The sequence below is a fragment of the Orcinus orca genome, chromosome 1 (genome assembly GCF_937001465.1).
Source record: "Orcinus orca chromosome 1, mOrcOrc1.1, whole genome shotgun sequence".
NCBI lineage: Eukaryota > Metazoa > Chordata > Mammalia > Artiodactyla > Delphinidae > Orcinus > Orcinus orca.
Genome location: NC_064559.1, coordinates 36,886,093 through 36,958,181, shown reverse-complemented (window position 1 = coordinate 36,958,181; position 72,089 = coordinate 36,886,093). Strand labels below are relative to the sequence as shown.

Genomic DNA, 72,089 nt, shown 5'->3' with positions numbered 1-72,089 from the left:
ACCAGTGTTTCAGGAGAAGGCAGGCTTTGTCTCTTGAGCCCTTGGAAGCTGCTTCACTCCACTGTCTGCTTCTCCTCAACTCTCCTCCACTCTCCTAAACCCACCAGGAGAAAACCTTTCCTTGCTGCCAATCACCACTTGGAACACATGGACACTGCCCCTTCAAAGTCATGCTGGAATTCAGCAGAGGGGTAAATATAGGACAGGCCACACTTTTTAAAAAAATTCTCCATCCATTCATTCTTTGCAACATTATCATGTAAAGTTATCCTGATACATCAAATTTTCTGACAAGTTGGTGGTAGGTAAAGAGATCCTACTGTGTAATGGGAAATTTAAAAGATAAGCAAACCAAAACAATAACAACCAAAACTCTTGGCTAAACATAACTGTAACCATAGTCCAAGAGAATACAAGGAAAAAGGTCAAAGTATTCACAAGAAGTGCTCTCATGGACAGACCCCATTTAATGGCTTTGGCCCCTTGTCCTATACGGCTGCAGGTCAGTCCTCTCCCTACTTTTGGGCTTTGGTATGGCCATGGGATCCAGTCCCCAGCTTCCAGGCAATACATAGGTGGAAATGACGAGTAGGAGCAACTGTCAGGTCCAGGAAGGAAGGGGCCATGTCTGTCTTGCTTTCTCTTGAAATCTAAGACCTAGCACAGAGCTTGAGAGAGAATAAGATTTCAATAAATATGAGGTAACAGAGGAGAGAAAAGAAGAAGAAGATGTAAACAAAGACCATCTTGATATTGACTTTGCCTAAGTTGTGTACTGGCTATTTTTGTGTTTTCTTCTGACAAACCCAGGCAATCTTTGACTTCATCACCTTTTCCTTCGTCTCTCATATAGTCCCTTTGGAGTTCTAGTGGACCTTCTATAATGTCCATTTATTCTTAGACTTGAAGTTCTTGGTCTACTTATGACTAGCAGAATAAGTGTGGATTATGTCATGTATCTAGCATCTTGATAGATATGTCATATTGCTCTTAACATTTATGTGGATCACACATTATGTAGCATCCCTTCTGTACCAATTTCTATTCTAGGTCCTTGATGAGGGCAGTAAGAACAAGTTCCACATATCAAGATGCTTATCATCTAATAGGTATAGTAAAGTAATGAATTTTGTAAAAGATGACACCCAAAAGCAATTTTTACCTTTAATGCAAATGTAATTTATCCATTTAAAAAAGTTAGTCATGTATATTTTCCTTTATCCACATAATAGGGAGGCACTACATACATCCCTGTTGACAGACTCATTGAAGAAAAACAGTCAGAAACAAATTATAGAGATGCTGTAATTATTTCAAATCCAGTGCCTGCTAAACCTTGCCAGGAATACTTTGGCCTCTGTGGAAGTCTCTGTAACCAGGCAAACATGATATTGCTATGGCATTGTCTCTTGGAACAAAATAAAGCCCCAAGGTCTTTGGGGAGTTGAGGCCACTTTGGACTTTAGATCAAATTGGAGTCTAAAGAAGTCAACAATAAAGTACACCAGAAGCATAGTATATGTTCATATATACCCTGAGGTACCCACAAATATAAATCCTGGGTTCCCACTGTTAGTACTGTAAACATGTGGTTGGTTCTTTTACTAGGATGTCTATTTTGTCTTTTAACAGAAGAATAGAACTTCAACTTAAATACTTATTGTTGGAAAGCAAGATTGACTTATTTTAATAGAGTAAACAACTAAAAAGAAAGGAAGTAAGACCAAGAGGTGGAAAACTTTGTTTCTTTTGGTACGGGGAGTGTGGAGGAGTTTCAAAGAGAACTGAACAAACATGATTGTATAGGAAGAAGGTGTAATTACAACAGAGTGAAAGTTCTTTGATGTCCGAAGATGGAAATTGTTATTCAGGCATGAGCACACTTAAACACACATTGCCACAGCCACTGTATTGAGATTTTAAGCCTATATGAAAGTGATGTCAGTAGAAAAGGAAAAAGGACATTTCTGCACAGCTGGAAATTTAATTTTCCTTTGAAGCAAGATTCTCCTACTTCCCAAGCACTTCTGGTTTAGGCACCAAGTCCTGGACTTAGAATCAAGAAATGTGAGTGCCAGTATCAAATCTCCTAGTAACGAGCAGTCTTACTTAAGGAAAGACAAAGAATAATAGAAACACAGCCATGGAAGAAATTTCAGAATTTTCTTAATCCATCACAAATGCAGCCGGGACTTGCCTGTGCTTCAGTTTTCCATTCTGTCAAACACATTCATCACTTCCCTGCCTCCCTAACAGAACTGTACTGAGGGTCAAATGAAATGGGAGGTTTGAGAGTGGCTCATCCCTATCATCTCTTTTTTCCTTGGGTCCCCATGTTATTTACTGTTATTCAATCACTTTTTTAAATTGCCTAGGCTGGTTTGTTGCACTGCATTTTTCTACCTTGATTTTGAAAGCAAGGACCTATATGTTAAGTATATAGCATATATTAAGTAAATAAAGAGCCTGAAATATGTTATTTTGTTGAGCAGATACTAACAACTGAAATTCACTGTGTGGTTACTATGGCACCAGGCACTGGGCTACTGCATAGTCCTTAGAAGTGGGTAGTATTGATCCTCCTTTTCCATCCAAGGAGACTGAGAATCAGAGAGGCTAAGCAACTCCCCAAGAGCACACAATTAGGAAGTAGTGGAGGAGGACCAGACTCAATTTTTCCAGCTCCAAGGCCTTTATTCTTTCCATGCAAACAGGATTGATTAAGTTAAAAGTGGTTTGGAAGTGTTAGACATAATTATGACACACACTGAATTTGCCTCAGGGACCTAGGAGATAAGTGCAGGAAAAATCAGGAGGAAGTAAAGGAGGAAAGATCCTTTTGATATTATTGAAACCAAAAGTGAGAGAAGTAGGAAACTATCGTGCATCTTATACCTCCAAGGATACTCCACAGGAAATTTCATTCAGCCTTATCTCCTACCCCTTTCGTCAGCCTAGCTACTGCTCTGCCATATGTTCTACTGTTCTTCTCTTCATATCCAAACGAGGCATAAATCTTTTTAACAATTAGATTCCTTAAATTTAATAACTGTCCAAATGTCTTCCATTTTCTACTTTTCAGATCCTCTTACCTCTTCTTTCTCTCTGGTGGGGCGGTGCAGTGGGCTCAGCTTGGGCACTGGCTTTCAAGGTTTGATTCCATAACGGGTGGAAAACTACAAGCCATGCCCTCCGGGAGCGCTTGAACCCTGCTTTCTGCAGCTTCTAAGCTTTCACGAGTCACTGGCCACCAAGGATACCTGGCAATAAAAACAATTGCAGTTTTAAATGGCAAATCCTCCAGGAAAAGACTCTTTAAACCTTTCTCAGATTTTTCTACAATTTTAACTCCTTTTTAGCTGCTGCTTTTTAAATTACAGGCAAACTTCACCTGAAGAAAACTCTAAAGAACAAATATTCTGAATAGGTGAAATATGAACCTCCTAAACTTTTAATTAATTCAATACTTGTTGATTGTCTACTATGTGCAAAGCTTTGTGCAGTGAACTTTGAATTGATGGGAATTCAGATTCCCAAATAGATTGCCAGAGCTACAACATCACATGCACAACAACACCTGGACTTTCCCAAACTTCTCTTTCTCCCACTTGCTATCTTCTTTTTCTTCTGTTCTACATCTTACACAAATACTAACCACTTCTTTTTAATCTGCTGAGCAGAAAGCAATCAAAGTTTTGTTATAAAAAGATATGAAGATGCATACAAAACATAATCTATGAGTGTTTGGCTTTCTAGAAGCTTGACAATTGTCTTGTTAGTCAGAATTACCCCAAAAAAAGAGAAAATAATTAGTGTCAAATCACATATTACATACTAATATAGATTTCATATTATTGACATTGAGTAAAATATAAATTAAAGACAAAAAAACTTCTAACTGAACGATCGGAAGTCACCACTCAGTATCTTGGTGTATTCCCTCCTGACTTTTTTCTCTCATATTATTTTTTACTTAATATTATATGGTGAACATTCTTATATGAATAAAAACTTTTAAAATATAGTCCATTTCTATGTTGTCAGTAACTTATTAATCATTCTCCTATTGTTGAATGCTTAGGTTTTTTCCAGTTTTTCACTATTGTAAATAAGGCAAAGATAAAACATCCTTTATGTACATTTTCCCAGTATTTTTATTATTTTATTGGTGGACAATTTATCTTATACCATACACAAAAATCTATTCAAAGTTGGTTAAAGACTTAAACGTAACACCTGAAACCATAAAGCTCCTAGAAGAAAATATAGGTAGAAGCTTCTTGACATTGGTCTTGGCAAAATTTTGGACATTACACCAAAAACAAAGGCAACAAAAGCAAAAATAGACATGCGGTATTGCATCAAACTAAAAAGTTTCTGCACAGCAAAGGAAACCATCAACAAAATGAAAGGGCCTCTATGAAATGGGAGAAAATATTTGCAAACCATATATCTGATAAGGGGTTAATATCCCAAATAAATAAGGAACCCCCTCAAGTCAATAGCAAAAAATCAAATAACTCAATTTAAAAATGGACAAAGGAATTGAATAGAAATTTATTTAAAGAAAACATACAAACGGCCAACAGGTGTATGAAAAGGTGTTCAATACCGCTAATTATCAAAGAAATGCAAATCAAAACCATGATGAGATATTAACCTCATACCTCCTAGAATGACTGTTATCAACAGAATGAAAAATAACGTGTTGGTGAGGAAGGTGAGAAAAGGGAGCCTTTGTACACTCTTGTTGGGAATGTAAATTTGTGCAGCCACTACGGAAAACAGTATGAAGTTTCCTCAGAAATTATAAAATAAAGTTACTGTGTGATCCAGCAATCCTGCATCTAGGTATATATCCAAAGGAAATGAAATCATTATCTTGAAGAGATAGCTGTTCTCCATGTTCATCGAAGCATATATATGATATCCAAGACATGGAAGCAATCTAGATGTCTGTACATGCAATGGAACATTATTCAGCTTTTAAAAAGAAGGAAATACTGCCATTTGCTATGGATGAACCTTGAGGACGTTATGCTAAGGGAAATAAGCGAGACACAGAAGAACAATTACTACATGATACCACTTACATGAGGGATCTAAAATAGATTCTTAAAAGCAGAGAATAGAATGGTAGTTGCCAGGGGCTTGGGGGGAGGGGAAAACAGCAAGGTAGTAGTCAAAGGGTACAAAGTTTCAGTTATACAAGATGAATAAGTTCTAGAGAAGTAGTGTATAGCATAGTGCCTATTGTAAACGATACTGTATTATATACTTAAAACTTTGCTAAAGGGGTAGATCTTATGTTAGGTGATCTTATCACACTCACAAAATAATAACGAGGATGGGAGAAAAGTGTTGGAGGTGATGGATGTGTTTATGGCATAGATTGTGTTGGTGATTTTCATGGGTGTATACCATTCTACCTCCAAACTCGTCAAGTTGTATACATTAAATATGTATGCTTTTTGTATGTCAAACACACCTCAATAAAGTGGTTTTAAAATGATTTATTTTGGGAATGAGTCTCAAATACAAAATTATTACATCAAAGTCTTCTAATAGAAATTTCATGTTGTTTTCCAAAAGAATTACCAACTTGTAATACTAAGAGAAAAAAATCTATTTACCACACTCTCAAATTTATATTCAACTATGATATCTGCTTTAATAACTGGGAGGCACTCTGAGTTCCCATGACTCTCTGACAATAAGCTTACTGGCAAAGTTAAGATTTTGCCTTATCCCATTTCATGTTCCAGAAACAATTTTTACAGAATCTGATTTATCTACACAAAACATTTCTAAATGAACTAACAAACATTTCCTGAGTGCCTACTCTGTGTGAAGAACTGTGCCTGGTGCTATGGAAAATACAGCCCTTGCCCTCAAAGCACTAATACAAAACAGAAAGTAATAAGAAACATAGAAGAGATACAAATAATTTAAGGAGAAGATAGAACAGGGAAACACATTTGGTGAGTTGGGCAGATCTAATATCAATTGCTTTGAGCTTGTCCTTTTTGAATTAAGAAGAATAAAATACTAGAGACAGAGCTTTGGGTCTAAGATCCTTTTATAGAAGGCTCCAGCAGAAATAGGCCTTTATTTAGAAATTTTGGATTTCCTTAAAGTATTTTATGTGATGGAATGAAGAAGTCCTGTGATTATGTTCATCATTATTTCCACTAGTATAAATATCTTCCATAGTGTTTCAAGTAGAATGGATATACAAATCAATGTTCTGTATTGCAAATACTCTTGATTTCTATGTATTTTGAGGTCTTTGCTTTACCTATATATAGTAGAGATGAAATTGATTCTTACAGTAGAGTCACATAAAAGGAAAGGCTGAGACCCTGGCCTACTGGGATCCAGGCTATGTGTACTGGACCAAAAAAAAAAAAAAAGGAAAGAAAGGAAGATGTTCTGGCTTTATCTTAATACTTATCACCCCTTAAATTCCCAGTGATCTAGAGATGCATTATGCAATATGGTAGTGGCTGGCCACATGCAGTTGTTTAAATTTACCTTTAAATTAATTTAAAAATTAAATAAAATTTAAAGTTTAGTTTCGCAGTCATACTAGTCACATTTAAACTCCTCAATATATAGTCCATGTGGCTAGTGGCTACTATACTGGACTGTGCACCTATAGAACATTCCATCATTACAGAAAGTTCTGTTGGACAATATTGTTCTAGAGTGTTAGGTAGTTCAATAGGCTCACTGTCTGGGAAAAAACTCGCTGTTTTCCTCTACTCATACTCATAAAACTTCTGACACCAGATACGTGGGTTTTCCACACCAAGAAATTCTGACACTGCCTGGAGTTAACGAAGAATCCACAGGTCAAGGGCTCAGTTACAAAAGACTGTCCCTACCCCTTCAGATGCCAATATCAAGTAGTGGTTACCCACAACTTCTGACTTAGCTACAAATCTGAGGTTCCCATGACCCTCTCTGTGAGTTCAGTAATTTGCTAGAGTGGCTCAAAGAACCCAGGAAAAGAGTTTACTTACTATTACTGATTTATCACAAAAGATATTTTAAAGGATACAAATGAACAGACAGAAGAAGAGATACTTAAGGCAAGGTTTGGAAGGGCCCAAGCACAGGAATTTCTGTCCCTGTGGAGTTGTGGTGGCCCACCTGCCTGATACATAGATGTGTCCACCAACCTGGAAGCTCCCTGAACTCCATACTTTAAGGATTTTTATGGAGACTTCATCAGGTAGGCATGATTGATTATTAACTCAATTTCCAGTCCCCTCCTCTCTCTGGAGAATGGTGGGTGGAGCTAAAAGTTCCAAGTTTCTAATCATGGCTTGGTCTTTTTGGCTCCATTCAGGAGCCCACCAAGAGTCACCTAATTAGAACAAAAGATGCTCCTATCACTCAGGCAATCCAAGGGTGTCAGGACCTCTGTGTCAGATGCTCTTATCACTCAGGAAATTACAAGACTTTTACAAGCTCTATGTCAGAAACTGGAGGCAAAGACCAAATGTCAGCAGGAACCAGTAGGAGAAACCAATATATGTATTGCTTATTATATATCATACTCATGAAAAGTCTTAAAAGTTTGAGTGGCCAATATTTAGAGATTTTATAATTAGAGATGAGAGATCCAATTTGCTAGGCATGAGGAAAGAGGACATTTTCTAGGTTATAGTTAACATTCTTTGAACATCAACTATTTTCAGAGCATCTTCTGAAAAATGTGACCTAGAATAGGGTAAAGAAAAGAAAAATGCTGAACACTAAGATATCTAAATCTATGAATTTTTTGGCTATAGATAGAATAATTATATGTCCCAACTTACCTGGGCAGTCCCAGTTTGCACCTGTTTTCTTGGTGCATGGTTATCGATATAATGAGTTCTCTATTTTACTCTCAAAGTGCTGCAGTTGGAATGATAAATTATATGGTCACCTTACTGATGACAAATTGAAATTATAATGGAGTAATCACACTTCAGGCATACAAAAATGGAGTCTGAAGGACCATTGGAGACCTGGTCTCAGACACATCTCTGCACCTTGAGAACTTGAACTTTCTTTGAACTGTACCAGACCCAAGGACACCACCAGCCGTATTCAGAACAACATCTGCCAGTTGCAACCTTAAGATCTCAAAGTCTTCCCTTGGAACCATGGTGGATGCCAACCAATACTTACTTAACAAGCACCCTTAATGCTTGCCAGCTCCAATTATAATTCTTGATAAGCAAACCATATAACTAACTGTAACCTTGCAGATTTTTGCCTTTTATAAGCCTCCCCCACTTTGTAGTCTGGTGGAACACAATTCAAGTGTGTCTTGAATCTGAGTCTCCCAGCCTGCAGTCCTAACACACCCCAAACCAACACCTTTTTATTTCAATCAAGTCTAAATTTCTCAAATTTTGGTTAACACTACCTTTAGTCTCATTTCCTCCTTCCCAAGTGAAATTTTGTAAATAGGCAAAACAAAAGCCTTCTAAATGCAGATTTCCTGAAGTCAGCTTCGCCCAGGTCCCATTCAGGTCTATGTGCTCAAAGACTATAAAACTGTTCCCCACATTTTTACCTACTTGCCAACTTACTTGTGGCAAAGTTCCACATGTGATCTTGGACTTAAGTAATTCTCTTAAGGATGAACAGTCAAGAGAGAACACTGTTTAACTAGAATGCAGAAATATATGAATGACTTAAGGTGATACAAACTACATCAAGTGCTTGCATATGTTTGTCTTCCGATCAACAGGTTTCCATGAGTGTGATAAGGAAAAAGAGGCTTGACATTGAAAGAAATGCAGAAATAGAAATATTTAGAGGAAAGAGAACTGATCTGGGAGTCAGATTATGTGAGTTTTTGCTAGTTTAGCCATATGTATGAACCTGGGTTCCCACTTTTTATGTCTTGTCCCTATAGATTTCAGTTATCTAGAGGGAAAAATTATGATGTAAATTTAAAGCATTCTTCATTTGAGCCAACCTGAACGTCTGAACATCCTTCGTCTCCTTAAATATATCAGTCTCTCTCTCACTTTCTGACCTTTGCACATGCAATTTCTTTATTCCTGAATTCTCAGCGTATCACTTCCTCATGGAAATCTCAAATTCCCTGAATCAGGTCAAGTGATCTCATGGTTTTTAAACCTCATCAAAGCACTGAGGTTTAATTTCCTATTAAATTGTCAAAATTCCTCCTTTGAGACCTTAAGCTCTATGAGAATAAAAGCCATGTCTATTTAATTTTCTTTATACCCCCAGGCCTAGAACAGAATACACATAATTGATGCTCAGTTATATTTGCCAAATGAGTGATTAAATGAATGAGCAAGGCTGTGTGCAAGTCTTCGTATCCAAGGATACAGAGCCAAGGAAAACATGGTTCCTACCCCGAAGGAGCACACAGTTAAAGCCAAACTGGAATGACTTTAATACAAAACAAAATAAGTTTCATAGAAGAGGTACAAGAAAGATTCTATAGGAGGTCAGAGGGAAAGGACAGCACATCAGAGTTAAGAACAGGCTTCTTGAAAGAGGGAGTATTAGTGATAGGCCTTAAAGGAAGGCTAGAAATTCAATAGGCAGATATAATTATATGAAGTTAACATGCAATTTACTGTAAACTTATTATGTACAGGAAGATAGTTTTGGGCACTAAGTTAGTAAGAAGACAAATAGGACAAAGGTCCTGCCTGAAAGAAGCCAGTGATCTAATTGGAAAACATATAGATGTACTAAAAGCTATGGCACAAGGCAAAAATGTATTCAGTGCTAAAATAAACAGTGAAAACAGAGAGCTGTGGGAGCTCAGAGGAGGGGGTGGAGCTGGCAGAGAGAGAGAAAAGGGATCGGTTCTGACTGGGTCTGTCCCTTCCACTAGGGTGGAGAAGAGTAGAGCAAAGCCCTGCAGCTGTGGATTTTAATGAACTTGGAACTTGCCTTTGTTTCTCTTGTTGCTTGGCAACGCTCCTTCTGGCTCAGGAGACAGTCACCAGTGGGAACAATTTTTTAAAGGCTAAACTTTAAATCCCCCATTTACCAACAGACCACACTTGTAAAACTTTCCTCCAGATAAGTGCCTATTTGGGCAATGACCTTGGCTGTGTTAAGAGCATTTCACCCAAATTTTACCTTCCCTTCATGTTTGCCACACCCTCATGGGGTAATCACTGGACTCTTTTTACTATTTTTACTTCAGTAACTCCCAGGTACATTTTGAACTTGTTTCTTCCAAAGGGAGCTCTGACTGGTTGGAACGTACTTCAGGTGAGATCTATTTATTTCCCCTTTCCCTCTTGGACTCTCACTTTGGGAATTACAGGCAGTGCTGCTCTGCAGAGTCCCCGTGAGGCATGTACCAAATGGTATGCCTAACCCAGCTGGCTGCCTCAGCTCTTGGGATGCTCCAAGGTTGCTCAGCAGTAGCCTGAGCTGGGGGAAGAAGTTTTTTGTCTTCAGTTAAGCTGAGGTTAATACATGGATTCTAATTCCTGCCATGGACACATGGCACCGTATCTGTGTAAGTGTCCAGGGGGATTGAAGCATCAATGTCAATACAACTGCTGACCTCACAAATTTGAGGATCCCTTGAATCATCAGCATCATGGCATTTAGCTGATGATCAGAGACCTCTACTCCAGACCACTGAAGATATAAGGCCAGTATTAACTAACAGTTTCTAAAAAGTCCTTGGATACATCATAGCCTATACACTGTTCTGTGGTTTATAGAATCCTCCCTCACCCTAGATTTCTGGAAATATGGGAAAGTTGGCAGGGAACTTATTTTTTTCTTGGAAGAGGATGTCTTCTAGGGAGAAGGAATATAGCAATTACTCTGGGACCACAGGATGGTATAATGTGACGATGAGATCATCTTGTAATGCCCAAATCTATCTAGTCCTTACCAAAGAGAGAAATGCAATTTATACGAACACCAGGTGACAGCACTAAGGCTATCATCCATACTATTGGCGCTAAATGACTTTGGAACCTCTCCCCATTCCACAAAAAACATGTCTGCCTTGCAATGAAATTTTTTGCAAAATCTGGAGGCGTTATTTGTTTAGATCAGGAAAAAAGTTATAAACGCTAAAGACACTAAAACATTCATTTTCCTGTTAATGTAAGCATAGCTGATGCAGAGTCAAAATACAACATATTTCAGAGCAGAAATAACATCCTCTTCCTGTCTCTGGCATCCCTGAATGTGACCAGCCCACCCAAAGGCAACTATTATGCTGAGCAAGTCCTCTGTCATTTGTAAACCAGATGAAAATCTGTAGGAAAAAAAATCCTTCCCATCAAAAAAAAAAAAATCTGTGAATTTTATGTTTAATTCATGGGGAGGGTTTGATTTTTAATTTATAGTTCTTTAAAATAGATACACCAGTATTCATGGTGGAAACATTTCCCTCTACCCTTCCTGGTTCTTCTGGCTGGTATAATGATTAAAATAGATCATCAGGAGAAAATCAAATTTAATCTTGACCAGAAGGGGCTCCTTAAGAATATGAGGCCCCAAAGGACAGTGAGGCAATTGAGGCTTATATGGTATTCTGAGCTAAGGAGATGTGGGTAGGGATCTGGGACGTCAAAGGGGAGGAAGACAGTTCACTGGGAGATAGGAAGAGCATGCAGTTTGGTAAACAAATGTTTGCCATGCCACTTGGAGAAGTCTTTCTTATGTACGACAAAGTTATCTTTGGTGATGGCCCTCTTCTGGTTCAGGCTCCTCACCTAAATTCTTTTAGGCAGTTAAGGGGGAGGTAAAACAGACAAACAACTTGCTGAGTCTTCTGTTTCTTAAAAATAATCAGCCTAAAATAATCATCATGCCAAAGAGACACATTTTGGGGTGGCAAATTTTGCTCCCCTATATCCAAAGGAGGATGAGTAAGGAAAAATAAGCACTCTGTAGGAGGGAATTTAAAGAAAGAGATGCACACCCATGTTGTGTGCGTATTAAATGTTTTGTGAAGTTATATTCTGGAATCAGCAGTCTTACTGCCAGAATGCTGAAAACTGCTCACTATTGACTCTGAGCCACAAAAACACTACTGACCAAGGGCCACATCCTTCCATTTCAATGATTCAGTTAATGTTTTTTCTCTCAACTGGAAACATCTTACTGTGTGTCTGGGAAATCCCTTACCACAATATTTACAATGCAAAGCTCTAGGGAGGGCAGATTCTGGCTAGAATCTGTAAACCGGGCATCTCATAGTGGCTCAGTTGATGCTAAAGCTGGTGAGTTCTGGGCACACACGTGCCTCTGGGGCATGCCAGTAACATTACGGGAAAGAAATATGAGTTGCTGGTGAAGGTGGAGAGGGAGATTCCCGCTGCTTACGGGAAAATGATTATAAAATGCACCATGCTGGGTACATACACACCCATCTGAATAACTCAAACATTTATGTGGTTTCTCTATTAAAGCTAAGAGAAAGTTAAAGGGGAAGATAAAAGACACGTACACAGATAAGAACTAAGATATACCTGACAGCCTTACCTGCCATCATTGTCCTAGGAGTAAGAGATAATTCACAGGCATTCCCCGCTGGACTAGTCATCATTCTAGTTTTTCAAATTCCTTTCATGCTCTACATCCTTATAATTTCCATTCCCTGAGCCCGCTACAGTTTGAAATTTTGTGTGGTAGAAATGTTCCTTTTCTGCATATTTCTTTCCAACCTCTGAAGAGTTTGACTTTTGTTCTTGTTAGCAGGCTTGATCCTGTCGCAGCTTCACATGAGGCAGGATCCCGAAAAGAATGGAGAGAAATGTCTGAACTCAGTTCCCAACTATGGCACTAGACACTTGTGAGTGTCTTCACATGCCTTTGGCTGAGCTCCAGGCATGGCTGGATAAAGCAGAGATGGAAAAGCTTCCGCTGTATTATATTCCCAAAGTCACAAAGACAGGTTTTTGCTTTGTTCTGAATCCCTCTCAGAAGAAAAATACGTTTTTCTCCTGAGGTTGAGCCTCAACAGAACTCAATAAACGTAAAACACTCATGTTGGTTCTGGTTAATTCTCTTCTCCCAATCCTACTGACCTGTGGGAGTACCATGTGGCTTCTGGTCCATCCTGAACTTGGCTAATATGTGTCTTGAAAACTTGCAACATTCAAAATGCTTAGGCAAGCTCAATGGACAGAGGCAATTACTAAGGGTAAATTTCATGGCTAAAATACCGCGTCCTCCGCAAAGCCTTCCAGTTAAAATGGTCTCTCTCTCTGTCTTGGCCCTGAATTCCTTTACACGTCACTGACATTTAACCAAAACAGCTCTGACCTTCCACTTAGTTATTCTGCTACTGAGGTCTTATCTCTCCTGGTGGAGTTTGGATTGTCAAAGGGAGGAGGCGTTGTTTTAACTTTCCCTTTATTTCCTAGTAACACATGCTCCAATAATCCTGTATTAAGCACTCATTAAATATTTGCTTGATGAATAAAGGATTCTTCCTCCCTTCTCCTCTTCCAGCAGCCCCGTTAGCCTAAATTGATTCCCTCAACATTTTACACTCTAGAGTCTGTTAAAAAGAAAAACTACAGGCCCAAAATGGTGTCAATGGTGCTAAAATCCATGATACCAAACTTAGAATTAATACCTGACTCAATTGCAGTTTCAACCTTCCCCAGAAATATAATCTTGATCAGCCATTCTGGAATTTTCTGGTCCACCAGTGGGGTAATCTGTTGCCTGGGCCCTCTTCATTCCCATCCCCCCACCCTCCAATCCCCCACTCCCCCATCCCCCCTACCCTGCCCAGTAAGAAGCAATCTACATGATAAAACCCCTCCCATCTCTTCACCCCAAAAACATGTCCTAGAATAAAAATAATTGTTTTCTTTTGCTAATAGCTCCCTTGCCCCACCTTTTTTCCTATAAAAATCTCCTGTTTTGTACAACCCCTCAGAGCACCCTTCCAGTTGCGGGATAGGGATGCTGCCTGATTCATGAATCACCTAATAAAGTCAATTAGATCTTCAAGTTTACTCAGTTGAATTTTGTTTTTTTAACAAGTACAGCACTAGTAAACTGTTTTTATGGTTCTGGCTATCAGTATTCATGAGACTCACTGCAGTAAAATCAAACAGTCATCATCTGGGAAGGGCTGGCCAGTAATATTCTTAACATGAAACACTCAGTTTGCTCTCGCCACTCTCATCCTTCAACCTGGCAACAACCCTCAGAGGAAGGAGGGCACAGAACATATTTTCCAGCTAGAGTGTCATTGAAAACAAAGTAAAACAGATAATACTGTGAAGTTACATAAATTATGATGAAAATTGGGATTAAAAGTTTGTTAAATGATACTCATCCTATGACATTTTGATTACAATCCTAAAGGTCATGCCCATTTACAAATTGAAAGGAAATCTGGCCAGAAAAAACAACTAGGACCAATTCTAAGCAGAAAAGACAGGTCATTTGTCCTAAGTGTGCCTCCTGTGCTCATGTTTCCATATCTCCCCCTCTCCTTGCCCTGATTGATTCCATTGCATTCTCCACCACAAATTGACCAGTTGTTTACTATTATTCCTGACTTCAAAAAACATGTTACAAACAAATGGAGCGTAATAACTTTTCTCAGTGAGAAAAAATCCTTTTAAGAAGATGCAGAAAAACAGTGATGATTAACACAAATGCATTGTTAATGACAGAAATTCCAGCATTAGCCCAGACCAGGTGAAAAATAAAATGTATTTTTAAATTTAAGGTAAGCAACTACTGACCCTAAGTATTCAGGAGACCAGCTCTAACTGTCACAAAAGTCTCCTGCAGATCTAAGAGGTCAAATATTTCTGCACAAATCACTTATGTTTGTTTCATTTTTGAAGGGAGAGATCATCTCACCCAGCTGTTTGGTGATCTCGTATCCTGTAATGAAAACAGCTAAAGGTCAGTAATAAGTCTTGCCTAAGGCTGTGATGATATTTTCACTTTAGAGTTCTGGGTTTGCCTAGAAAGGAACTGCCAAATCCATTAGTAAAAGGAAATTCAGTACTTCTAACCTTTCGTTTTATAAGAGAATTTTCAAATGAGTCCAACAGTTAGGCAAGTGCCTCTGCTCCTCCCAATCTACCTTCTGCTCTAGACTCTCAGCTTTTCGTTGCTTCTACCACCCTACACTGAGCCCTACTTGAACTCCATGCCATTTCATTTTGGCCAAAGTGTGGACACAAACTCATTTCTCTGTTTCCCCCTTAGCACAGCTAAGACAGATTAGAACTTTCACAAAAGCTTTTCTAAATGCCAATTAAAACCAAAACAGTAAAGGAACCTAAAATACATGAAAACTCTGTGGCACATAGACTACAACTTTCTAATTTTATATGTGCCGGTGTGCATCCAGGAATTATAGAACTTGTCCTATTTTACACCCTATCTGAGACAGTTGTACTTAACCCTAAATGGCTGACAAATTTATAGCCTTCTACCTGTGTTCTGACTTACAAAGTTCTCGCTCAGCTTCCTATGGAGGAAATCATTTGAACATGCTGCTAACCTTCTAGATATCTTGACTACATTGTGGTCAAGATCAAGAGAGATGGGTTTTCACTCTGTCCCCAGGGCTTCTGCCTCCCCTCTCTACCAGCACCAGCAGGGCCTCCTTCTATGTTCTGATCCTTGTAGGCAGAAAAATTTGCCACCCCAAAATGTTCTCTATGGCATGAGGATTACTTTAGTAGACTGATTATTTTTAAGAAATAGAAGATTCAGGAAGTTTTTCTTGTTACCTCTTCCCCTTTAACTGCCTAAAAGAATTTAGATAAAGGCACTGTTCTTGGAATAGAGCTATTACCAGAGATATCTGCAAAGAATATGGGCTAGGTGTGGTGGGAAAGATCAGAGTCCACTCTGTGTCTCATCGTCTCTGCAAAGCCCAGCAAACATTTGTTTATCAGATGTTTGCTTTTCCGTCTCCATATAAATTGCCTTTGTCTCCTTTGAAGTCCCAAACCACTACCTCCAACATTCTCTTTTGTCTTTAGCTGAAGATGGTATGTAAATTGAGGGCTTAGGCCCTTTTGATGAGTTACTCAGTTTTCCTGTGTCTCTTCCATGTATACATGTTATTAAACGTTTGTTTGATTTTTTCTTATTGATCTGTCTCATGTCAACTTAATTCGCAGACCAGCCAGAAAAACCTAGAAGGGTAGAGGAAAATCTTTCCACCCCTACACCAGAGAAACGCTATTTTAGTCAAGTGATTGATGGCCATGAAGGACTCCGTTCCTTAGGTGAGAGACTCCTACTCCCAAACACCAGAAGATGCCTTCATCCTGTAGAGGTCCAATAATATAAGATACCATAAATGATTAGTTAATATAGCATTCCCCTGTCCATACAATGAGAGTGGGTGAGGAGATAGAGGCAGTTCAAGAGCTGTACTTCCCCCATAAAAATCAAATAAGTTATCCCCCACCCCTGAATTAACATTGAAAACTACCAAGTTTTTTCTGTCCCAGTAGCTTGTCACTGGGTTCATGTCATTAGAGTGTTTATTGAAGCAAAGAGGCTTGATGACTTTTCCAACACTATACTGTTTATATGAAATGACAACTACTGATTTATCTGCATAAGATTTCTATCAATAAAATTTTTCCTTTACGCTGGTCTCATGTGATTAGCTTGCCCAAACCTACACAGACCCTGAATATATTTGGTAAGGTTGCATGAGTCTTTGCAAGGACAAGATATGTGGTGATAGTTGGGAGAAACTGGGCTTGCCATGGACAAGCTCAAGTTAGAGGATTAGATATTTGGTCATTAATGTTTGTCATTATAAGTTCAGTCATTCTAACCTCATGACGAATGTCAGGAAGCTAATGAATAGGAAAAGGAACCTGCTGACTTATGGCCAGAACTTCCTCTTCTTTAAAAAGAATGGGAATGAGCTGAAACAAAAGGCTCCACTTCTATCGTTTGGGCTCTGAAGCCTGAGAAAAGCAGGAAATGGACTTCTGACCTATTGATTCCACCGAGTTCATAAACATGAATTCAGACAAAAACAAAATGTTTTCTATTTATTGGAAAAGGAAACAGGTCTAGAAAACAATTTTTGCTCAGCTCTTGAATGTCTAATTAAATTCAGGATTGTTTATTTGGAATAAACTATGCCTACATGAATAAAGTTATCAATTTGGAACCTTCCTGCCACCCACCTCAACCCCCTTTACCCATAAGATGTGCTCTAGCTTGTTCCTCCCTGCCCTTGTGCCTAATTTTGTTCCCGGCCTACTACTTAAGCCTTCAATTTCCTTCATCCTTGCTATTTACTTCTACTACCCAACCTAAAACAAACAAACAAACCAAAACCATCACCCCTGCTTTCCCGTCAAAATAATCCAACCCTGCTCTCCATCGTCAGACTTTCCTACTAGGCCTGTACCCACAGCTGACCTTGTTTAGACAGGCTCACCTTGATTGCCTCTTATCTCAACAGAAACGTAGCTATCTTGATATTACTTCATGCCCAGCTTGCCTTTCCTTGTGAAATCCCCATCTTCCACTCCCACTTGTTTTTTGACGGAAGAGAAATTTCTATCCTATTGTGCCTTTCAACCCATTAATCTATTTTTATTAGAAGTCTTTCCAACCCTTGATCGTTACACTTACTAACTTCCAGAATATTAACCCACTGCCTACATGGTTTTGTTTTGTTTTGGTTTTGGTTTTTTTGGCTGCCCCACTGCACAGCATGTGGGATGCAGGATCTTAGTTTCCCAACCAGGGATTGAACCCATGCCCCCTGCAGTGGAAGCACAGAGTCCTAACCACTAGACCACCAGGGAATTCCCCCACATGGCGTTTATTGATGATATTTGCTCTCTCATTTTTATTTTCCATCCAAATTCCTGCTACTATCATTCATTTTGTGAGCTACACTTTTAAAAACATTTATGTGTCAGGTCTATTTGTATCTACTGCTTTGGCCTCTTTGACACCTTTATGTCCCAATTCCTGTTTCTCCAGCTCTGCTGATCTTCATCGGCTCTGCACTTCCCACCAGCATGTCCCCACTCTGACCCTAATCATCTCAAAACTCCTGAACTCCATTTACATATTAAACAAGTAAATGAACAAATTTGTAATTACAAAATAACAAGATTTATGAAAAGTACTAAGAGAAAATCATGGGGGGGCCCACTTTAGATTGGGAGGGTGATGAAAGTGCTCTCTGAGGAAGTGGCATTTAAGCTAATGTATGATGAATGAGGAGGAATAGCATGAATGTAGGGCCTGAGATAGGAAAGTGTTGGGTGTATCTGGGGAAAGGCCAGTGTGGCAGGAGCAAGCAAGAAAGTGGCTCCAAATGAGGTTGGAGGACTAGATAGGATTCTAATCATGCAAGATTTTGTAGACCATGTTATGGTGTTTGAAATATGTTCTAGGACTTCCCTGGTGGTGCAGTGGTTAAGAACCCACCTGCCAATGCAGGGGACACGGATTCGTGCCCTGGTCCCAGAAGATCCCACATGCCATGGAACAACTAAGCCCGTGTGCCACAACTACTGAGCCTGCGCTCTAGAGCCCTTGAGCCACAACTACTTGAGCCCACATGCCTAGAGCCTGTGCTCCGCAACAAGAGAAGCCACTGCAACGAGAAGTTCTTGCACCACAACGAAGAGTAGCCCCCGCTCGCCACAACTAGAGAAAGCCCATGTGCAGCAACAAAGCCCCAACGCAGCCAAAAATAAATAAATTTATGAAATATGTTCTAGGTGCAATGGAAAGTCATTAGCAGTTTTAAGCAGATTAATAGAATAAAGTTTGCATTTTAAAAAGGTCTCTGGGTTTCTCAGTGGAAAATAAGTTAAAGAGAGCAAGAGTAGAAGTAGGAAGAACAGTTAGGAGGCTATTGTAGTTATTATAAATCAGAGATAATGATGGTTTGGACTAGAGAAATGGTGGAAGAGATAGAAATGTACTTTGGAAGTAGACTCAACAGAATATGAGACTAGATTAAATTGAGAATCTGAAAGCAGGGAAGAAATCAAGGGTGGCTCCTAAGATGCTTACTTGGGCCCTGGGCAAGTGATAATATTATATACGAACGTAGTCATGATGGGAAGGGGAGAGATTCGCTGGTGTTGACAAAATTCAACTGAGTAAATTTGTAGATCTAATTGACTTTATTCAACAATTCATGAATAGGGCAGCATCCCATCTAGTAAATAGAAAGGCGCTCTGAGGAGCCGTACAAAATGGAAGTCTTTTATAGTCAAAAGGGGCATGAGACAAGGACATCATAAGGAAAAGAAAGGACTATTTCAGACAAGGTCACCTTCCTTTGGGAGGAGGCAGATTACCTCACTAGTACTGACCAGGAAATTCAAGACTAACTGGTTAAAAGTCACATTCCTGGCAGGGGCTGAAAATGCAGCTAGGTTAAGTATTAAGACTTGGTTTACTGACACAGAGCTTAGCACAGCTGACTCCATTTGGGTCCTGTTGTTTCTTTTTAACAATATCTACGGGTCAGGCATGGCAGACAGAGGAGGTAAAGAACTCCTCTTGGTACACATTAAATTTGAGATGCCTATGAGATTTCCAAGTGTAGGTGTCAAGTAGGCAGTCCTGCCCACCCTCTGCCATAACTGTCCTGCATTTTCCAACTCTGGAACACTTTTAGTATCATCTATATACTTTGCACTTGGGCCCAGGCTACAGTACTCCTGAGGAAAGATCCAGAACCATGAAAATCTGACTCACTGGAAGTGTGGCAGAGAAGGCTCACTGCCCACCAAAGATCTGTAATCCTCTTTCTTAGAAACCAGTTTTAGCTATGAAGCAGCTGCTCAGACAGCTTTAAAGACAAGGGAATATGAGCATAGGTGAGGTATAATTCTTCCAGGAAGAGGTGGTTAAGACGTGAGCCTACTTTCTTTATATTCTCTCTTTCCCTCCTGACAGTTTGATGCAGATAAATAGGGTGACTTTGGAAACCACCTGTTGAAAATGATGGAGACACAAGAGCAAGGGCCCAAGTCCCCAAATCACTGCCTGGAGGAAAGCTGACCAGGAATGACCTTTTTGGAATTTACAAAATGAAGAAAGAAGCTTCAACTTATTAAACCACTGAAATTTAAGAGCTTATTTGTCATAGCCATTAGCATACCTTAACATACTTAATTAACATCCATTTCCCATTGGACTTTGATTGTTGCTTAAATATCTTTTGTATCAGGAGTTATAGTGGGACCTGATTTATATATTTTTGTAGGAACTCTGGGACATCTAGACAAACCATTTAGTCCTTTTATGGTCAATGCCATAAGAATTGATGGAAACTGAGAGTAAGGTTCCTGGATGCCTAGGTTTACTATCTACATTAAAAAATGATTAACACTGCCAAGAACATTGCTCAGAGGTAGGAGGAAATTTCAAGTTCTATCACGAGGGGGTATATCACAAATATCCCTCACTCAGACTCAGTCTGTAGGAGAATTTGGTCAAAGACAGAAGGGGCTAGATGTTTTCAGAAAGCTAGGCTCCCTTTCAGGGATCAAATGAAATATGATTGCTTAGAGGTTGGATTATCTAAATTGGACTACAAGATGTGACACTTCCTGTGGAAATGTTCATCCACTTGGAGTGAAGAGAACTGCAGATCTCAGTGGTGGGGTTGTTGATGAGAAACTGTATGCAGCAGGAGCCTCTAGCAGGATGGAAACTGAGAGCTGTGACCAGAGCAGTACTGTAGTAGAATCAACATAGTGGTGACCATCCAGGAAGGAAATCGGAGCTAGCACTGGTGGGTAGTGGTCAGTGTGTAACAACAGGAAAGTAAGGCCAAGAAAAACAGCAACACAAGGAAGGTCAACCAGAACCCCCGGGTGTATTCTCCCCTGTGTCCTGACTGCCATCTTACAGTTCCTTATCAGAGATAGTTGGAGCCAATGGAAGAGGGAAAGAGAAGGGTTAGAAGGAAAACCACTTTTATGGAGCAAAACACTAAAAATATGTGGCCGTGTTTTTTCTAGAATTGTAATATAAATCCTCTGGGTTTTTTTTTTTTTTTTTCATCTTTTCCCCCCTTTTAGAGACAGAGGTTATGCATTTTCTAGAGTCATCTGCTCGGTTTCTAAGGTAGTGTTCACAGCAGCCATCTCATGACTTCTTGTTGTAGAATGTAGAGATGGCATAGCTCCACACCTGTCACTTGACCCACCCTTGGATAACCTCCCATCCCACTTGACCTAGGTGGAAGGCATTCTGTGTAACCCCAACATATTTCTCCTCAGATTATTCCTGTCTATAACCGTATTCTCATATGGCACTCTTAGCTCTTGTGGACATACTTCTCTTATTTCCCTTCTCTGTCTTCCTCTTGGACTTTGTCCCTCCATTATACCCTGTCACTAGCTACCTTTTCTTAACTTTAAAACGCTTGATGACCCGAAATCAGTTTTGCTTGACTCTGGTGCCCACTCATCTATCATCCTATTTTTCTTCCTATTTACTTGCTTATTGTGCTTATTCTCTATTTTTTCTTTCCAGAATATAAATTCCACAAGGCAGCAACCTTTGTCTGCTTTTTTCACCTCATTGTAAAAGTGCAGAATACGTGGTCTATAAATACTTGTTTCTTTAGTAGCCACAACTCTATAAGGTAAATAAATTTTAAATCCTCATTTTATGAATAAGGAAATTGAGACACAAAAATGTTAGGACACGCAGCAGGTAGATGGAGGACCTATAATTTGAATTGGCAGTGGATTCCAGATTCTGTATTCTTAACATTACATGGAATGTGACACAGCAATTTATTTGAAATTACAGTATTGTTTATTTAAAAATTATCATCAGTCATACTGACAAAGGTCAATTTTGTGGATATAGTCATCAACTATTGTTTGAAATATTTTTAGGAGTCTGTATTATTTCAGGATTATTCATACATTTTGTCTGACGCTGTTTAGTGAACACAGATGTGGAGAGCCCCGAAGAGAGCTTTTAAAATGAATTTTGATTAGATTTTGAGCAGTGGGAGCTGAAGTTATACAAATGGCAAGGTGACTCCTGGAAGCAGAATGAACTATGCCTGGAAAACCTGGAATTTTGTTTTTAAGTTAGACGTGTACCACTTTGCAAAGTGCATCTCTAAGGATACATCAAACATACATTTTGTGCTAATGCCAAATGGCCAGGTATTAAAGTATAATATTTGAACAAATGGAGACAAACACTTATTATCAGTATCATGGAATGCATTTGGATGCTGCAGGAGAAAATTAAACTTTAACCCAAATCAGTTTAATAATTATTTCAAATATATTATGAATATTTAATAGTCAAATTTTTTAAGTTTGATATTCTCATGGAGGAACAAGAATTCATCAGCACTGCCAGCTGCTCGATTGCTCCTATGCTCACTGAATCACTTCTCTGTGATACTTCGTAGGTCTTCACTTTCAATTGACCTCAGAAGAAGAGCAAGATATTTGGGGGCTACTTCATTTTTCCTTAACAATTTCTTCTCCCCTTCATATGTCTTACAATAAGTGATTATATTCAGATTGATGATAATATATCATGAATGTTACATATGATTTAGAATTTTTCTTTTTTTGTCACATTTCAAGTGGCCAGCTTTGACATTCTCCTCTCTATTTGTTTTGGTGAATTCCTTATAGAACTTGCTCTTTAAAATGTAGTGACCTAAATGAAATAAAATAATTCAATTCAGCTATCAAAGGTCATTTTGTTTAACACAATGAGTGCCACTGTATCAAGCAATTTTATAAAAATGATCGCTTTGATACAATCTAATCTATTATTCTGCCTTGTATTCTGCCCACATATTAATTACTTAATTTATGAGATGTTTGTTGGATGAAAAATTATGTTTCCCATAAAGTCATCTGTGTAATGTACTCTCAATATTTATATTGACTATCAAACTATTTCTCTACTTATTTAAATGTTAAAAAAATTTTAATATACAATCAATAGCTTTAACAGTCATCAATAATCACAGGGTGTATTTGTGATGATACCTGTATTATATATATATATATATATACATATATATATATATATATATATATTCTTCAACTGACTGATAGGATCTTAGTATAAAGCACACAAGCAGACTTTTCACCCTGAGTTACATCTAGAATACCTACCTATACTTATGAGAGAATGTTCGGTAGTGCCTATAAATCTGAATGACATTCTTTTTAGACATTACCACCACTGTTACTCTGATTATCTGTGATTAGATATGGCCTTCAGGAATGCCAGGCATTACACTGCAAGAGACATTCAGCTATCTGGCCTTCCACATGACAAAGCTGAATAGCAAATTGTCGTCAAGTACTGAGGCTACTGGGTGCATCTCTGGTAGCTACACCACTAAAATGGTATTGCAGGCTGGAGGGGTAGTTGTTCTAGTGTGAAGTCTAATGTGATGGTTTTCCTGGGACACATGGGTAAGGGTAGGCAAATGCATTCCTGGTCTGGGTGCACGTGTCACATGTTAATGTGAATTGAAGGATGTCAGTTGTAAGTACGTCACCAGAGACCCACTGAGTTCTGCTCAGCATTTTCGAAGTGCACCCTAATTGCTTGGATTATCCCTAAATGGGTTCTGGGCAAGCAGTCATCAAATATGGCTTACCATGATCCCCTTTACTTTGGGAGAAAAAAGCAATAATAGCATTAGCGAAGACGCCTTGGTTAGACATGCTCCCAAATAGTATTCAGAACCATTCTGTGATCTTTAGCAGAAGGAATGTTAGGTTCCACGTGGATAACCACTAATTTCTTCCACCTTCCCCACCAGGCTGGACACTAAAAATACCATCTCTTCTAATCATCCCAAGAACCCAGATTACTCACAAGAGATAGAAATTGCATAGCAAGCCTTACAATGACTTTAGATTACGCTCTCATACAAATTCTGAAGTTTGGAATAGGGGCAGACCTGGGAGGGTTGGGAGGACTGAAAAGCAGAACCCGTGAGAGAGGGAAAACATCTCCAGCAGAACCTCTGCTAATCGGTCCTCAAGTGTTGCTACCTCCTGGAGGGAGTAGGCTTGATCCTCTCTTGGTACCCCATTGTGAATACACTATGGCTACAAACTAGACCTAGTAAATGGCATGATAAAGGAACAGAGTTATAGCAAAATATCTGAGCCCTCGCCTTTGGACGACCTGGAGCAGTGATCAATCAGGCCAGTGATGGAATTTCAGGTCCCAGGAGATAGGAGCTAAGGCAAAGAACACTGATCTCCAGGGGACCAGTGATCTCATTATTAGAGACCACACAGGGATTGAGTGGCAATAAATAGAAGTATGTCCAGGGGACTCAGGAATACCTGAATTATGCTTTGCCAAATATGCCTCACCTTCCTTCCCTGCCATCACTCTATCTCCACCTCTGCTCCCTGGCCCTGGCTCCCAAATTAGGAGATATAAGGTCAGGAAATGACCTGAGCGAGGGCCTGGCCTCTCAGTTCCTCAAGCTCGGTATCTGCAGTGACATGCTCCTCACTCAGTGACATTCAGCACCCTCTCCAATGGCCATCCTAGACTTTGTCATTACCCAGAACTGTTTCCCCTAAAGAATAAAGAATTCAAATATGTCATTGTGTGACCACATCCTTTTGTCTTTCCAGTTTGTTCACTCTGAATAGTCTCCTGATATTGAGATCTTTTAGCAACATCATCAACCCCTCTTCAGATAGAGAGTCAGTGGTGCACATTTCAATCTTTTATCAGTATCTTAAACTGTTTGCCCCTTTGTCCTTTCATCACACGCATCTAACAAAATCCCACGCTTAAATGAATCAGGGCTCAGTTGTTCTATGCCAACAGAGTTCTGGGGAAAAACAAAAACAAAATTAAGCAGAATGGTACCACTATAAATTTATGACACCAACTTCACCCGGGCCTTCAACCCTGACCCTCTGGAAATTCCCTCTTCAATAAGGTTGCTCTTACATTTTCTACAACATTTTTAATCCTTCTCTACCCTTCTTGAAATGCAGACCTCTCTACTTCTTCCCTCTCTTTGAGGAGGTGCGCTTACTTTTTACTTCAGTGGGAAAACAGAAGCTGTAATAAAGGATGTTTCATATACAACCAAGCAGCATCCCCACCCATTCTTTCCTTTTTCCTCCCATTAAAGGGAGATGTCCATCCTCCTATCTGAGGTTACTTTCTCTGCCTGAGCTCTGAATCTCTTCCTCTATGGCTTTATCACAGAGAAACTTGGGCTACTCTCCCATCCCAGTCTCCTCTATGCCACATCTGTCTATCAGCAATTTATCCCTTAACCTGACGTCCTGCTTCAGCTACTGCCTTCTCTTTGTCTTTACTTTCTTTAGCAGTCAAATGTAATTTTTGTTGGTCTTTGGAATTATACTGTTTTCTATTACTATTACTTTATAAGTTTATATAAAAATTATGATTATTGTTATATATTACATATATAAACACGCTCACATTACCTAAATACAAAATGTTAAATAAATGCTTTCTCTTCCTAACCATCTCCCAAATACATACCCCAGAGTTAATCACTATAAGATTGTTTGTGTATATGTGTATGCAATATATATAGATGTATAAGAATTTCTTACACAAATGGAATCCTATGATACATGCTGTCCTGCAACATGCTTTTTTCATTTTATATATTTTAGATATCTTTCCACATCAGTGCATATAAGTACACCTCATTCTTTTTAATAGCTGCATTTAACTTTAATGGCTTTTTTTTTTTTTTTTTTTTTTGCGGTATGCGGGCCTCTCACTGCTGTGGCCTCTCCCGTGCGGAGCACAGGCTCCGGACGCGCAGGCTCAGCGGCCATGCCTCACGGGCCCAGCCACTCCGCGGCATGTGGGATCCTCCCGCACTGGGGCACGAACCCATGTCCCCTGCATCGGCAGGCGGACTCTCAACCACTGTGCCACCAGGGAAGCCCTTTAATGGCTTTTTAATATTCACTGCTCTATCTTCAGTGCCTAGGACAGTGTCTGGCACATAGTTGGCACTCTATGAATATTCGGTGAATAAGTGAATGAATAAAGTACACTGTTTATAAGTGCACTATAGTTGAAATGAGTCCTCTATTGATAAACATTTGAGTTATCTTCAGTTTATTGCTTTTACAGATAAACTTGGCCTAAACAGCAGTTCATACCCTTCCTGTTGAATCTTCTTGTCCGTACATCCTCCTGACTCCCCTTGACTGTGCTTCTCCATCTATTTTTGTTAAAATAGTCTCTGCTTCATGTGTGACCAGCTAAGAAATTGCCCTTGATTGGCATGCACAAGAAACCCAAAAAGAATGAGCATATGTGATTTACAGAATTTGCTGGAAATTTCTGTAGTCCTACTAAGGTAGTCATTAGTGTGGCTCACCAATGATTCTGATTCTTCTCCTTCCAGACACAGAGTAGGATAGCTCTTTGTTCCCTTTAAAGGTCCCTTAAAGTGTCTTGCTTCCACCAGTAAAATGTGCAGTCTTAACGAGCCAGCGTGATTGTCCTGTTCCTTCCCCCTACAGCAGAAGCTTCTTCTGCCTAGGTCCCAGAGTAGAGCTCCCCCTGCCAACCCTAGATGGGTATGCAGTGATAGCAAGAAATAAATCTTGTTTGTAAAGCCTCTGAAATTTGGGGATTATTTGCTATGAAAGCCAACCTAGCTCCACCCAACTTCCCTGTGGTCCAAGGAAGGGCCACATTAAGTTCTTGCAGCTGCTTCTATTTTTATAAAGGATTTTAAAAATTGAGTTATAATTAACATACAATATTATATTAGTTTCATGTGTGCAACATAGTGATTTAATGCTTTTATAAATTATGAAATGATCAATAAGACCAGTTACGATCCGTCATCATACAAAGTTATTACCCTTCTACTCTGTCATCTTGAGCTAATCTCTCTATAATTGTTATTTTGAGACAGCCTTATCTCCCTCATTGTCCTCCCCCTGAACCACTGCTCTCCCAGGGTATTGCATGTAACATCTATGAAACCCTTCTTGTTTCCTACTTCCTTGCTTGGCCTGATTTGTTAGGACCATGGAGAAGTCTGCACTCTCACTGTGGCATTTCTCTCACACCCTTACAGAGAGAAGCTCTTGGTATCAGAGGGTATGCAGCAGCATTAGGAGAACGAGCCTTCTGTCACCCTTCCCTTCCATCCCCACTCAAGTCCTGAGTTGGGGTTTACTCCCATGTGTTGGAAAGAATGCATCGGGTGAGTACTTCAGCCTCTTCCTCCAAGGTCTCTGTCATTTTTCCTTGAGTAGTCTATCACAAAGGCCAGATCAAGGGCCACCTCATCAAAACAACAAAAAGTGAATTACTTCATGTGTCAAAGGCTAGGTCAGTCATTTAAGCTGAATCTGTCCCACATATAATAAGCCCTGCAACATGTCTGGGGTTGACAAATTGACATAACTGCCAAGTTGATAACTTTAATCCTTTCTGTGGCTTAGCTTAACAAACTGCAAGCACATTAGAAGAGTATTTTGATTGGCTTTTTCTGCAAAACAATCCCAAAATGTAGTTGCCTAAAACAACTATATATAAGCAAGGATTCTTCTGGGCAGTTTTTCTGGTATGGCCAAAGCTCAGCTGATTTCAGTTAGACTAGCTCCCATGTGCCTGTGGTCAGTTGGTGAGTTGGCTGGAGACTGACTAGTTGCCATGGCCTCACATGTCTGCTATCAGCTGAGGCAAAGAAGCATATGTCTTACATCAGCCAGCAAGTTAGCCTGGACTTATTCGCCCAGTGGTGGACATAGGGTTCCAAGAACAGCAACAGGGGGATCCTAATGCACAAAGTGATTTGCAAGCCTCTGCTTATATCATATTTGCTATTTTTTGTCCCATTGGCCAAAGCAAATGACAAAGCAGCCCAGACTCAAGGGATGAAGAAAGCCTGTACCTCCAATGGGAGGAATTATTAAAGATATAGATACAAGGACAGAAAACACCGTGGCCATTTTTTGCCATCTGCCACAAGAGGCTTCCTCTAAATAGCCGTCTGATCAGAGGTGGTGTACTCACTCAATATACTCATCCCACTCCTACCAGGACCCTTCAGAAGCCTGAGTCATGTCCTGCAACATCTCTAGTTCCCCAGATCTGCACTGGTGTCTATAGCACAAAACAGCTGTTCTGTATGGCTTGGGATAAAAGTCTGTCACTTTTGTACAAAATTATAGAAATGGTTTCCGAATCAGGAACTCAATATTTAAAATCTGGGTAACACACCATTACTGTGTGAATTTTCAAGAGCTGGAGGAATTAGAGCATTGAGTTATTTTAATCTCTATTACTCCTTAACTTCAAGTATTAGCATTCCTGTAATATTCCATAACTTACTCACAGGTAAACATACTCCTGTCTTGTACCTGGCATTGTATTCTTGCAATTTTCTTCTTTATGGATTCCAGATTCTAAGGTATACTTAAAAAAGGTCAAATACAATCACTAGAATTATGAAAACACAAACATATTTTATTTTAATATTTATTAACATCCACATTGTGGAAAATCTGGAATTGCTTTGTATAATATGACAGTTATTAGCTATATATATATATATATATATATATATATATATATATATACTGCATTTTGAAGATATGGTATGAAAAAAAGAATGTTAAATATAACACTAATAACTTTTACATTGATTACATGTCAAAATGAGAATATTTCAAAAACTTGGGTTAAATAAAATATGTTATTGAAATTAATTTCAAATTTTTACTTTTTAAATGTAGCTAGTGAAAATTACACACTTTTACCTCTCAGAATTTATTCCAGAAATTTACATAAAAATAAAGTTTAAATGATTATATTAATATCAGACAAATTATATTTGAATGTATTTGAGAACAAAGAACATAATGAAAGATAAAGAAGTTTATTGCATAATAATAAAAGAATCAATTTATCAAGAATACATACAAATTCTAAACATTTATGCCCCTACTAACAGTACTTCAAAATACATGAAGCAAAAACTAAAAGCTTCAAGGAATAATAGACAAACCTACAATGAGAATTTTGATACACCTTCTTCCAATAAGTGATAGAAAAAATAGACAACAAATCAGCAAGGAAAGAGAAGACTGGAACCATATTAGCAACCAACTTTACCTAACTGATATTTATAGGAAGTGCCTCTCAGCAGCAAAACACACAATCTTTACAAGAACACATGGAACATTTAGCAAGTGTCACATTCTAAGCCATAAAATATGTATCAATAAAATTGATAAATCCAAGGCAGACTGGTCAGGAAGCAAAAAGAGAGATGATGTGAATTATCAGCGTCAGGAATGAGCATCACTACAGACTCTACAGCTATTCAAAGGATAATAAGAAAGACCCAACTGTAAAAGTTAGTAAGGTAAAAGATACTGTATTTTGTGCAAGTGTGGCAAGAACTCTCTTGCATAGTGAAGTATGTTGATACTGCAACTTCTTTCTTGAGTGTGTAGCCAAGAGAAAGCCTCAAGAAATTTTCTCTTTGTTTCTTTGTCACTCCAGTTTTTCAATCTCCAAAGACAATTTATGTAACTCCAGGAATGCTTTTGAGTCCTGGGGACTTGAAATACACTGTATGAGTTTTTGGCCTTTCAAGACTATCTCCCAATCTTCAGTGCCTACCTGAAAGAAGAAACCAATAGTGTGATTTCAGAAAGTTTCCCCATTCTTGTAAAGGGTGTGCTTCTTCAGGAAGTCTTGTGGCAGAAGGAAGACTGGAAGATGAAGGATAACCCCGGGACTTATTGATGGGCAGGAAACTCCAGAAAAATACTTTGGATCCTAGCAAAATATTTCCCTGAGAGGTGAATCCATATCTGTATTTAAGTAATAATCAGTATCAGTGTCAAGCATAGAGTGTAAGCAGCAAGGGAATCCCAAAAAAACATCCAAAAGAGCAACGAGTATGTTAGTTCTGCTGACCAACCAGAAATGGAGCAAAAGCACATCATTTATTGGAGAAAAAACCAAAGGCTAGATATCTGGTGAATAAGACTCTCATGTTCACATACCTGGAAGGACCTGTTATAAGGTGGAAAGAGCCAGTAACCACTTTGTAAATTAACCCCACAACTGAGATAGTCCTTTAGGACACATTATTTCTTTCCTATTTTATGAGCCATCCTATTTTCCTATCATTTATTTTGAGGTGTCATACGACATAAAATTCATTGAATATTATTCACCTTCTCACACTTGGGCACATCCAGACTCTGAGATTTTTTTCTCTGAGCAAGAGATATTCTGAGAACCAACCATCTTATAGCCAGGGTCACACCTGATGGTGACAGTTTCAGGGCTGATCCTTCTCCACAGACAGCTTTCCATTTATTATTTCTGGTTTTAGGCACAGAGCTGTAATCAAGACACATTTTCTTAGCATCTTGAGTGTCTCAGAGAGAACACATTTTAACACTGATAATATCATTAAAAAGGGGTTAAAAATATTGCTGAATTCTATCTTTTCTTTCTACACTATTGATCCACTACGGCTACTACTTCTACCAACGCTAGCAACTATCTGAGCTCTGGCTGCAGTCACCTACATGCCAAACACATTACACACATTATTTCATGTAAGCTTTCAGCAACTCTGTGAGGGAGGCACCATGGCTATCTCCATCTTAGAGATGAGGCAACTGAGACACAGAGAAGCTTAATGCTTTGCCCCAAGTCGCACAGCAGCTTTTAAGTGGCAGAGCCAGAGTGAAAACCCAGGGGTTGTTCTGAGCTCTTTATTTCTACACTAAAGGACCCCTCTTCTGGCCTCAGTTTTCCCCTTTGTAAAATGAAAACAGTGACAGCAACTCAGCTCCTGGAGTTATTATGAGTGAAATGATGTAAGTAACCTTTAGGAACATTTTCCTTATTCTGCTATAATAGCTGCTCTCCCAATAAAGAGGTCAACCCCATCAGTCAACTCTCTCATGAAAGGTTCCAGGCTGGATAAGAATCTGAGGGTGCTCTTTCTTGGATATTTGGAATTAAACCACAGTGGACCTCACTCAGGCTCAAGCACATGCTCATGACAACTCTACCTCTGCCTGGGAGGACGCTTTCTCTCAGAATCACTTCTGAACTGCTCCACAGTTGTTCTATCAGCTTAGCGCTATTCTGTCCCAGGGAACTGGGATTACCTTTACCCTGAAGAGCCACTGATGACCATTGTAAAAGAGTGCAGGACATTTTAGCCTCTCCAACCAGAATATATCCTTTCTGACATTCATACTCGACCACAGCATTGAAGAATTTTTGCTCACTAGTATATCTAAAGTGTCCATGTTTAATTCCACATGATGAACTGCAACCTTCAATGGTGACAGAGAGAAGAAGAGAGAGTGTTTTTTTTGACTCATTAAACAAAACAGCATTCAACTAAGGTGATCTATTGGAAGACTTTCATCCTTCCCAATCAATTTCATTGCCCATAAGATAACTTGGAATAATTCACAAAGTAAGAGTGTGCCCTTCTATTACCATGTGCCTGGAAATTAAGGAAAGTGGGTATATGTATGGGTATATGGGGGAAAGAGAACTGACTCCTCACCTTGTTTAGAACTATTTTTTCAATAAGTTTAAATATTTAATGGAATGTGTGTATAAGCATTTACTATAGTGTGTCAGGCAATACTTTAACTCATTTAATTCTCCTAAACAACCTTATGAGGTAGGCATTATTATTATCCGTGTTTTATAGATGAGGAAACACAAAGAGGTGAAGTAGCTTGACCAAGGTCACACAATGAGGGAGGGGCTGAGTCAGTGCAGTTCTGCTCCACACAGACCATGCTCTTGGCAATATGCTGCCTCAGTTGAGAGAATGGGCTACTTGGGGACCGTGGAGGACCTTCCGTAATAAAGCTTAGAGTCAGCAATGGAGGAGTCTTTTTTTTTTTTTTAACTTAAGTTACTAAAGAAACATTTGTGATCAAGAGACATTGTTCTGTGAAAACTTATAAGGGCTGTGCAAATCCAGAAACCTCAAGTACCTCCTTATCCACCAATCCCAAGAGTACTCTGTGTTTTTGATTTTTTTTTTGAATTTTTATAGAAGAGAATCTTAGAAAACTGTTTTTAAATTACTTGGATAATGAAATAAGAATTAGTCAATATTAAAGACATTATATCAAATTTCATAAAACCTTGTTGGAGAATTTTCATACATTGGTAAATACAGATAATTTTAAGGAAAGAGATTTTAGGGAAGATGTCTTATTGGGACTGGAAAAACTTTCATAGTTTTGCATCTTCTATAAATAAAAGATTAAAGCCATATAGTAACCCTGGGATTTTCTCACTGAAACATTTTCCTGGATTTTCTCATTGAAAACTCATGCTCAGAAATCATTCTCCCATCTGCCCTGTGTTCCCACATCTGTATCTTTACTTATGTAGTCTTTTCTCCTGACCATCCCTTTGATCCTCCTCCCCATCTAATTCAGTTCCCTCCTTTTTTGTTCTTTGTGATGTTCTTGGACTCAATTTAAATGGGGGGGTTCCCCACACTTCCAACAAGCAATTCTTCAGACACTAGCTGGGTGTCTTACAATTTAACTCAATTCTGACACTATCTACCCAGAGATAGTGTCAGACCCCACAAGTTAAGGGTTCAGTCCTACCAGACTTCTTCCCCCAATACCCGCTTCAGACACCAGTCACAAGCCCAGGTTATCACCTGTGCTTCTGATTGTATGGCTATAGATTAGAGGTTCCAACAGCCTCCTCCTTGGACTTCAGAAGCCAGTCTCAAGTTTAGGTTGTTACCTGCATTTCTAACCAACTGGCTATAAATCAGAGTTTCCCACAACCCCCTCCTTGGGTTCAATTAATTTGCTAGAGCAGCTCACAGAAATCAGAGAAATATTTTACTTACTAGATTCAGGAACAGCCAAATGGAAGAGATGCAGAGGGCAAGGTGTGTGGGAGGGGCACAGAGCTTCCATGCCCTCTCCAGGTGCCACTCTCCCTGCACCTCCACGTATTCACCAATACAGAAGCTCTCTGAGTCCCATCTTTTTGGGGTTTTATGGAGGCTTTATTACATAGGCATGATTACTTAAATCAATTTCCATTAGCAATTGATTCAACCTCCAGCCACCATCCTTAGGTGGTGTCCCAAAGTTAGGTCATTAATATAACAAAAGACACCTTTGTTGTCCTCATTACTTAGGATATTATCAGGGTTTTGGGAGCTGTGAGCCAGGAATCATGGATGAAGACCAAATACATATTTTCTGAATGACCAAAAAATATTTTTTTCTTATAAGTCACATTATTGTACCTGTGAACATACCTGACTACCCCTGGTACACAACAATCTTTGGTTTCTCTGAACTGTATAACTCTTGTCAGTAATAACAGGAGTATCTATCTATGTACTGTGTTAAGCACTTCACTTAAAATATTCCATTTAATTATGAAAACAATAACTTATTTGTGTCATTATCATCCTCATTTACAGATGAAGAAACAGACTAACTTAATCAATAAAGTATAAGTAGAAAGACTAAGCAAATAAATCACACAAGGTCATTCAATGAATGAAGTATGTCAGGTATGCCTCCAAAATCTGTGCTCTTAATGACATTCTATTTTCTGTCTCACTGATGTGGCAGTTATATTGTGGTGTGTGTGTGTGTGTGTGTGTGTGTGTGTCTGTGTCAGCAGATAGATAAATAGATGGACAGATCTGTATCTGTGCCAACAGATAAATAAATTGATGGACAGATCTTTATTTTAACTTTTGCATCTTGAGAGCAGGGAGCACATTTCATACCTCTCCATGCCACAGACATGTTCCTCTGAAAAGGGTAGTTCCAAAATACATATTTGTGTGAAGGTGATGTTGTTACTTATACAGAAAGTCTAGAGCTCAAGTATGGCCTTTTCTGAGCCTCATATGAAATCAATTTTTATTAACACAATAGACATAAGATAGTTGTTCTTATGTCTAAACTCCATGGAGAACATAAGGAGCACACTTGCATCTCGTTAGGATACTAAGGCATAACATAAATAGTTAAGTCAAAATACCAGGCAGAGTATGGCAAATGTCAAAAGAAAGCAGAAAATATGTACTATAGGAAGAGAGAGAAAGAATACCATGAGTTAAATATGCCAGGAAAATGCCTCCTAGGGAGAGGAATTGGAATTGGATTAGGTAACTGCACTGGTGGGAGGCATTTTATATTGGGGGAGAATTATGTTAGCAAGGGTAAGAGGGAGAAAAACACATGGAAATATTTATGGTTGGTTAATAGGTTAATTTGTCTAGAGACTCATATGCGGGAGAAGTGTGAGAGATAGACTATAAAGTTGGGATCCGAGTATGACAGGTTTTAAACAACAGACTGAGTTAAAGACATAATTCCATAAAAAATCAAGGAATTATTAAGGGAATGAAAAGGAAGGAGTTTATCCAAAAAATAATTGAGTAGTTCACAAGATTTCTTGACAAATGATATGAGGCATTTCTTCACTGACTTAGTCAAAATGGAAAAAGAAATTCAAAGATGAACATGGAAGATTGGTAGAATAAATACACCACACACAGACACACACACGAGAATGTGATTAGTTACTAAATAAGTAAAAAAATCATCAGGTCCAATTCTCAGTCAAACACTTGAAGAAGTTTATAATCCTATATTGACTCTTTTGCCTAACTTTCAGCCTTTTCTATATTTTGATCTTTTTGCAGAAGAAACCTCCAAAATAAAGGAACCTCCATATCCTCCTTAGAAATTAACTCAGATTTTAAAAATCATATTAAAAAAAAGGAAGGGATCTATATGTTAAAAGAGACTTAAGAGATGTATCAAACAATTGTGATGTGTAGACCATATTTGGATTCTAATTTGAACAAATAAACAGTTACAAAAACATTTATAAATAAGACAATCAGGAAAAGTTGAACACTAACTAGATACTTGATATTATTGAATTATTATTTAATTTTATATATGATAATGGTTTGTGATTATTTTTTAAAAAGAATGCTTTTAAAAATACATACTAAAATCTTCAGAAGTAAAAGGATTTCCTTCTAAATAGCTTAGAGTGGGCAAAATGGATGTGAATATGGATAAAACAAGAATGGCCCTGAGTTGATAATTGCTGAAGCAGGGTAATAAGTATACGGAGTTTTGTATATGTTTTAAATTATCCATAGGAAAAAAAGAAATCATATTTTCTAATTAAAAAAATCACCTTTAATGCATGGATATTCATTTATATAAAATATAAAAATGTTCTAGTCACATTTCCCCATGGAGTCCTACAGATATTATCAAATCTTCTCAATGCTGATTAATTTATGAACATCACCAAACTGCAAAAAGTAAAACTTTACATTTATCAAATATCATTTACAGAGAGCTTTTTTACATACAACTTACAACTTTAGACTCTAGTTAATTTTCTCAGAATTAGTGGTAACAGTTCATTTCACTTTTGCTTAATAGATAGTAAAAATATGACAATTGATTAGAAATAAAAAATCACTGAGGATAATAAACTAATTTAAAAATTATAAGCATTTGTGAGCTCATATTTATACATAAGAAAGTGAAGTTACTTGCAATTCATTCTCTTTTTTTTTAATTGAAGGATAATCGACCTCAACATTATGTTAGTTCCAGGTGCACAACATATTTCTTTATATTACAAAATGCTCACCATGATAAATCTGGTTACCATCTGTCACCATACAAGGTTATTACAATATTGTTGACTATATTCCCCATGCTGTACATTTCATCCCCACAATTCATTATCTGTTTACTAGAGCAGACCCCGAGGAATTCTGCTTTGTTTTTCTCTAGTAATAATAATAGTATAAACCTAAAAGTATTAAAACGCTTTGTCAAGAGGAAGGGTATATGGGGTTATATGTATGCATATAGCTGATTCACTTTGTTGTACAGCAGAAACTAACACAACACTGTAAAGCAATTATACTCCAATAAAGACGTATAAAAAATGTCATCTCTTTTATACAATTATGCTTTGTCAGGGACTATTTATAGCACTGTGAAAATTAGAGAACATAGTATTCCTTTTGACTTTCAGAAAAATTGTTAAGCATCAAATTGCATGTCAAGGGAAAAATGATCTCATGGAAAAATTAACAGGTCTCACTATTTTCCACTGCCTCCTCACAGCCCCCATTCCCAAATACATAGAGGAGAGGTAGTCATTACCCTCCAATAAAATAAAACTAGCATCAAAACTAAAATCATGCCTTACCTCCTTTGATGCAATAAGTACACTGCTGAAAGGGGGACATTTTAAATACATTGAAAGAACTAGAGAATTTGCTTTCCAAATGGAAACTCGTGGTAAATGCTTTCTGAAAGAAATGAGGATTATGGAGGTGACTATCCAGAATCTGATGTGTGTGGGTTATTAACTGGGATTTTCTCATACTGCCTGTCCTTAAAGCTGGGGTCACCTCTAAAAAGGCCAAGTCTATTCTATGACCTCAAAATCTCTGTTTATCCATGAACATTCTCTGCAGACATTTTCTCCTCCTTAGCTGTCATTTATGTGATTTTCAGAAACAGTAAAATTTTCATCTTACCAGGAAATTGAAAATATACTGAACCAAAGTAAGAACGAATGTCTCAGTCTGGGACCATCCATTTAAACGTCAAGAGCGTACTCCACACTATAGCAAATGTACGAAGGAAGAAAGGCAAACTCAAGCTTTGAGAATCCTCAAGTAAGGAAGAAGTGTCTTTTAAAAATGTAGCTAAGGCAATGGGTAAATATTACAGACTTGCTCATATTTCTTAAGTACTGAGAAAACAAAGGATATCGAGACTTTCTCTAATATGAATTTTAAGAAGTTTTGTGCAAGAAGTAAAAGAAGTCTCTCCTGGAGACCTGGAAGATCCTGTATCCAAGGAAGGTTGAGATCAGGTGCTGGGGTGATTTATTGTGTGGAAAGAGCACCTGTGAAATTGTTGGCACTAATCCTAGAATCTGGAAGCTGAATCTCTCCCATGAATCCTGATTCAAATATGTGAATGCTTATGGTGGCTTTGTTTGTAATCTTGCAGTTGTAAGAACTGCAAACAACCAAACAACCAAAATGTCCTTCAGTCTGTGGTTCAGAATAATTCTCATTAATAAAAAGGAATGAACTATTGATACACACAACAGTATGGTTGAATCCCAAATGCATTCTGCCAAGTCCAAAGGCTATATACTGTATGATTCCATTTATATGGCATTCTGAAAAAGCAAAACTTCAGGGACAGGAAACAGATTTGTGGTTGTCAGAGGTTGGGGCTGAGGGAAGGGATTGACTATAAAGGAGCATGGGAAAACTTTTTGGGGTAATGGAACTGTTCTATATTCTGATTGCAGTGGTAATTATATAATTGTATGCATTTGTCAAATCTTGAAAAACTGTATAGTAAAAAAAAGTGAATTTTACTGCGTGTAAATTATATCTTAATAAAAATAGTAACAATCTACTCCATTAAAAATGAAATGATAAATAAGCTAAAAAAATAAAACGCTTTGAAAATATTTTGGAATTCAATTGTTCCATTAATAAAATGGAAGTCAATAAACAATTTATTATACCATTAATAAAGCAATTTGTTAATTGAAATTAACATTAATAAAACAAATTATTATACCTCCCACAAAGTAGTGTAAATTACTTCAATTTGATCATACTTTTAAAATTCTTTTTTAAATTTTTTTATACAGCAGGTTCTTATTAGTCATCAATTTTATACACATCACTGTATACATGTCAATCCCAATCGCCCAATTCATCACACCTCCACCCCCACCCCCTCATGGCTTTCCCGCCTTGGTGCCCATACGTTTGTTCCCTACATCTGTGTCTCAATTTCTGCCCTGCAAACCGGTTCATCTGTACCATTTTTCTAGGTTCCACATATATGCGTTAATATACGATATTTGTTTTTCTCTTTCTGACTTACTTCACTCTGTGTGACAGTCTCTAGATCCATCCACGTCTCAACAAATGACCCAATTTTGTTCCTTTTTATGGCTGAGTAATATTCCATTGTATATATGTACCACACCTTCTTTATCCATTTGTCTGTTGATGGGCATTTAGGTTGCTTCCATGACCTGGCGATTGTAAATAGTGCTGCATTGAACATTGGGGTGCATGTGTCTTTTTGAACTATGGTTTTCTCTGGGTATATGCCCACTAGTGGGATTGCTGGGTCATATGGTAATTCTATTTTTAGTTCTCTAAGGAAACTCCATACTGTTCTCCAAGTGGCTGTATCAATTTACACTCCCACCAACAGTACAGGAGGGTTCCCTTTTCTCCAAACCCTCTCCAGCATTTGTTGTTTGTAGATTTTCTGATGATGCCCATTCTAATTGGTGTGAAGTGATACCTCATTGTAGTTTTGATTTGCATTTCTCTAATAATTAGTGATGTTGAGCGGCTTTTCATGTGCTTCTTTGCCATCTGTATGTCCTCTTTGGAGAAATGTCTATTTAGGTTTTCTGCCCATTTTTGGATTGGGTTGTTTCTTTCTTTAATATTGAGCTGCATGAGCTGTTTATATATTTTGGAGATTAATGCTTTGTCCGTTGATTTGTTTGCAAATATTTTCTCCCATTCTGAGGAATGAGTACATTTGCAATTGACTGGTCTAAACTACCGTCTCTCCATTAACTGAGAACTTCTCTAATTGCTTTCCTGGGGCCCTGAGAACCAGCAACTACTTTACTCACCATGTGGGCTGGCTGGGCAGAGGGGCATGGTCAGAATCCCAAGGAGGTACAGAACTGGGGACTTGCTCCCTAAAAAAGGCCTCATGGTAAGTGTTGACAACCAATCGTGCACCAATCGAAGCTCAGCAGTCTCAGATGTCACCCAAAATATCTGGAAGGAAGAGAGTGAACTAGCAGCAACACTCTCCAAACTGGAGTTCAGTTGCATAACAGTCAGCAAAACCCCAGGGTAAAATACAGGTCAATACTGAACTCTGAGTTCGGAAGAAACTGAGCAGAAGAGGGCAGAATTAGGGCTGAGTCAAAATGCACTAGAAACCTCAATGCTGCTGACTTTTTAAAAAATGCACAACGTGAGAATTGTGAGTTAAATTTTATTGGGGGCAAAATGAGGACTGTAGCCTGGGAGACAGCATTTCAGATAGCTCTGAGAAACTGCTTGAAAGAGGTGGGGGGGGGGGAGGTCAGTATATATGTGATTTTGGTGAAGAGGGAATACATGCAATCAAACACATATTTTTGCAGAAGGTCTTGTGAGGGTTACTGCTAGTCACGAGGAGCAGATGTCACCATGAGGGAATTTAGTGCTTTTCTAGATATGAGGAGATACAAGAATTGGTCTCATAAAATCAGCTCCTAAAAATATCTAACTATCTGAAGACCTGTTCTCCCAGTTTTTCCCAGAGCACAGAGTGCCTCATTTCTGCTCTCCACCCTGAACTCCTTTCAAGGGGTGTTGAAAGTTAGCAGCTGCAGTGGCACCTGGCAATCTTTGTAGAGGTAGATGGCAAGTGCCCATGGCAAGTGCCAACTTGTAGTTGACAATGCTATCATCAAGATTCGATGCCAGGAGCAAGTAGACTTTTGGAACTCTGAGAGTATTTAGAAGTGTAACCCTAATCTTTTCTTTTTGTGCTAGGAGTGATGCCAAAGGCTCAACTTCTCTGTACACTGGTGCCGAATTGAATCTCGGAGACAGAGTTTTGGGTGAAGTAGAAAAGGATAGCTTACCAGGCAAAGGGGACACAGCAGCCTCCTGCATTGAAAAACTATGTGTCTCAACTTGGAGAGGACAGTGAGAAGTTTTATTTTAATGGTTCAAAGAGGGCGTGATCAGCTCATGGACATTCTTCTGATGGGTTAGTTGGTGAGGTACGTAGGAGTCAGCATCATCAACCTTCATGTTCCAACTGGTCTCGAGTCTACATACTTGTGGGCAGCATACCTTTCATTAACTTCTCCCATCTGGAGGAGGTTTCAGTAGCTGCAAAACAGCTCAAAGGTATTTTTGTGTGTATCCATTGATGGGGAGCCAGGACCTTGCCCCAAGGCTGCACTACTTTTTCTCTTGACTGTTTGTTTCTCCGTGGTCTTGGATCCCTTTCCTTCCCTAATTAACAACTGCTTGAATCTGCTCGTTGGAACTCAGGGTAGGTCATGGAGGCTGAATGAAGCCTATTTCCTTGTAATCAAAGAAATGAGGAACAAAGAAAGGCTTTGTGCCCAGGAGTCCCACGGGGCCCTACCTGGGTATCAGGAGTGGGAAATTGCTATCTTGAAATGTAAATAATTAATTTCCAAGTGAAAAGATAAACAAGGGATTTTTTTTTAGCACTTTGGTTCAGAGTGGGAGGTTTCAGCAACTTTCAAAGCAAAACTTGAGTTAGGTCAAGCTAAACATTAAGTCCAGTGGAGTTTGGAAATTAGTGTGCGAGGAAGCCATTCCTGAGAAGCACTGCCTATTAGGAAAAGTTGTGACTTTGGTTATGAGTTTAGGCTGCCAACAGCAGGATGAAATTAAAACACAAACAGAACAAACACTGATGGAGAAAGTTGTTTCCTTCCTGAAGTTCTAAAGCCTAGTGGGGAAAGAGAGGCATGAAAAGAATCAGGAATATAGATGGGCCTGAAAAAATTACTTAGACAATATTTGAGTGGGATATTCCTTCTTGTTATTCTTGATTTACTTAAAACACCTAATGAGTCACCCTTTGGTGCCATTCTAATCCATTAGAAGAGGGAAGAGTGGTGCCTGAAACACTGAAAAAGCATGCACCAGACTTTGAAGTGGTTGGAAGTGGTTAAATAAGACGAACATTCTTGAAGACCTTAAGAATATTCAGAATGTATTCCGTCAGCCAAAAAATACGTCCAGTCCTGTGTTATATCTCTGACAAAAGCAGCAAAAGACAAGTGTTTACATGCATAATTTTTATCTTTAACAGGAAGTAATAATTGAAAATATGCCGATGTTTATTAAAAGAAAACAATGAGTTTTGGCAAATGCCTGAAAACGACCTTCCTAACAAGCTTAGCTGCAGACTGTTGTAAGAGTTCGAAATCCAAAGTGCTGACTCTCACCAGAGATAACTAAGTAAATTATGGCATAATATTGATCATAACATAACCAAATTTCAACCTTCCCAGAAAGGAAGGAAAGAAAATAAACCCACCATGAATTTGCTTTAATTTAGAAAGATAATTCAAGGTGCTACTGAATATTATTTAGAAATAAAGGAATTTAAAACATTCACTAGAAGACAATTTTGAATTATCCCTTCTATCTATTAAACACCTATTATGTTCTAAGCACTTTCCATAAACAATTCTATTTAATCTTACAACAATCCTATAATTTTTTATCCCCTTCTTGAAAAATGTTAAGTAACACTTGCCAAAAATTTTACAAGCAATAAATGGATGAACCAAGATCTGAGCCAGATATGTGCTTTCCACTATAACTTAGTACTTTGTAAATAATGTAAATAATTGTCAAAGAAAAATAGATAACTAGGTAGACATGATGAAGGTAAGGAAATGGGGTTAAGATCTAGAAAGCAGAAGCACTGTCTCTCTCCTCCAATCAAGTAAGGACATAATCAAGAGCTCATTCATACATATCAATGAGTGATATTGATATTGATACAACCCACTCATCTTATTCTCATTTTTATACCCGTGTGTGAATGTATTCAGTTCTATACAGTTTTATCACATATGTAGGTTTGTGCATCCACTGTGACAGTCAAAATACAGAAAAATTCCATCATCACAAGGAATTTTTATAACCACACCCACCTCCCTCCTGGCTATCTCTTCATCCCTCACCCCTGGAAACCACTAATCTGGTTTCCATTTCAAAAATTTTGTCACTTTAAAAGTGTTATATAAACAGAATGACATAGTATGTAATCTTTGGATATTCGATTTTTTTTCATTCAGCATAATTCCTTTGACATCCATTCAAGTTTTTGTGTGTGTCAATAGTCTGTTCTTTTTAACTGCTGAGTAGTATTCCATGGTATGGATGTACCACAGTGTTCAACCATTCACCTAATGAGAGTCCCCACATCCTTGCCAGAATTTGATGTTGTCACTATTTTTTATTTTAGCCATTCTAATAGGTGTGTAGTGATAGCTTGTGGTCTTAATTTGCATTTCCCATATAGCTAATGATGTTGAACATCTTTTCATGTGTTTATTTGCCACTTATAGATGATCTTCAGTGAGATGTTTATTCATGATTTTTGCCCATTTCCTTATTGGATTGTTTTTCACTGTTGAGTTTGGAGAGTTCTTTATTCTAGACATTAGTTTTTAGTCAGATATATGATTTAAAAATATTTTCTCACAGACTATAGCTTGTCTTTCATTCCCTTCACATGGTATTTTGCAGAGAAAAAGTTTTTCATTTTAATGAGGTCCGATTTATCAATTTTTCCTTTTATGAATATCCTCTTATGGCTTGTGGTGTCAAGCCTAAAATCTTTGCCTAGCCTTATATCCCAAGATTTTCTCCTTTTTTTTTCTAAAAGTGTTATAGTTTTACACATTACATTTAAGTCTTAGATTACGTAATGTTTTTCCTGTGTTTTTTCATAAAAGTTCTTTTGATTTTATGTTTCACATTTAAGTCCAGGTTTCATTTTGAGTTAATTATTATATAAGGGGTGAGGTTTAGATCAAGGTTAATTTTTTGCCAATAAGTGTCCAGTTGCTGTAGAACTATTTGTCAAAAAGTCTACATTTTCCCCATTGATTTGCTTTTGCCTTTATCAAAAATCAGTTGAGCATATTTGTGTGTAGATTTATTTTTAACTGTCTAGCATGAGCTGTTAATTCAACAAGTATGTATTGAACCCCTACAATGAGCCAAGAACTCCTCTAGGTGCTGAGGGTGCAGTACTATCCAAGGCAAACAAAAATTTCAATACTCATAGAGCTTATTGTCTAGTAAGAAATATAAATATATACAAAAATAAAATTTAATGTATAACATAAGGTCAGAAAGAGAAGTACTGTGAAAATAATATAATGCAGGGTAAAGTGGTAGATAGTAATGTGTGAGGTGGGATGGGCAGCATATATTAAACAATATGTTCAAAGAAGTTCTTTCCAAATAATTGACACCTGAGTGAAGACTTGAATTAAGTATGGGAATAAACCATACAAATATCCAGGGGAAAAATTTACCAAAAGAGATAACAACATGTCTGTAAACTTAAAAGACTGAATATGTGTAAGAGTATGTGGAGTTCTGTTTTCAGTATAGCTGTGTAAGCTTCTATGGTTCTACTCTCCCACAGATAACTATTATGAACTCTGGACAAGATATGGAGGCAGGGAGCACCTACCTAAAGGGACTAGTGAGTGAACCAAAGTGAATACATTCTAGAAAGCAATAACTATGAGAGGAAGGGAACAGCATCGCACAAGTTTCCATTTGTTAAGGGCATGGGGGGGATGGCTAACACTTTAATAGAAAACCAGCTGACTTTCTGGCCTGGAGAAAAAGAAACAGAGTTTGGAGCAATAAGAGCCCTGGAAAATGAAGGGCTAAAAATTAAGAAGCCAGAGAGAGGGGGAGATCATACTCTCTCTAAACCCTGCCCCAGTCTCTGGCTGATCTCTGAATCACTTATTAATGACTGAAAACAGCCCACCTGAGGATAAAAGAACTGAACTAAGTTTTGAACTGCTATCCAAGACAGAATTTTCAGTTCGAGTCCAACTAAGTTAATTGCCTGCTTAAACAAACAGAACCTGTCTTTTGGAGGGAATATAACAGAATTCATTAACAATGTCCAGGATACAATCCAAAATTACTTGACATATGAAGAAACTAGAAAACTTGAACCATTCTTAAGGGGAAAAAAAGTCAATAGACTATCCTCAAGATTATCCAAATGTTGGAATTAGCAAACAAGATTTTTAAATAGCTACTGTAACTATGCTCAATGATGTAAAGGAATAGAAGCTTATTAATCAATAGAAACAAGAAATCTCAGCAGAAAAACCGAAACTATATAAAACCACCAAAAGAAATTCTGGAACTCAAAAATACAATCTTTAAAATAAAAATGTTACTGGAGGAACTTAACAGCAGAATGGAAATGACAGAGGAAAGAGTCAACAAACTTGAGGATACATTAATAGAAATTATCCAATCTTAAGAAGACAGAGAAAAAATATTGACATGTAAAAAAATAGAGTTGCAGGGGCTTATGGAACAATGAAAAGATTTAATATACATGTAGTTAGAGTCTCATAAAGAAAGAAAAGAAAAATGGGGCAGACAAATTACTTGGAAAAATAATGATCAGAAATTTCTCGAATTGGTGGAAAGAGGTATATTTACAGATTCAAGATGTTCAATGAAACTCAAGCAGGATAAATATGAAGAAAACCATATCTAGGCACATTATATTTAAACAACTACAAACAAAAGATTTTTAAAAAATTGTTTGTGAAAGCATCTAGGGAAAAAACATTATTTACATGCAGAGAATACATTGAATGACTGCTAACTTCTCGCCAGAAGTAATAGAAGCCAGAAGACAGTATACCAGCCTCTTTAAAGTGCTGAAGGAAGAACACAGAAGAGCAATAGATCATGTAGGGCTTGGTAGGCCCTGTTGGGACTTAGTCTGTGAAGGGAAACTAATCAAGGATTTTGAGCAGAGGAACAACCCCAACAGGTCTCCATGGCTACCAGGAAGAAAAAGAGTGGAAGCCTACTGGAGTAATCTGGACTAGAAATGATGGTGTCTCAGTCCAGGGTGATAGTGGTAGATGTTATTAGAAATGACAGAATTTGAGATATATTTAGATTCTGTTGTTGATCTCTATAATCATTTCTTTTTATACACTCTCAACCTTCCTTCTTTAATCTTTCTTGAACACAATTTGTTTGAAAAGACTTTCAAAAGGGAGGTGGAGAATAATGGTAAGTAAAAGAGCAAAGGACCAAAGGTCCATTTTAGGTCAAAGAATTGCTGTAATTGGACTAACAAATAAAAAATAGTCCAAAGAAACAACCAAATTACATGACTGATTAGATGTAGAGTGCAAGGGAAAGGGAAGAGGTAAAGAAACCAGTGATCTTCAATCTTGGAGAGAATGGCACTATTTTAATAAAATATAATGACTCAGGTGCAGAGAGTAATTATAGGATAAGCCCTAATGGCCTATTAGTTTGATTCCAAGAGATGTCTCAGTAACTAACCCTTGTTCCAGTTTAGGAATGTATTGGGGGTGGGCTCTGTTAGCCAAGGAGGCTAAGTTTTTATACCGCTAGTCATTTTGTATATTGATGAGGTACACCTGGCCCAGATGAGTGGGCTCAGCATTTATCAAAAGCGGCCAGTGTGTAGAAATGCTTCAATGTTATAAGGCAATGCTCAGAAGGGAACATCTGAATTTCCAGATGTTCTGATGAGACTCTTACTCACTTAGATGAAATCATCTCAACACTAAATCCACTGTGATGATTCTGAAGTTTGGAAACTTGACCTCTGCCTAACCTGGAACATGTGACTGATCTCTCTGCCCTATGTCCAGACCTTGATGACATCCTTCTGTATTTCTATATGTTTTATATAAGCAAATGATTTGATTTACCCAACCAAGCATCTGATCTTCGCATCAATCTGAGCTTCCTCTTGACATTTGTCAATACTGTAAATACTATCACTGAGTAGATTAGTGATAACAGTGAGGTTGACGCACAGTCTCCACACATATTATCTCTAAATCTCTGTGAGGAAAAAGTTGGGACAATGAAAGGGAGAGGTATGATATTGTGAAAGCCAGGTTATTTACCATCTATAGTTTGAGATACCTAAAACTTTGAGATGTATAATGGAAGGTAGAACTTACTAGTGGGACATAATAACTATGCCCTTAACTCCCAAGGATCTGGTCTAGTAGAATAATCTGGAGAGCAACAACAATGAAATCTGATACCCTGACTATTATTTCCTGCCCCAATAAAAATCAATGTGCCAATAGAGGAAACCAAACAACACAGATGAAGCATGTGGCTACTGGGACTTATTCACATTGTCCCACAAAACTGGTGCCACAGTAAACTTGGGGGTGTCAGGTGTAGCTGTAAAGGGGCAAAACGTGGCAGCCAATAAAGACATTGAAAAGATGAATTCTACAGTGAGAAAAATGGCAATTTCTCCTGTATCTGAATGCATTATTAATAAGAATATCCTTAGTAAATGGAAAACCTGTCATTACCCACACCCTCCCAGATCACTAGGGTATGGAAGATCCACCCTTTTTCCAATTTTTAATTTAATTTATATTAAAATATATTATACCCCAAAAAGTGCAATTAAGTATAGAGCTAGTTGGCTTTTCATACATTGAATTACACCCATGTCACACCATCCAGATGAAGAAACAAAATATTACCAAAACCTTCATAGCCCTCCCCATGCCCCCTTCCAAGGGGGATTGCTATTCTGACATTGAACACTGGATTTCTTTTGCTTGCTTTTGTACATTACATAAATGAAATGAAGCAGTATCTACTACTCTGTGTCTGGCATCTTTCACTAAATATTTTATGTTTTGAAATTCATCCATATAATCATTCATTCCATTGTTGTGGTATATTTCATCATGTGATATATCACAGTTAATTTATCCCCTCTACTACACATAAGCATTTTGGTAGTTTCCAGTTTGGGGCTATTGCAGATAGGACTGCTACAAACATTCTAATACATGTCCATTTTTGAACAGATGTATGCGTTTCTGAGAGTTAATATCCAGGAGTGAAAGTAGGCCTGTGTTCAGCTTTGGGAGTTACTGTCAAAGAATTTTCCAAGGCAGTTGGACAAATCAACACTTTCAACAGCAGTTTTTCAGAGTCATGGCTGCAATACATTCTTGCTAACACTTCGTATTTTGTCATTTTAGCAATTCTTCTTGGTATGTAGTGAAATTGCACTGTGGTTTTCTTTATTTTTTTTTACTGAACAGGATATGTATTTTGTATCAGTCTTCATGCCCCACTGTCATCCTGGGGTTTTCATTTTAATTTCCCTGATGACTAATGAAGTTGATCATCTTTTCATATGTTGTTGGCCAGCTGGATATCCCTTTTTGTGATGGCTCTTTCAGGTCTTTTGTTCATTCTTTTGGTGGGCTGATTATATTTTTCTTATTGGTCTGTAAGATTTTTTTTATATATTTTGGATATGAGTCTTTAGTTGGACATAGGTATTGCAAATATCACTTCCCATATAGGTTGTTACAAGATATTGAATATTGTTCCTTGTGTTACATGGTAAATCCTTCTTGTTTATCTATTTTATGTATAGTAATGTGTACCTGTTAATCACATACCCTTAATTTATTCCTTCCCCACTCCCTTTTCCCTTTGGTAACCATGTTTGTTTCTATGTCTGGGAGTCTGTTTCTGTTTTGTATATAAGATTATTTATTATATTTTAGAGTACATATATAAGTGGTATAAAATAATATTTGTCTTTCTCTGTCTGACTTATTTCACTTAATATGATATTCTTTAGGTCCATCCATGTTGATGCAAATGGCAACATTTCATCCATTTTTATGGCTGAGTAATATTCCACTGTGTGTGTGTGTGTGTGTGTGTGTATATATATATATATATATATATATATATATATACCACATCTTCTTAAACCAATCATCTGTTGATGGGCATTTGGGTTGTTTCCATGTCTTGGCTATTGTAAATAGTACTACTATGAACTTTGGGTTTCATGTATCTTTTTGAATTAGATTTTTCATCCTAAAGACCTAATTTTAACTTAATAACCTTTCAAAAGATCGTATCTCCAAATACAGTTACATTCGGAAGTACTAGAGTACCACAGATTTGAACATATGAGTTTGAGGAGGACAAAATTCAGCTCAACTCAGTAGCTTTTTTTTGAGATATAATTGACATACCACAAAATTTATCATTTTAAAGTCTACAATTCATAAAGTTGTGCAACCACTATCACTATCTAATTCTAGAACATTTTCTACACCCCAAAAAGAAACCCCCTACCCTTTAGCAGTTACTCTGCATTCCCTCTCTCTCCTATCCCCTGGCAAATACTAGTTTACTTTTTGTCTCTATAGAGTTGACATTTCATATAAATTAAATTATACAGGATGTAGTCTTTTGTGTCTGGCTTCTTTTCCTTAGCATATTGTTGTCAAGGTTCATCCACACTGTAACATGTGTCAGTACTTCATTCCTCTTTATGGCTGAATAGTATGCCATTTATGGATAGACCACATTTTGCTTATCCATTCATCATTTGAGTTGTTTTCACTTTGGGGTTATTATGAATAATGTTGCTATGCACATTCATGTGCATGTGTTTGTAGGAAGATATGCTTTCAATTCTCTTGCATATATGGTTGAAAATTAACTGCTGGATCATATAGGGGCTCTAACTTTTTGAGAAACTCTCAACCTTTTTCCAAACAACTACAGCATTTTACATTCCTACCAACAATGTATGAGTGTTCCAATTTCTCCACATCTTCCCAACATTTGTTATTTTCTACTAAAAAAATTACAGTCATCTCAGTGGGTGGGAAGCAGTATGCCACTGCAGTTCTGATTTGTGTTTCTCTGAGACTAATGATGCTGAAAACCTTTTCATGTGCCTACTGGCAACTTGTACACCTTCTTTGGAGAACCTTAATGATATCTTTAAATAAACAGAAATGTTTGTTTTAATATTAGGCAGTTTATAAATTTTTTCATAATGCCTTTTATGTTGTTGTGTATAAGGTTATCTTCCTACTTCAAGATCATGAAGATATACTTTTACATGTGTTATTTATTTATTTTTTTACTTTTCACATGTAGATCTATAATCCACTTTGGATTTCTTTTTGGTAAATGTAAGGTGAGGGTCAAGATACAATATTTCCATGTAGCTCTACAATTAACGTAGGAAATATTCATTGAAAAGACATCACTTCCCACCACACTGAAGAGTCAAATTTTGCACAATTAAGGTAAATATACTACTGTAAATATAAATTTTATAAATATATATGTATGTATATTTTTTTCTGGATATAGTCAGCTTGATTCTATTTGCACCAACACCCACTGTCTTAATTAATACACCTTTATAATCCATCTTTCTTGAAGTCTCTAATAATATTAGTTCTCCAGCTTTGTTCTGTTTCAAGATTATCTTGGCTATTCTTGGCCCTTTTCATGGCCCTGGGGTCTCGAGATAAATCCAGAAAATGAACAGATCACTTGTTTTTGTACTTGGCCCCATAGAAAAAATTCCATTCAGCAGAGAGTTTTAAAAATTGATCTTTTGTACTAAATCTTAGCTCATGGAATTTAAACATCCTTTTATGAAATGATTTTTGAACACTTACTGTGAACAAAGCCCACAAATGAAATGGTAAGTACAATATATGACAGAGGTTAGTTCTACCTTCAGTGGGTAGTGGTCAGAGATACTCAATAGAATCAAAGGGCTATAAATGATGCAATATAAAAATAATAGTATGTTGATAGAGGTTGACAGGTGGAAAGGACAGTGAAGCTGAACATAAACTTAGAAGCACACATTTCTTCATTTTACATAGTAGTACATATAAGTGTTAGAAACTCAAGAGAAAAGACTAAGGTCGATAAATCAGTAAGGAAGGGATTACAGAAATCTTCTCAGAAGGCATTGAACATCTCCTAAGAAAAGACCGATAGATACATGTCCCATTTAAAAATAAAACAAACATACAAATAGTTAAACCTTCTTGCGCCCCACCATGCTACAAAGAAGTTCACCAGTAGAGAAGCCTCACTCAACATGCAGAGATATCAATCAATATTTAAGGGTCCCACTCTTTTGTATGAATAGAGAGAAAGGAATGTCCCCCAAACTCCACCTATAATTAGTATTTTCAGAGACAGAAAAAATGATATTGAATTTATGATGAAAGAACAGAATAATACATTAAAAGAACATGTAGAGAACAAGAGCAAGTTACTGGAAATTAAAATGTGATAGACTTTAGTCTTCAATATAAATCTTAAAATACAAAGTCAGGAAAATCTTCCCAAAAGTAGGCTGCAAAAAACAAGATATGGGAAGTAGGACAGAAAAAAAAAAAAGGTTAAAACAATATTTTACTAAAGGAAGTTCTGAGGTGGGTGGGATGGAGGAATAAGACAAAATAAAATGAAAACAGAAAATAACAGAAAAAAATTCTAAAATTTTTCCTTGACCTAAAGGTTATGTGTTTATAGGTCAAAAATTCCCAACAAGTACCCAAGTTAATGTATGAAAAACATATTACAGCAAGGCCACAGGGATAAAGAGAAGATACTAATATCTCCCAGAGAGAGAGAGAGAGAGAGAGAGAAGATAAAAATTAACAACACTGTAACAAGAACTGGAATACCGTGGATTCTTCCATAGCAGAAATGGAAGGCACATGGCAGTGGAAAAATGCCTTCAAAATTCTGAGAACACAAACTTCTACATGCAAACAATCTATCAATTAACTATGAGAGTAGAAAAAAAAAGTTAAACATGTAAGGACTCAAAAATTTACTTCCCAGTCACCTTCTGAAGGATCTGTTCCAACAAAAATGAGGAAATACACCAGGAACAAAGACTTGGAATCAAAGTAATAAAGAGAACAGCAAAGAGAAGACCTAAGATTTAAAAGTAAACCATTTATTTCAGAATCACTGAAAAGAGAGCCTGGGAAGAAAATATCCAGGAGTGATGGTGGAGAAGCATGTGGAATTAAAACAGCATCTGACATGTCTGAGCATTAGGAAATAGATTGCTAGACTATGACAGATCTTTTGGAGCATGTAGCAAGAATCAGCAATAGAAACATAGAAAACTAAACAAGAAAACAAGATAAATTATTAATGCCTTAAAAATTAAAGAGCTGTAAAGCAATATATTCACAGATCACTGTTAAGCTTACCTTGGCTTAGCAAAGATGAAGATTTGCTTAATCAGTCAATACATAATGTTTAAAAATAATAAACATAAGTATAATAAGAATATTATTTGGAAATATGTAGATAAACATCGTAACACAGAGCTAAAGGAGTTGAAAATGGTTGTTTTGGGGGAAAGAGACCAAAGGGTGGAATTGAGTGGATCAGAATCTTAGGGTTTTCATTAAAAGGTTTTTTTTGGATTATTTGAGTTTTTAATTATTTGTTTGTAATACTTTAATAAAATATTAAATTATTAAAAATAAAGTTGCATAAATAATAGAGGTTTAAGTACATTATTTAAAGCCTTAAAGATAAGTAATCACTAAAAATATATAAAATTAAATGAGACTGACCAATGGAGAGAGAGAAGAGAGGGAAAGTCGACGCTAGATTGATCAATTTTGTAGCAGGAAATCAAAATATATGTTTAGAGATAAAAAGTCATGTGATATGAGTTCATATCACATGAGGCAGAAGAGGGAAGAATCTTTTATTTTTTGTAAATCCCTTTGTAAGGTTTGAATTCTTGTTTTCCTGCACATATATTACTTCTATAATTATAATTATGTGTAATTAATTTAGAATTAACACATGAAAAGATTGTGGCATAATTCACATCAGTGTGGAAAGGTCTCCACACTGCCCTGGATGGAGACTTGCAGGGGAGGAAATATGAGACTCAGGTTTCAGAGATGCCTCTGAATCTTCTCTACAGCTTGGCGCCCAGACCTGGAATGGATAGTCCTTTGTTTATCTGAGTACATTCATGGATTTTTGGATATGAAATCCCTGAAACTAGGGAAAGACAGATTGCTAAAATGCTTTCCCTAATAAAGTAAAAAGAAACGGGTTTCCGAGGCAGTGATAGCAAGAACAGATGAAGTGTGATAAGGAGTGATTGGAGGAGGGAAAGCATCAGACCAGAAAATTCTGGAGGCTGGCAGGGTCATGCTGAGAAAGTCAGCTAGAAGAGGTTCCTGGTGGCAGGGAAAGGCAATGGTCTTTTAAGATCACAGTTATGTAACATTCGATGTGAAAGTCCAGTCTTGTGCAGCCAGCCAGACATCCCTCTGTTAACTCAAGAGCGTTAGTAAAAGTCTGCTATGCAACTTTCTTATGTGACTGCTATTTTGAAGAAATCAAAGAAAAGAGGTGATGTTCTCTATAATTGATCAAGATGCAGTGAAGAACCAGAGGCCAGCCATAGTAGCTAAGTAAGCATGAGTGAGAATGACATTTGGGGAGGCAAAAAAACGGAAGAAGAGGTGACCATAAGAAATTATAAGGCTCCCCAGAATATCCAGAGATATAAGAATAACACGTGTAGGATAAGCATTGAAAGCTCTACCCAGGCCCTCAGACCTTTGTACCATTTCTGTGCTCTACTCTGCAGGCTTCTGCGTACTCTGGTTTCTTAGGGTTATACTTCCACTCTTTTGGGAGGACTCCCCTCAGGCTGCAAGTCAGCTTTGTAGTCACACAGAAAGAGTTGGATGCCCTGGGGGCTCATGTGCCCACAGGGTGTCCCTTCACCAATAACTGACTGGTACAGCAGAATGAAAGCCCAGTTCCTTTACCTGCAATTGGGACAAAATGTACACAAACTTATAGTCCAGGGTTCCCTTCTGGGTCAAGGTTAAGCCACCCTCCTTCGACTTTGCCTGGTCACCCTACTACGTGCCTTCCCTGTCCCATCCTGCTTACCCTACTCCTTTTCCCATTTCTCCTTTGAGAACTTGGAGAAGTTCCTTAATAAATTACTTTCACACAAATTCTCTTCTCAGGGTCTGCTTCTGGAGAATCTGTCCTAAAAGAGACACCAAAGCTATTTTAGTTGAAGTATTAAAGAAAAGAGTGATCACACTGGATGGGAAGACTTGGACATGCTCAAGAAGAATACTTGGGTTTCACACAGGCTTTCAAAGGCATCCAAGCTGGTTATTATTGGATGGAGTGTATGTCAAGCAAAACCAAATATACCTTAAATATAAAGAGGAACTGAGAAGTTGTTCCAGAGAAAATATTGGTAATCAATAGAAAGAGAAAGGAAAAGACGGAGGAAGACGTAATATTTGACCTGGGCACTGAAGGGTGAGTAGGAAGTGAAGATGTAGTGTAAATACATCTCAGACAAGGCTCCAGTATGAAAATAGAAAAGAGGCATTAATTAGAGAAGCATCAGGAAGTGATTGATATAGGGCCCTAATTTCTCATTCCAAGGGAATCAAAGTGAAAACAAAGACACTGCATTTTTGACAGGTGATTATTTATTTTTGCCATTCCACCAAACCTAAGGAAGCAGAAGCTTAAAATGAGATAGGATATAAACCACCAATAGTTCCACATTAGCAGTGGCGTCAAAAATTTCAAAGATTCTTCTAACACAGGTATTTTTTCAGTAAATAATAGCACTTAAGGACCAGTAGAGTTGCTAATAAGGGAAATGTACCTAATTCTCTGTTTTTAAGGGGAAGAGAGGGGAAATAGATGTACTGATTTTTAACTGGTGCTCCACTTCAAGTCTGTAGCTCCAATCTTTCAATCTCCAGAGACAGTTTATACACCTCCAGGGCCATTTTTACATCCTCTGGACTTGGGAGACACTGCATGAGTTTCCTGCCTGCGAGTACTTGTTCACAGCCCGAGAGAACTTCCTAAAAGAGATAAAAGGATGGTTTGAGAGGCTTCTCTCCAAACTGTGAAGGTATAAGATTACTTCAGGATGCCTATTGATGACAATAAAATTGGAGTATCAAGACCCTCCTTAGGACTGATGCAAGAAATCAGAAGATACTTTGTGCATCTCAGCAAAGTATTTGCCCTAAGATCGAGACCAGCATTGCTCTAAGGCAGCAATGAAACTAAGCAGAGAAGGAACAGCACTGCAGAAGATACCCGGGGAACTTCTTCAGGGTCAGCTGAAAGGATGGATCTGATGTCTATGCAAAAGCATAGCACTTACTGTAATAGAAAATGTAGAGCTGGGAGCCAGGTTGCCTATATCTATGGAACCTTCCTATCTAGTGGCTTGGTCTTTCTTGCTATAAAATAAGATAATTAGAACTTGCTTTAAGAGCTCAACATGTGCTTTGAGAGTAAAAGTGCTGATTCTGAAATTGATTTAAACAACTCAGAAATGAGTCCCAATAAAAGTCAGATCTCATCAGTGTTGGCTGGAACAGTGCTCTGGAGCAGGTTACAATTTTTACAATGTGATAGAATACCCCGAAGTGTCTGCCACTTACCTACTCTCACTTGGGCACTTCTGGGTACCAGGTTCTGTTCTCTGAGCAGATGATACTCGGAGAGCCGACCACACTATAGCCAGAGTCACACTGGACAGTGACAGTTTCAGACTCAACATACTTATACTTGTCCAGAGACACAGTTCCATCTTTTATCTCTGGTTTCAGACATAGAGCTGTAATGGAAACACGATTTTGATCATTTTGTGATTCTCAGAATAAGATCTTACAATAAGAAAGAATACTGGGGGGTGAGAAACACTGATAATAAATTTTGCCTGCAGTCTGAGAGTTGTTCTTTAACTACGTTTATTGTATTATTATAACAATAAAATTAATAACAACAATATTAATGTTAATGTATAGCTATCACCAACATAAAACACTATTATTATCTACACTTTGCTGGAGAGAAAAATTAGGTAAAGACAATTTATGTGACTTGTCTATGGTTGCGTAGCTTTTAGGTGACATGATTATGATATAAACCTAGGTATTGTGGTCTAAAATCTGAGTTTTAAAAACTACTGTATGTCAAAACCTGACTCTTTTCAGCATCTTAAGTATGTAATTTCTATTCGTATGCCCTTAGTATCTTCCTGTATTAAATGGAGACAACGGTGGGAAATTAGACACTTGAGTTGCTGTTAGCCGTGTGGTAAGAAAAAAAAAAAAATGCACACCTAATCTTGGTCTCATATCAGGTCAGCTTCTCTATGAGGAGGTGATGACATGCACCAGGTACTAATGGAGATATCAGATACTTCAAGGAGGTTTGGGATTTTTCCATGAGTCCTCATTCTAACTTTCACAGGAATTCACTAAAATTTTGCTGAATCCTCACTATTCTCTTAAATTAAAAATTATTATCTCTAACTCTTGAATATTGATAAAGGTAGTACTGTAGAGCAGTGTGAAAACTACGGTCCATTTAATGTGGTGCTGGTTTCATTGACTACTCATTGGAGAAAAACAAATTTTGACCGCTACTTTACACTATAAACCCATAGGAATTCCAAGTGGACTGGGGATATCAATGTGAAAGGTAAAGCACAAAGCTCTGGAAGATAACATAGAAGAATATTTTTGAGACAAATATTTTTTAATACCGCACATATTTTTTAAACAGCACAGTACCACATCCAAGTATTAAATACAGGAAATGAATAAATAAATAAATACATACATACATACATACAAATTTCTAAATGCTGCCTCTCGCTGGGGAGAAACCATACTGTCAGAACTTGCATGGTAGTCCTACCATCTTAGCAAGGGCCATCAGTAAAGTGGAGTTACCTTTACACTGAGGAGCTAGAGATGACCAATGTGAATTTCTGCAGGTGATTTTTTCTTCTCCAACCAGAATATATCCTTCATCACATTTATACTGCACCACAGTAGTAAAGGAAAAAATTGGACTCACATCTTCATAGGATCCATGGGCAATGCTAGGAAACATGTCGCAGTTTTGAATGGCAAAAAAGAAGGGTCGAAGAGAATGAGCTAGAGTTTAATTAACTATTCAGAGTGATGGACTCTTCCCATTTTATAGAACAAAGTCATTAAATTATACTGCTGAGGTATGTTTCATTTACTTAAAATCACTAGGAATGATTTATTGAGTTCTTAACCACTTGCTAGACACTGTGTTAATCATCATATATATGTTATACCATTTAATCCTCATGCTAACTCTCTGAGGCCGTATGAGCATCAGACCCACATTAGAGAAAAGGAAACACAACCGTACAAGGTCACAGCTAGTAAGTACCAGTAACATGAATCAAATTAAGGATTCAACTCAGGTTTGTGTTAGTACAAAGTCCACTGTCACTTTCTGGAATTCTGCTCTCGGTACTGATCATTGGACTTCCACTTTCTACGGCATCAGTGGATGCTTAAAGGCCATAAAATGAAAGTCTGGGCTGAAGAACAATACTCTCCTGTGACTTGCAAAGTCTAGCAATGCTCCATATTTGATTAAGCAAGTAGCTCAGAAACCAGTTAGAAAACTCTTACCTCCCTCACTTAAAGACAATGTCAGGAATTTAAGACAGGTCGGAAATTTAAATTATTTTAAGAATAATAGTTGGGGAAGTATTTTTATAAAGCTTTCGATATCCTGTGAACACCACCTGTAGTCCCAGGTGAGGCTAATGTGTGAGAGAATTTATGCTTCACATTGAGAGAAGGACCCTCAGGAGATCACTGAGAAAACCTAATGTGGCTCCTTTCAGGCTGGGGGGACATTAGTCACAGCGAACTAGTGTCCAGCTCCTGTCTGAGAAATCTAAAAGGCAAAGGATGGGCTGTCTAGTGACAGGCACTCTAAGGCTCTAAGGTGAGACTGAAGAACAGATCTCTGCTGCTTTGAGGTTGGCCTGGACTCCTGACATTATCAGAAGCAAGGCTGAGTTAGCACTTCCAGTAGATTAGAAATGGGCTGCATGAGAAAGACAGTCATGGTGGAATTGTCCTCAGGCCAGTCCAAAAGGGTCTCCTGAGGTGGGAGGAAGCCCTCTGTAAAAACAAAATAACTCTAGAAGTCACCAGATGATACCTAGGAGATAGGAAATAGGAAATGAACAACCAGAATCAGAGGTGGATCCCTGGATCAGCCAGACTCTGAACTGCAAATTGCACTTAGAAGATCCTCAGTGATGATGAAGGACCAATTAAAAAAAAAAAAAACTCACAAGAGAGAATAAGCTTTAAATACCCATGAGGCCAAGAGCCAGCTCAGGTTCTTGTTTCCCTTACCTGTGCTCCTCCCAAAACTTCAACTCTGGAGGGTTCAGAAAGCATAGTAACGGTAACTCCAAGTAAGTTCTGTTTTAGTTGTGAGGAAAATAAATTCATCTGTGTATAAATCAACAGCTTCCATACAGCCTTTCTTAAACCTCAGATTAAGCACCTCCATAAAAATATAAAAATGGCTCTTAGTTTTTCTAAGTAAGCACATATATGCAGTTCTGTACTGGGCTTTTCTTGCAGTGTACTTTAAAACATAAGATTTAACCATACAAATAGTTCTACCACAACACTAGTCACACTTGTGCCAGAGGATTAGAACAGGAAATTAGTTCTGTAGGAGAAGGTGGTGACAGAACTGGGCACCAGAGTATCCAGGGAAGGCATCCAGGAATAAGTTGGAGATACCTTGAAGGACGGATAGAAGGTAAGTAGTTGACAAGATGTGAGAGGCAGATGGATATTGAGGCAATGGCGAAGTCTCTGGCCTCAGAAGGTCATTACTGTGAGAGAGGGGAGGCACAATCAGAAAGGGAGATTTACACCAGAGTTGGCAGACATTAAATGCCATTTCAGAGAGTCAGGGTCATGGGTAATGGGAAGATTTGAGGGAACAGAAGAGAAAGGAAAAGGGAAACAGAAACATGAAAAAATAATTGAAAGACTTGTTGACAAATTTGATAAGGCTTTCCTCTACTACCTCAGTCTCTAGAAGAGGGGAACTTAGAGATGAAGTTGGAGGACTGAAAACCCCCAAGCATAAAGTTCTTTATCCTGTACTGATACTATAACCTAAATTAATACTGTCCCTCAATAATGTTCATGCATCTGATATGAAAAATCATCTTTCAAATATAGATATTCCTTAATTAACCCATGCTTTCCCCCTTACCAGTCTCAGTGAGGAAGAAAACATGGCTTCCACATTTCTAAATCAGTAAGCTAGCTCACATAAGAGCATTCAGCCATTATTTTCAGCTCAGAATATTCCCTCTAAGCTATCCCAAATCTCCCATTTTTATGCCACGACAGCTGTTTCAGGGAACAAATTCATAAATATTTTAAATTTATTATGAAAATTAATTCTCCTAGATAAAATGTTAGCTAACAAAAGAGTAAAACATCACTTTGCTTAGAGGACATTCCCATCTAAATTCTGTAAAAATAAATTAATTTTCATAGTGACAGGTCTTCAGTTCTGGTAAGTTCTCTCAAATGCTTTGGCTTCTCATTCATTGCTAAAGATTTTCTTACATTTCAATAACCATGCCTTACTTTTATATAATGGTTTAGAATTCATGAAGTACTCTATATTTTTACTCTAGAAAATTTACTCCGTATTTGTAATAACAGAAAATATTTTTGTTTATGGATGGAATTTTTAAAAATTAAGCAATAACTAAGATTGTAGATGGTATAATTAACCTATTTGGAAAGTAATCTGTATTAAGCATTTTAGAGCATTTAAATTCAAGAAATTGATTTAAAAATTAAAGATTATTCCTTGCTAAAGCAGCCTCACAAGAATTTTTGCATTTCAACACTTTGTTATTCTAGACACTATAAAATCCTCTATCTGAATTGGAACAACTTCTTTTATACTTAAATTTTATTTCTTATTAATATAGTTCATTGCACTCTCTCAAAAAGATTATGATATACCATCATTTCACTGAATTTGTTTTGTTTTTCTTTTTGTTTTTTTACATCTTTATTGGAGTATAATTGCTTTACAATGGTGAGTTAGTTTCTGCTTTATAACAAAATGAATCAGCTATACATATACATAATCCCCATATCTCCTCCCTCTCGCGTCTCCCTCCCACCCTCCCTATCCCATCCCTCTAGGTGGTCACAAAGCACCGAGCTGATCTCCCTGCATTTCACTGTATTTGATTAATTCTTAATTGGGTATTTTTCTACATATGTTAGAGAAAATACCCCCTTTTCCCATAACCTCTGTACTCACCACACAAGCAGGAAGGGCACAGCAATAGCACCAAGACCCCAAAAAAATTCAGTGCTGGGAAAATGCAAGACAAATTGGTGGCCATGGCACAGTCTCAGAGGGGCCACAGTGGCGCTCAGCTGTTCTCAGACACCTTGGATCAAGATGAGGAAAAGTAAGCAACAGTTGAAATGGTGCCTAAGCAAAGAAAAGCAGCCTTGGCAAAGCCCAGCTATGTGTCAGTAAAGGGGAGGGATTAGGGGAGTGACTAGAAGGCCAGGTGCTTGGCATAGCTCTGACAGGGACAAGCGAAGGCCCCTTCTTGGGCAGAAGCATCTGGAGGCCTCAGGAATTCTGTATGTATTTACTATTGTAACCCCAAGACTTTCTTGCAGTTCAGATACAGAACATGATGAATTCCTTTCTGGATTTATATACATGATGTTCTCTGAGTAAACAAGAACACATGGTGCAAGGACTTCAGCTCATGATGCACAGTGTCTGATGCACAGTTGTCTCCTCAGGAGGTAGAAGCCATAGCATGAGGGAAGATAAGACGTCTGAGAAGCAGTCCCTGTCCAGGGAGTGCTTTCTTTAATCAGGGGTATGAATTGATCACAGATAAATAGGTTTTTTAAAAGTCTAGAAAATTGGGTTTCTCCCTAGATAGCCCACAGTCTAGCCAGAACAGAGTAAAATGTCTCTCAGTGTGAAAATACTAAAGATCTTGCCCAAACAATAATTATTTTCACAATACTTCAGTAGGAACTTCTTTTCCCTATTTCCTGGGTCTTCTAATGCACATAAAAAAGCAAATAATTCACTCTAGGAAGATATTCTAGTGTAGAAACTATTTTAGCCTGTGTTTGTAGCACAGAAAAAGCATGCACAGAAAGTTAAATTGTTGAGGATGATGAGTTAAGAAGAAAGGAAGATTTATTATGACTCTCAGAATATCTGAATGATGCTGGATTTGAGTGAAGCCCCAAATTTTGTCTCTAAGCACGAAAAGACAAGTGGATGGAAGGCACATGTGTTATTTTTCATGGATTATTAACCCCCAAGACTAAGATTTCTCTTAACCATCTGGGACTGCCTGTCTATTCATCCAGATCATTTCCTAAATTTTGTCTCCTTTAGTGGGCCAGAAGAAACTACTAACGTGGATTCTATACTTTGCCCACCAACTGTGGATTACTGTTCCTAGAGGAGATGAAGATAGTTGGCTAAACAAAAGAGAAGACTAAGTTCTGGGAACTGTCCTAATGAGCTTCACTACTCAGCTGACCTGGAGTGACTCTACATATCAATAATAGCCAAAATGCCTACTTCTCAAAAATAAATGAGAAGCATTACCAAATATAGCTGAGTGAACACCTTTGGCATACTAAAGAAAACAAAATTAAATTTCAACTTCCTAGATAGAAAGAAAAAAATAATAAACCTACTAAATGGCTGCTGCCTTTAGGAAGAGGAGCCACAACAAAGCAATTTAATGATTAACCAGAAAGTTTTGCTGAGCTGCTTTTAATCTTTAAGCACGTCATATACCAGAACTTTACCTAAGTTATCATAACTGATCCTCAGAAAAACCTGTGACCTGGTTCTTACCTTCCTCTTTGCATAGATGAGGAAACAGGTTCAAATAGATTAAGTAAACTGCCCCCAAACATTTCAGATAATGAGCAGCTAAGCCAAATTCTGAACCCAAGACTGCTTATAAATTCAAGATTTTTTCTTTATACCAAAATAATTTCCACTTACTGGCCAATAATGGTTTTCCTTCAGAACACTGAACCAACCATTTGGGAGTAAATCAGCATTGTTGGCCTTTACTCAATAGTAGTCTCACCCTCCAGTTGCTGCTGGTGCTGCAGTTAATGGCTTGGACCTGTGACCTCCTCCAGAGAATGTGCTGGGATGGCAAGAAACACCCCATCCTGATGTATCTAGGAAGTTATACCCTGTCCCCCAGGAGCAACGAATGCCGACTGATATTGGAATACAAAAGCTATGACTCCTTGCCTCAAGGCTGGACAACGTTGTGGTGCAATCTACTCTCTAGAGCCACCATGGATCAGGTGATTCTCCACTTAACCTGAGAACAGTCCTTGATCAGCTCCTTTCTCTCCATATCCTGCTGCTTTATTCCCCTAGAGTTGTTTTTTCTTTTTGTTTTTGCTGAAGATCACAGCATCAAAAATTCACATGCATCTGAATGCCTTCTGAAGAAGCTGACTGAAGACAGTTTGTACCACTAATGCATCTAGGAAGCAAACTCTAAGAATGGGATTCTAGAATTGGATCACTCTTCAGCCAACTGACCATCAAGACTCCATCTCTGGTGATTCATGAAATATTGATAGTCCTGGCTTGCTGTATCCTTGCAACAAAAAACATTTTTACCTGGTAAACTCTCATGGCATGTAGATGGAAGGAGATGCATTGGCTGTGCAATATCTCTGACATTTGAGAAGTGTAATAAAAATAGCAATTATTAGGATTTTGCAAGGGACAGTTGAGTACTATTGATACAGGCCCAGTACCTCTGGCCTGAAAGTGAGAGCTCAACACAATCAATCACAATTCAAATCCAAGTGTGAAAGCTACTAGTTACTATTTAAAGAAACCGTTATCTCAGGTAGCTGGGAGGCTAATCATGCTAAGGACCAGGTTCAGGGTATAATCATAAAGGAATACTAGAACTTCAATAAAAGGTGAATTCTTAGCCCTGGCAAGCCTCCTACTCAGACTCAGGGCCCTTTTGGAAGGAATGGTGCCTTTAGATTTTCAATGAGGATATCTGGGTAGTTGCACTACAGAACCATGAACGCCAGATTCCCCTAAACCCAAAAAGCCTATATAATTGGTCCAGTATCCCTTGTTATAAGATAGTGCCCCTGTTGCTTGAAGACTATGCAGAGGAATCAAATGTGACAGATATCTTATAAGGCCATAATTGCCCTCCTCAAGATTTACCCCCCGCCCCAGGCATCAAACCAATAGCTGGAATCAAATCTCAGCATGAACTGACTAAAGGCATGCCACGCCTGCTGAGGGAAGAGAGAAATCATATGCAGGATCTATGGGACCTAGTTAGCATGAGTTTGGAGATAGGCGAGCATGCCTAGGAGGGGATCCCAAAGCAGGATAAGGGAGAGTTTGTCAGGATAGGGGATATTTTCCCTTAACACAAGATTTAACACCCTGGCAAGTGCCCTGAGTGTCAGTTCTTACATGTTTCTGGATGATTTGGGAAGGTTAGTAAAAGTGATAGTCAATATTAAATGTGTAGAGATGTCAGAACAGCCATGGCAGGCTAAGTAGGAAGTGATCAAAGGCTCAGAGAAGTAGACGTGTTAGAATGATCTAATTTATAAAACCAGAAGACCAACCTGCTATCTTCTTCATGGGAGCCCTGAGGACAATAAGCAATGTACTAGTGACAAGGACCAAAATTATACAGTAACTTAGTTGTGGCTGGCCCTCTGAAGGCTGCGTCTTATGGTAGGAGATGCTGTGGTTGTTTAGCAGCACTGGGGAATATAGAATCCCAGGATAGCAGGGCTAAGTGGAAGAACTTAAAAACCTTCAAAAGCAGGTTAGGTGAAAAATACTGGAGGGCTAGAACCAGGGAGATGCAAGAGATGTGCCTAGGATGCAAAATTAAATAAGAACTTATTCTCAGGTTGTGGAAACGCTGACCCTGAAAATGAGAGTCTCCTTAAGAGTGAGGCATGTAGGGCAGTAAGGTTGGAATGCAGCCAAGGGAAGAGGATATCCTGACCTGTAGAATCTGTGAAGAGGGTTAATAGATATGATGTTCCTTAGGGTAAGGATCAGCCAACATGGGAATTTCTTGAAATATAATTAAAAGAGGTCAAAAATGAATGATACAAAGACCAAGGTCAGCTACTTCCATTGAATGTCATGATCTTTTACTCAGTTACTTTCCACTCTCCCCGCTTGGTAATTTTCTCACCAGTTCTCAGACTGAAAGTGAGGACAGATTCCTATGAGGAAGGACTGTGCAACACCATGGCAAGTATATATATTGTATACTTCTCCAGTCCTTACCCCAAAGGAATCTTCAATAATTTACTTAAGTCATTGTGCACTAGAATCTTTAGAGACTTGTTGTATCTGAACTATCTCTGGTACCTGGGAACATAAAGTGTCACCATGACCGCATTAAAATAGATGCTACAGGGGCCAGGCAATAAAAGGATTCCTAGTTCATGTCAATCTCACAGTGATCTATTGAGTTTTTGGACCCACCTGGTGGTCATTTCTGTGGTCCTCAAGTGTATAGCAGTTCATAGGACCCTCACATTAGTACTCTGATCTTTGGAATGAAAGCTATCAAGGTAAGGAAACCTATGTTTTCAAAAAAAACTATAAATATTATCATTTACTGCTAAAACACTGAATGCTTTTCCCTTAAGATTAGAAGTGGAGGCAAGGATATTGACTCTCATCAGTCCTATTCAGCAAAATATTGGAGGACCTAGCTAATGCAATAAGGAAAGAAAAAAGAATAAAAACATACAGTTTGGAGCTTCCCTGGTGGCGCAGTGGTTGAGAGTCCGCCTGCCGATGCAGGGGACACGGGTTCGTGCCCTGGTCTGGAAAGATCCCACATGCTGCAGAGTGGCTGGGCCCGTGAGCCATGGCCGCTGATCCTGTGCATCCGGAGCCTGTGCTCTGCAACGGGAGAGGCCACAACAGTGAGAGGCCCACGTACCGCAAAAAAAAAAAAAAAAAAAGAAATCATAAACATCAGATCAGAAATAAATGAAAAAGAAATGAAGGAAATGATAGCAAAGATAAATAAAACTAAAAGCTGCTTCTTTGAGAAGATAAATAAAATTGATAAACCATTACCAGACTCATCAAGAAAAAAAAAGAGAGAAGATTCAAATCAACAGAATTAGAAATGAAAAAGGAGAAGTAACTGGTACCACAGAAATACAAAGTATCATGAGAGATTACTACAAGTAACTATATGGCAATAAAATGGACAACCTGGAGGAAATGGACAAATTCTTAGAAAAGTACAACTTTCTGAGACTGAATGAGGAAGAAAGAGAAAATATAAACAGACGATCACAAGCACTGAAATTGAAACTGTGATTTAAAATCTTCCAACAAACAAAAGCCCAGCACCAGATGTCTTCACAGGCAAATTCTATCAAACATTTAGAGAAGAGCAAATTCTTCCATAATATAGCAGAGGGAGGAACACTCCCAAACTCATTCTATATATCACCCTGATACAAAAACCAGACAAAGATGTCACAAGAAAAAACTACAGGCCAATATCACTAATGAATGTAGATGCAAAAATCCTCAACAAAATACTAGCAAAGAGAATCCAACAGCACATTAAAAGGATCATACACCATGATCAAGTGGAGTTTATCCCAGGAATGCAAGGATTCGTCAATATACACAAATCAATCAATGTGATACACCATATTAACAAACTGAAGAAGAAAAACCATTTGATCATCTCAGTAGATGCAGAAAAAGCTTTCAACAAATTTCAACACCGATTTATGATAAAAACTCTCCAGAAAGTAGGCATAGACGGAAGTTATGTCAACATAATAAAGGCCATATATGACAAACCCACAGCCAACATCATTCTCAATAGTGAAAAACTGAAACCATTTCCACTAAGATCAGGAACAAGACAAGGTAGCCTACTCTCACCACTATTAGTCAACATAATTTTGGAAGTTTTAGCCACAGCAATCAGAGATGAAAAAGAAATAAAAGGAATCCAAATCAGAAAAGAAGAAGTAAAATGGTCACTGTTTGCAGATGACATGATACTATACATAGAGAATCCTAAAGATACTACCAGAAAACTGCTGGAGCTAATCAATGAATTTGGTAACATAGCAGGATACAAAATTAATGCACAGAAATCTCTGGCATTCCTACACACTAATGATGAAAAATCTGAAAGAGAAATTAAGGAAACACTCCTATTTACCATTGCAACAAAAAGAATAAAATACCTAGGAATAAACCTACCTAAGGAGACAAAAGACCTATATGCAGAAAACTATAAGACACTGATGAAAGGAATTAAAGATGATACAAACAGATGGAGAGATATACCATGTTCTTGGATTGGAAGAATCAACTTTGTGAAAATGACTATGCTACCCAAAGCAATCTACAGGTTCAATGCAATCCCTATCAAACTACCGATGGCATTTTTCACAGAACTAGAAAAAAAAATTTCACAATTTGTATGGAAACACAAAAGACCCTGAATAGCCAAAGCAATCTTGAGAAAGAAAAACGGAGCTGGAGTAATCAGGTTCCCGGACTTCAGACTAAACTACAAAGCTACAGTAATCAAGACAGTATGGTACTGGTACAAAAACAGAAATATAGATCAATGGAAAAGGATAGAAAGCCCAGAGATAAACTCACGCACATACGGTCACCTTATCTTTGATAAAGGAGGTAAGAATATACAATGGAGAAAAGACAGCCACTTCAATAAGTGGTACTGGGAAAACTGGACAGCTACATATAAAAGAATGAAATTAGAACACTCCCTAACATCATACACGAAAATAAACTCAAAATGGATTAAACCTAAATGTAAGGCCAGACACTATAAAACTCTTAGAGGAAAACATAGGCAGAACACTCTCTGACATAAATCACAGCAAGATCCTTTTTGACCCACCTTCTAGAGAAATGGAAATAAAAACGAAAATAAACAAATGGGACCTAATGAAACTTCAAAGCTTTTGCACAGCAAAGAAAACCATGAACAAGACCAAAAGACAACCCTAAGAATGGGAGAAAATATTTGCAAACGAAGCAACTGACAAAGGATTAATCTACAAAATTTATAAGCAGCTCATGCAGCTCAATAGCAAAAAAACAAACAACCCAATCCAAAACTGGGCAGAAGATCTAAATAGACATTTCTCCAAAGAAAATATACAGACTGCCAACAAACACATGAAAGAATACTCAACATCCTTAATCATTAGAGAAATGCAAATCAAAACTACAATGAGATATCATCTCACACCAGTCAGAATGGCCATCATCAAAAAATCTACAAACAATAAATGCTGGAGAGGGTGTGGAGAAAAGGGAACACTCTTGCACTACTGGTGGGCATGTGAATTGGTACAGCCACTATGGAGAACAGTATGGAGGTTCCTTAAAAAACTACAAACAGAACTACCATATGACCCAGCAATCCCACTACTGGGCATATACCCTGAGAAAACCATAATTCAATAAGAGTCATGTACCAAAATGTTCATTGCAGCTCTATTTACAATAGCCCGGAGATGGAAACAACCTAAGTGTCCATCATCGGATGAATGGATGAAGAAGATGTGGCACATATATACAATGGAATATTACTCATCCATAAAAAGAAACGAAATTGAGCTATTTGTAATGAGGTGGATAGACCTAGAATCTGTCATACAGAGTGAAGTAAGTCAGAAAGAGAAAGACAAATACCGTATGCTAACACGTATATATGGAATTTAAGAAAAAAGAAATGTCATGAAGATCCTAGGGATAAGACAGGAATAAAGACAGAGACCTACTAGAGAATGGACTTGAGGACCCAGGGAAGGGGAAGGGTAAGCTGTGACAAAGCGGGAGAGAGGCATGGACATATATACACTACCAAACGTAAGGTAGATAGCTAGTGGGAAGCAGCCGCATAGCACAGGGAGATCAGCTCAGTGCTTTGTGACCGCCTGGAGGGGTGGGATAGGGAGGGTAGGAGAGAGGGAGACGCAAGAGGGAAGAGATATGGGAACATATGTATATGTATAACTGATTCACTTTGTTATAAAGTAGAAACTAACACACCATTGTAAAGCAATTATACTCCAATAAAGATGTAAAAAAAAAGTTTCAGCAGATCTCCAGGGCACTGGAAATCTGGATGGCCCTTTGAAGATGTCCAAGATTGGGTCAAGGGAAGTGGGCCTTTGAACCACTTTATCAACCTGTGAGTGATTATGGGCTGCCCTCTAGGAGAGATTGCATATTTGGTTCAGGCAGTTTCCCAAAAATGCCCTGTGGTGGTTAAAAATCCAGACTCTTAGACCCCACCCCCTACAAATACATCTGGTAAGTCTTCAAGTATCTGAATTATTACTGAAATGCCCCCAGTGATTCTCATATGCAACAAATTGGAGAATCACTAGTCTAACAGATGCTTATTTATTCATTTCTCTATATATTCCATGGTCCATCTTTGCTTCAAAATAGAGCTTTAGTAGCTATGTGTCTGGATAGACTCACAGTAGCTTAACTCCTTGCAAAAACATCAATCTCAACTTATGTTTTAATAGATCAACTCAGTTCTTATAAAAGGCTATATATTTGGCTATTAGAAGAATAGCTTTGAAATTGGTGATGGTGCTGTCCATGACGTTATTCACAGTTTCTTATAAAATAACCCATGAGATAAATTTTAATTTTCTATTTTAATATCACCTATTTTAGTAAGAGCAAATAAGGTCGTCTGTCAGAAATATTTTTAGTTTTATCAACCAATAGGAAATACATAACCATTGTATTTCCCATTTTTTCCTTGGTGGAAAATAAACAAAATTTAGATTATAAACCTAGATTTTAATAAATTTGCTGCTACTCTTCCAGCATTTCCTTCTTTATAGATTTAACTCTAAGCAATCGTTGAGTGATTTTGACTTCACATTTTTATTTTAGCAACTTTAAGTTATTCATGCTCTGCTATTTATCAATGTATTGCCTTTAGCTCCAAATTCACCATTTATTACACACAACTGTGATCATGAACAGAATTCCTTTAAACATTTCCGCTTTGCAGTGAGCATGATGCTAAACTTTCTCAGTAGAGGGTGCTAGAGGAACATTGTGGGAAGAAGATACGCTCCTGCTGTTTCCTGCTGCTTCACAGTGGGTTAGCATTGTGAGTGTAAGGATACCTACTAGCACTCTGCCCCAGCCCTGTGCCCAGAATGCAGAATCCCATGGTAATTTTGCAGCCCTGAACTGGTCTGGCCACCACCTTCCTGTGGTTCTCCTGACAGCGGTGCTATTCCAGGCCTCTCGCCACACTGGCACTCTGTCTGCATGCCTGCACACCTGGCCACCAGCTGCCATGTGCCTGCACCCCATCTCTGTCTTGTAGGCTTGCCACTGGATTCCCTATCACTCTGCACACCTATGCTCCTGGCTACCATCGGCAGTCACTTCACTAACACAGAATGCTCTAGTGCCCCTGGCCAGCTTCAGGCCCACGTGCATACTCATCAGCTGTAGCTCATTTATGCCCTGCCTGCATTCCCAAGCGTGGTTTCTGTACACCATCTCTGGTCCAGGCAACTTATTGAACTTCCCCAGCATCTAGTAGGTTGCAATTATACCTTTTCCAATGAGATCTAAACCCAAGCATTGGAAAAGGCCCTCCTTTGAAGTTTGTCCTTTCTTGAGTACTTTCCCACAGCCCTAGGGAACCATATAGAGTTTTCTTAGAGCCTATAGCTTCTCTTTTATCACAATTTAATAATTCTTTATATTTAACTTCCCCTGTTTAAATCATTGTGTGGTTTCTCTCTCCTGATTAGAGCCAGATTGATAACATGTACATTCTGGTATACCTTAAAAATGGATATAATTTAAAACTTGCAGTACTCAAGCTTCCATCAGGTATTGAGCTAGATGACATCTAAAGGTTCTAAGAAAAAATAGTTTTTGGAAATAAATTTTTTTAATTACATAAATTCATGTAGAGTATTTAAATATATTTTGAATATAAGAGAACTCATCATATCTTTAAATCTGCAAATAGGCTCATTATCGGTATCAGAAAATCGGTTATTTGCCTGAAATTGGTGACAAAAGGACTAAGAAGAATAACTCCTGGATTCAGAGGAGTTTTAGAAAATAACATGCCCCTTTTTTGGGCTCCCATAAATACAAAATGTCAGTACAATCAATAGAGTCTCCCCTTAGTTAAAATTTTTCATGGCAGAGCCTCTGTTTTACCAATTTCCTTCTCCCCAAGGTTATTAAACCTAGAATAGAAATAATCCGCTTATGTGTAATTCATTTTCCTGTGGTCAGAGAATATTTGGCAGCTGAGGCTTTGTAGCTGACTTTCTTAGACTGAACTAAACTTTAGCACCAAATTAACATTTCATACAACTGTATACACTTTTTACTCACAACATAATTATTCAGCATCACTGTGAGCAAACCTCTGAGGGAAATGCAAAGATGAACTAATCATAGTGGAAGGGAAAACATTTCATTAAAACAAAGAGACAAATGTAAATCCTCTGCATTTTAGGAAAGGGAGCAACTATTTCAGGAAAAATGAAAGTTCTCTCAATGTTGATAGTGCAAAAGTAATGTGATGGAAATAGGCTGAGTGGTAGAGGGAGAAAACAGAATCCAAAGAGAATATAGAAGCAATAATCTTCTCATCTTGCATGGTAGAAGTTCAAGTTGTAAATAAGCAAGCAGAAGACCAGAAGCTCTTTCTCTGGAGAAACTAGACAGCAGCAGAGAAGACACTAATAAACAATAATATTGGGGGCTTCCCCACTCTGTATTTGTCAGGAAATAGGACATCCAAAAGCTCAGTAGCTCAAATCAGACAGAAATGTATTTGTCTTTCATGAAACAGGAGGCATAAGGGCATTTAAGATGGTCAGCAGTTCTGCCCACATGATTAACCAAGGACCAGGTCCCTTCCTCCTTGTTGCTTCAGCATCCCACGGGATGCTACCCTCCTCGGCATGGCGGAAGTTGGTTCACCAGCACTCTGTCAGCATCTCAGCCTTCACCATGGGGAAAAAGGAATCAGAGAGCAAGCAGCTTCTTACCCCCACCCCCTTCCCAGTTTTATTGAGGTATAATTGACATACAGCACTATGAGAGTTTAAGGTGTACAGCATAATGATTTGATTTACATGTATCATGAAATGATTATCACAATAAGTTTAGTGAACATCCATCATCTCATATAGATTCAAAATTAAACAAATAGAAAATTTTTTCTTGTGATAAAAACCCTTAAGATTTACTCTCTTAACAACTTTCGTATGTAACATACAGCAGTGTTAATTATATTTATCATGTGGTACATTACATCCCTAGCACTTATTTATCTTATTACTGGAAGTGTGTACCTCTTGACTGCCTTCATCCAATTCCCCCTTCCACCTCAATCTGATCTCTTTTTCTATCAGTTTGTTTGTTTTTGAAGTATAATTGACCTACAGCACTACGGTATTTCCTGTTGCACAACATAGTGATTCAATATTTTTATACATTTCAAAATGATCACCATGATAAATATAGGTACAATATGTCATTATACAAAAATACTACATAGTTACTGACTATATTCCTCACACTGTACGTTTTGTACAGGTGGCTCATTTATTCTGCAACTGGAAGTTTGTACCTCTTAATCTCCCTCACCTATTTATTTCCTTCCCCCACCCTCTCCCCTCTAGTAACCACCTATTTGTTTTCTATATCTATAACTCTGTCAAGCAGCTTCTTTTTTAAGTAAGTGACCAGGAAGTCACACCCATTGGAAAGTTGCTCCAAGGTAGGCTCTAGTGAAGAGAGGCAATGTGTCCTGCTGATATTTTAAATGGTGGAAGGGGTTCTGCTTCTTAAAATCAAAAGGGGGTTAATATAGAAAAACAATTAGCAGTCTCTGTTATGACAATTTAATTAAAAATGCCTCACCTGTCCCATCAGACTGCAAGTAAGCCTACAGTCAGCAAAATTTGTTCATATACACGGAATTTTAAATGAGATTATTCAGGTCTCACTCTTCAAAAAGAACTGACCAGTGATTATTAATAAAGGTTTGCAGGGAGCAAAATAACACTAGCTATTACAAATAGCTCCATGGAGTCCAGAATGAATCTAGGTAGAGAGAACAGGATATTATTTTTTTTAAGAAAAAGAAAAGAATAGAAATCATTTGGAAAACATTAAATATTCTTAAAAGAAATTGAAAAATTCAACAAAAGTGTTGGAATTTAAGGCCAAAGGAATCTCCCAGGAAGTGTGTGAAGGGCTGGGGGTAAGAATGAAGACAGAAAACATAGCAAAAGTAGACAATCAACCAATCAACAGGGAGATCCAATATCAGACTAATTGGACTTCAGTAAGAGAAAACAGTGAAGAAATATTATTGAAGAAATTACATAAGAAAATTTCTCAGACCAGAAGAACATGAGTTTACGGTCTGAAAGCACTCATCAAAAACCGGCAAAGTGAATGAAGAAATAAAATATAGCAAAGTGCATCAACATGATATTTTAGAATGTCACGGGTGACGAGTGTATCTTTAAAACTTCCAGAGTAGGGGGGAGAAAATCAGGTCAGAAGTCAGGATGTCCTCTGACTTCTCAATAGCTGTACTGGAAGTAATAAGACAGTGGAGAAATCCCTTTAAAATGAGAGGGGAAATTATTTTTAACCCAGCCCTCTACACACAGCCAAACTATCAATAAAGTGTGAAAATGAAGACAGTTTCAAACATGCCGAGACCCAAATTTTTACTTCCTATGCATCATTTCTCGGGCAGTTCCCAAAGGATGGGCTTTAGTAAAATGAAAATTCAAGGAAGAGGAAAACATGGATCCAAGAACCAGAGAAAGTAACAGAAGTGAGTCTGCAAGTGTGAGAGCATCCACCATGTGCTGAAGTGTGTAGCAGACCACCAAGCATCTTGTCCATGTCACTAGGGCCCTACCACTTCAGCACAGTCTGGATAACTTCCAGATGCCAGTTCTGCTTCCTTTTGCCTAGGCTTTTCCAGAACTATTTAAAGCCATTCTGATTTTGGCTTAGCAGGAAAAATGGTGGTAAGGAACACCTCCCAGAAGCAGCTCTCAATTAACAACTGATGGAAGTTAGTATCACTACCCCAGCTCCCTCACCTTTGGGTGATTACCCTGAGGTGTGAGTTCAACATCTTTACCAGTTTCCCCTGGTGTTAGGCTCCTGTCATCTTAACTGGCTTGATAACATACCTTTATTGTCTGTCTTTCCTTCCCTGTCTCACTGCCCTACTCATCTC

The 72,089-nt window shown here is 38.0% G+C and overlaps 2 long non-coding RNA genes across 2 annotated transcripts; one reads left to right on the top strand and one right to left on the bottom strand.

Moving 5' to 3' along the window:
• Nucleotides 1-65: 65 nt before the first annotated feature.
• Nucleotides 66-12,807, bottom strand: LOC117197690 (uncharacterized). The gene is made up of 3 exons (XR_004478490.2): nucleotides 12,508-12,807; nucleotides 3,093-3,260; nucleotides 66-668 (listed from the first exon to the last, which is right to left on the bottom strand). It is a non-coding gene; the product is annotated as an uncharacterized LOC117197690 (long non-coding RNA).
• Nucleotides 12,808-14,838: 2,031 nt separating this feature from the next.
• LOC125962677 (uncharacterized) lies at nucleotides 14,839-54,259 on the top strand. Its single transcript, XR_007474196.1, has 3 exons — nucleotides 14,839-14,901; nucleotides 27,092-27,220; nucleotides 52,822-54,259. It is a non-coding gene; the product is annotated as an uncharacterized LOC125962677 (long non-coding RNA).
• The last annotated feature ends 17,830 nt before the right edge of the window (nucleotides 54,260-72,089 follow it).